This window comes from Notolabrus celidotus, chromosome 5, assembly GCF_009762535.1.
Source record: "Notolabrus celidotus isolate fNotCel1 chromosome 5, fNotCel1.pri, whole genome shotgun sequence".
Lineage (NCBI taxonomy): Eukaryota > Metazoa > Chordata > Actinopteri > Labriformes > Labridae > Notolabrus > Notolabrus celidotus.
Genome location: NC_048276.1, coordinates 27587052 through 27655372, shown reverse-complemented (window position 1 = coordinate 27655372; position 68321 = coordinate 27587052). Strand labels below are relative to the sequence as shown.

The 68321-nt window shown below is 42.2% G+C and overlaps 3 protein-coding genes and 1 long non-coding RNA gene across 7 annotated transcripts; all 4 read left to right on the top strand.

The window, feature by feature from the left end:
- Positions 1–589: 589 nt before the first annotated feature.
- Positions 590–16338, top strand: LOC117812897 (solute carrier family 23 member 1-like). The gene is given in 18 exon segments (XM_034683887.1): positions 590–667; positions 4493–4542; positions 6285–6431; positions 7752–7909; positions 8095–8183; positions 9417–9484; positions 9686–9867; positions 9972–10085; positions 10462–10468; positions 11389–11545; positions 11814–11836; positions 11839–11963; positions 12033–12138; positions 13778–13907; positions 14138–14197; positions 14200–14280; positions 14469–14564; positions 14695–16338. Coding segments are annotated over 17 exon segments (1782 nt in total). The 5' UTR covers positions 590–667; positions 4493–4524; the 3' UTR covers positions 14916–16338.
- Positions 16339–28663: 12325 nt separating this feature from the next.
- mat2b (methionine adenosyltransferase II, beta) lies at positions 28664–36600 on the top strand. 2 transcript variants are annotated; one of them, XM_034683895.1, is made up of 7 exons: positions 28664–28795; positions 33513–33707; positions 34599–34713; positions 34889–35041; positions 35128–35318; positions 35440–35553; positions 35744–36600. In XM_034683895.1, the coding sequence occupies exons 1-7, from the start codon at positions 28766–28768 to the stop codon at positions 35918–35920; spliced, it is 975 nt and encodes a 324-aa protein (XP_034539786.1). In that variant the 5' UTR covers positions 28664–28765; the 3' UTR covers positions 35921–36600. The 2 variants fall into 2 exon arrangements, with proteins under 2 accessions (XP_034539786.1, XP_034539785.1); XM_034683894.1 differs by lacking the exon at positions 28664–28795 and adding an exon at positions 29107–29301.
- Positions 36601–43333: 6733 nt separating this feature from the next.
- On the top strand, positions 43334–44735 carry LOC117812297. The gene is made up of 3 exons (XR_004631181.1): positions 43334–44209; positions 44286–44357; positions 44569–44735. It is a non-coding gene; the product is annotated as an uncharacterized LOC117812297 (long non-coding RNA).
- A 23-nt stretch (positions 44736–44758) lies between these two features.
- On the top strand, positions 44759–65821 carry LOC117812295 (carnitine O-acetyltransferase-like). Of its 3 annotated transcripts, none has more exons than XM_034682988.1 (19): positions 44759–44888; positions 44960–45025; positions 45149–45205; positions 45296–45420; positions 47289–47330; positions 47599–47762; positions 49167–49439; positions 50127–50245; positions 50553–50606; positions 51121–51286; positions 51500–51674; positions 60186–60364; positions 61703–61803; positions 62138–62257; positions 62558–62680; positions 62965–63100; positions 64362–64424; positions 65260–65397; positions 65517–65821. In XM_034682988.1, exons 6-19 carry the CDS (start codon positions 47736–47738, stop codon positions 65736–65738), a joined length of 1896 nt encoding a protein of 631 aa, XP_034538879.1. In that variant the 5' UTR covers positions 44759–44888; positions 44960–45025; positions 45149–45205; positions 45296–45420; positions 47289–47330; positions 47599–47735; the 3' UTR covers positions 65739–65821. The 3 variants fall into 3 exon arrangements, with proteins under 3 accessions (XP_034538879.1, XP_034538877.1, XP_034538878.1); XM_034682986.1 differs by adding an exon at positions 45599–45655 and having other exon boundaries at positions 45149–45420; XM_034682987.1 differs by lacking the exons at positions 44759–44888; positions 44960–45025; positions 45149–45205; positions 45296–45420; positions 47289–47330 and adding an exon at positions 47486–47505.
- The last annotated feature ends 2500 nt before the right edge of the window (positions 65822–68321 follow it).

Below are 68321 nucleotides of genomic sequence, written 5' to 3'. Positions count from 1 at the left end.
AATTTAAAGACATGTTTTGGGGACCTCTTAGACCAATATATATTGATGAAAAAAGCGTGATATATCACCTTTAAATAATATGAGATTTCTGAGCATCAGTTATATAGTAATGGTGAAGGTGATCTCCCATAGTACATTATTATGCACTGCTGATGTGACTGCCATGAACACCATGAAGCAATGGTGTGGGGGTCACACTACACAACTAGAGGACCAAATGACAGCCCCACTCCCTCAAAGGTCCCATTTTCCAGCACAGCCAGAACCTTAGGGTTGACATGAGGGTATTACCATCCAGGAAATCCCCTATTGGACCCACTTTGGATCTTACACCCTTTGTTGTGGTCATGGCCCAAATGCAGGTGCCAGCCAAAGGGAGACATATTTTCACTGTGGTCCAGAGGATGTCAGACCACTGGTTAGCAACACTGTGTATCTTCATATACCCCCCCCCTTTTCTTTTTGTTTGTGTTTACCTTCCTTCTTTCAACCCTTTGAGAAGGAAGGAAGGGGGTCTAAGATATGCCTCTCTCAATTCTTTTTAATGTAGCATGAGGCTAACGCTAGACAAAGGCGAGACTGAGGATCAAGAGATTCCACAGAGTCTGGATCCAACAAAGTCCAGGTCCTACAGAACACAGCCCCAAAGAATACAGGTCCACAGAAGGTAGGTACAAGGGTTCTTGTTTCTTTTTCTACACCTGAAACAGAAGCAGTTTCCCTTTCAGGTGTTAGTTTAGCCTCTCGGCAACTTTTTTAGCCATGTGCTAATATCTTAGCTTCCTCTCTGTCAGTCAGTAATAGAATTTGTCTTCACAGCTCAAACAGTTGCCGCTCAGTAGTTGTTACCTAAAGAGTCATTACTGTTAATAGCCACTATCTGCCAAGTGGAACTGCTATGATGTTAACAGACGCAGCTTACATCAGTATACTAATGCTAATACCAGTAGAAGAGAGATATACAGACCTGTAGATATTAATTAAAATTTCATACAGTAACCACAAAGTATGCTAATGAGGCCGCCTCTTTATGTCACAATTGCTCGACAGCAGCAATATGGCTTCTGCCGCCCATTGGCCTCAAAACAGCGCTTCAGAAACAGAGGGTTGACGTCACTGATACTGCGTCCATATTTTATACAGTCTATGGTTACAGTTCAAAAGTCTAGGTTTATTTAATGACATGTCTTCTTTTAAAATTCACAATATAATAAACAACAAAACCCAAATAAAGCAGTTCTAAAGTAACTGAACTTATGCAAATAAAATCCAAACAGACAAACTCAGGGCAAGCAAATAAAGCAATGAAAGTAAACACACCCATGTAAATAAAAATACTGAACCAAATAAACTGAATGCAAAATAACCAAATAGAATTATCCACACTCAAGCAAATAAGGAAAATATAATTAACAAAATATCCACAACTAAACAGATAGCTACAAAATATTTGAATTAAGGTCTGGAAATAGCAGCGCAGACAATATCCTTGTGTGCAGGAAGTAAAGGCAGCGGAGCCGAGGCTAAAGGAAGAGCCTAGTGAAAGGCTTGCTGCTATGATCCACGGACAGACCTAAAAGCAGGTAACAGCTACTTACCTCAGGAAATGAGATGCCACACACCAGGAGAACCTCCTACACAAGCAGCAACCTCCAGTCTAAAAATATGAGTCCAATGCAGAAGTGCTAATAACTGCAGTTCATCGAGTGTCCACTTGAGGCTGGCTCCGGAAACCACATACATACCAATTCAAAAAAGACGATCTTTACAGCAGAAATAAACATGTTTACAGCCTGGTACAAAAGACGAGTGTTGTCTGGATAGCTCCCGCCGACGATTGACCTCAAAACAGCGCTTCAGAAACAGATGGGTGATGTCACGGATACTATGTCCATATTTTATACAGTCTATGCTCCTGCAGAGCAACCAGTTCACCACAGCAGCAACAGCCCCAGCCGCACAACAATAGGTGGATACAAAGTCACCAATACGCACAGAGCGCACACACAATAAACGGACGAAAAGAAACAAAAAGAAAGGGCACTTTACCTGGATGGGAGATTATTAAATGCGCTGACCGCAATCCTGCAAGTCCAAGGATCCACACATGCCAAACCACACACCTCAAGACACTGAGCCACCTCATGAAGTGGACAGGAGCGGAAGGATAGCCCGAGCAATTACCCACACCTGTATATGTAGACGAGCATTGTGCTGCCACAATCAGCGCAGTGGCAAACCTGGCACAGTGCCAACAGTTGCCAGGAGGAAAACCATCCCCGGTTACATAAGTGTTATCAGATATTTAACTCTGTTTGCAATCTTTGAGACACTAACAGTATAACATATAATGTCTCAGATTTCAACCTCTATGCAGACAGAAATCAAACTTCCAACTACAAGTGATACTCAGAAAGGCCATCAATCACTTCAATAAGTCAGTCAGTCAGTCAGTCAGTCAATCAATCAATCAATCAATCAATCAATCAATCAGTCAATCAATCAATCAATCAATCAATCAATCAATCAATCAATCAATCAATCAATCAATCAATCAATCAATCAGTTTTATTTAAAGCACTTCAAATCAGAGGTTGCCTTGTGCCACTGGACATTAAGAGCCAATTGAGACTGTTTTTAAGCCAGCTCAGTTGTTCCAGAGTTTAAAATGGTTTGAGCTGGTCTGAACTGGTTAAAACTAGTTAAAACTGGTCTGGTCTGAACTGTTCTGAACTGCTCTGAACTGGTTTAAACTGGTCTGAACAGGTTTGACCTGCCTGAACAGGTTTGAACTGGTCTCAACTGGTTTGAACTGGTCTCAATTGGTTTAAACTAGCCTGAACTGGTTTAAACTGGTCTGAAAAGTTCTGGTGCTTGAACGTTACCTAATGGATTGAATCACCTTGTCTTCTTAAATGATTTTTTTTCTGTGAAATATAAATGATTCAAAGATGTGAGGAAACAAAAATGTTGTTATTAATATTATTATTATTATTATTATTATTATTATTATTATTATTATTATTATTATTATTACTATTATTATTATTATTATTATTATTTTTTATTTTTTTATTTTTTTTATGATGACAAATGTAGAAATGTTTAAAGCTTCAAGATGCAATTAAAAGGCTGCATGTGTGAAACGAGATTCTGTTTGATTATTGCATATTGCCCACAGTGTATGCTAAAGGTGTTTTGCTGAGAATAATCTATTCCTCCATGAGGCTGGATGGAGTTTCATCATAACCCATCACTGCTCTCTGTGAAGTCTCAAGGTGTTATGCATACTCAAGTTCAACCACACATGGCTTGTCTGCTCTGTACAGTTTGCTCTTGTGTTGCGTCTGACTGTGAATAGGAGCTGTTAGCATCTGTGCTGTGTGACCTTAAGAGCTCAAATCTCCTCATATATGATGGGCTGGATGGGGGAGGGGACACTTCTCAACAGTTTCTTGTGAAGTTGATTCATGACAGATGTGTGTCACATATTTCACTGTTTATATCTAGCAGTTCTTCCAACAAAAAAAAACCCTGTACAGTTTAATCTTCTGTAACTTTCAAGACCGACTCCATAAATGTGGACAAAGTGTGCCTAATAATTCAAATAATTATGATAACAATAAGGAGAGGAAAGAACTTTAACAGGCTTACTTACACACCTGTATTTAAGTTATCTGGAGGGGAAATCAATATCAGTCTTTCTTTGTGTAGCACTTTCATACAGCCAAAGTGTTGCAAACCTGAGAGGCATCACCCTGTGTGAGTGTCTTATTGATAATGTGGCAGTGTACACGCAGACTCTCAGGAGACAATTTTCTCTCTAACTGTGCGTGGCTGTTCGTGCTGAGGTTACTGAATCAGCTCTTTTTTACTGGTACCTGTAGACAAAGGAGACAACGTTCCCCCAAATTTATGCATGATTGATCTTTTCAATGTTTCGAACAGAGAGTAGAAACGCTGTTTGTTCTGCAGGGCACTCTGTTGAGCATTTAACCCTTTGTGTGTGCTGGTTGAGATTTGATCTTATTCAAACAACCTTACAGGACACAGACACTGCACAGTCATTTTATTCAGGCCCAACGTGTCTTTATTTCCCTTTCACCTGACACCTGTACTGCTTCCTGTCCAGAGACACAGCGTGTCCTCAGTGATAATCAATAATCAATAACTAGAGGACAGCCTGACCTCAAACTGCTGTTTCCATAAGTCACCTGAACAGGTGTCACATGCTGACGTGAGTGTGTGTGTGTTAATAATCTGTAGTTAATCTCTGCGGACTTTCACCTGAAACAATTTCCTTTTTCTCTCTCTCTCTCTCTCTCTCTCTCTCTCTCTCTCTCTCTCTCTCTCTCTCTCTCTCTCTCTCTCTCTCTCTTTCTCTATCTCTCTATCTCTCTCTCTCTCTCTTTCTCTATCTCTCTCTCTCTCTCTCACTCGCTTTCTCTCTCTCACTCGCTTTCTCTCTCTCCCTCTCCCTCTCCCTCTTCAGTATTCATTGCTTGACTGTCCTGGAAGTCAGACATGGAGGAAGACAGTAAGGTAAACTGACTATTGATTGATAATTGTGTTTTTTTATTTAACAGTAGATAAAAATCACTGAATGAAAAAGGAAAGCCCTCCACTCTCCAGCTTCACCTCACAGACACAGAGCTGTGCGGAATATTTCATTATGTAGGTATGATCTGTGATCTGTTTCAGGAGAGCAGACTCAAACCAGGCTATTGATGTATAACCTAATACTAATAATCTCTGATATCTATTAATACTGTCTGACACTACAGAACAACATCAAACCATCAGACTGCCCGAGCCAGCAGTGATTGTTATAATTATTATATTTATTGTTGTTGTTGATATTGTTATTATAATTTCTGATATAATAATAATAACAATAATAACTCTTATTATTATTATTCTTATTATTATTCTTATTAGTATTATTATTATTCTGATGATTATTTATTAATTACTAGAGCAAGACTCACTGGAGAGCAGACATTTACTGAGAAAGGGATAAATACAGTGAGAGACAGAGAGGCAGAGAGAGGGGAAGTCAGGAGCTTAGTGTATCAGGTCCCCTATTAGTCTCAGTCCAAAGCATAGACTGTATAAAATATGGACGTAGTATCTGTGACGTCACCCATCTGTTTCTGAAGAGCTGTTTTGAGACAAATCGGTGGCGGCAGCCGTATTGCTTCTGTGGAGCCAGTGTGACGTAAAGAGGCGGAGTTTGAGCCTCCTAGCCAACTGCTGCAGTGTTCCCACAGGCAGCTGTGCTTCTTATTTGAAGACTTGTAATCTCAATATCTTCGAAATTGCCGTGTTAGAAAAAAAATCCCCCCCCCCCACAGTTAGAGCAGATCGAGAAATTAGCTATCCAGACTACACTCATCTTTTGTACCAGACTGTAAACATGTTTATTTCTGTTGTAAAGATCGGCCTTTTCCCATTCATGTGTATGTGTCTTCCGGTACTTCCGGAGCCAGCCTCAAGCGGATCCTCGATGAACTGCAGCTTTTAACACTTCCGCATTGACTCATATTTTTAGACCGGAGGTTGCCGCTTGGTCCAAAGCAGTCTAAGCCTATAGCAGAAAAGCTGGTCCATGCATTTGTTACCTCCAGGTTGGATTACTATAATTCCCCTTTTATCAGACTGCCATATAAGTCTCTAATGCTGCAGCTCGAGTACTGACTAGAACTAGGAAGAGAGCACATCTCTTCAGTGTTAGCTTCTCTACACTGGCTCCCCATAAAATCTAGAATATAATTTAAAATCCTTCTTCTGGCCTACAAAGCTCTTAATGGTCAGACACCTGCAAACACTACACTCCCAACATGCAGGCCTGCTCGTTGAACCTAAGGTCTCTAAAAATTGTATGGAAGGTAGAGACTTCAGCTATCAGGCCCCTCTCCTTTATTATCATCTACCAGTCGGGGTCTGGGAGGCAGACACCCTCTCTACGTTCCTTTTTGAAAAAGCTTATAGTTAGGGCTGGGTTATGGTGGATTAAGATAAGATCACACTGAGTACAGTACAGTCTAGACCTGCTCTGTTTGTAAAGAGTCTTCAGATAACATTTGCTGTGATTTGATGCTATGTAAATAAAGATTGATTGATGGATTGGCTTACCTCAGTTGAAAACATTTTTCTTATCAATTTTATTTTCATAACTTTTCAGTTTTAAATGAAAATTCTTAATTCTCACTGTCAGTTGTTTCCTTTTTTTTGGTCTCTGTGATGTTACCTGAACATGTCTGTCTGTTCATCTGTCCAATCAGAGTCATGTGACAGCTGGGGTTAACCTTCCAATGGAAGAAAGCAAAAAGAATGAACAGCCAATGAAGGGGCAAGCGGCTGGGTCAGACATGATCTACACCATCGAAGACATCCCACCGTGGTACCTGAGTATACTCCTGGGACTACAGGTAGGCTGGGATGAACTGGTTTTGACTGATCTTTTCTGGTGGTATTGGCAGTGATTGGAATTTCATATTATTAGAATGGGTTCAGACTGGTCCTTGACATTGAACATTTAAACTGGGCTCACACTTGGATCACACTGGGTTTGTTTAACGTTTTGTCTGTGTTAAGACTAGTTTGACTGATTTTTATTTTACTTTTCTCTTGAGCGCACTCGACATCTCATCTCAACCATGGTGAAATGATTTGTCTCCTTGTCACTCAGCTCAAAACAAGAACCATGACTCATCAGGAAAACCATGACTCATCAGGAAAAATGTGACTCATAAGTTAAACCATCAGGAAAACATCAGGAAAACCAAAGTTCAAAGTCTACTTTAATGTCAAAAACTTCAGTATGCACCAGACATACAGAGGATTTGATATTGCGTTTCTCTCTCAGACCCTAGCAACGACAACAACAGATAAACATAGGAAATAGCTCACCAGGTTAATTATGACTCATCAGGAAAATCATGACTCATCAGGAAATCATGACCAATCAGGAAAACCATGACTCATCAGGAAATCATGACCAATCAGGAAAACCATGACTCATCAGGAAACTCAGACTCACCAGGACAAACGTAATTCACCCGGTTAATTATAACTCATCAGGAAAACCATGACTCAACAGGTTAATCATGACTCACCAGGTTAATCATGACGTATCAGTTAAACCTTGATTCATCACGTTAACCATAACTCACAAGAATATCATGACCATCAGGTTAATCATTACTCATCAGGGGGGACACAACTCAACAGGAAAACCATGACTCATGATGAAAACCATGACTCATCAGGGGAACCATGACTCATCAGGTAACCATGACTCATCAGGTTAACCATGACTCATCAGTTGAACCACGACTCATGATTGGAACCATGACTCACCAGGTTAATCATGACCTATCAGGTTGTTCATAACTCATCTTTGGAACCCTGACCCATCAGGTTAATCATGATTCACCTGGTTAATCATGATTGATCAGATGAAGCAGGACTCATCAGGTGGTTCATGACTCAATATGAAAACCACCAATCATCAGGTGAACCCTGACTTATCAGGAAAACCATGACTCATTGGGTTTATCATGACTTATCATTTGAATAATGACTCACTAGGTTAATCCTGACTCATCAGGTTAATCATGAATGATCAGGTAAACCATGACTCATCAGGTAAACCATGAATCATAAGGTTTAGATCAAAGACCATGACAGTCCTTTGAGCTTTGTCTTTTCCAATCAGATGTCTGATCAATGTCACCATGTGTCTGCAGCATTACCTGACCTGTTTTAGTGGCACTGTGGCAGTGCCCTTTCTCCTCGCCGAGGCCATGTGTGTCGGGCAAGACCAGAACACCATCAGTCAGCTCATCGGAACCATTTTCACCACTGTCGGTATCACAACCCTGATCCAGACCACTCTGGGAGTCAGGTGAGACTGTGAGGCAGGTGAAACAGTGACACAGGTTAGGCTGTAAGGCAGGTGAGATTATGAGGCAGGTGAAACGGTGACACATGTTAGACTGTGAGACAGGTGAGACAGTTGAAACTGTGAGACAGGTTAGCCTGTGAAACAGTTGAGACTGCCTGACATTTTATATGTGTATGTTCGTGCAGACTACCTCTTTTTCAGGCAAGTGCATTTGCCTTCCTGATCCCTGCTCAGGCCATCCTCAGTCTTGACCGCTGGAAGTGTCCCAGTGAGGGTAAGACTGTCTGTGTGTCCTTTGTCTGTCTTTCTGTCTGCCTGCCTGTCTCTCTTCCTATCTGCCTTTCTTTCTTCCTGTCTCTCTTCCTGCCTGTCTGTCTGTCTGCATGTCCTGTCTGTCTCTCTATCTGTTTTTCTGCCTTCCCGACTGCCTGCCTGTCTGTCTCTCTTTCTGTCTCTTACAGTCTGTCTGGTGATGATATCAGTATATTTCTGGGTCAGGGTTCCTTCTCTCCCTCCACTTGCTCATTATACATTATTTGTTTGTTACTATGGTGACCAAGTTTTAAACATTTTTCAATTATTCAATTAAAAAAACTTTATAAATCCCTCTTTGTTTGGAGCAACTTGAACATAGAGAGACAACACAAATAAGACAATTCAAATAGACAACAATGAATGAAACAGAAGAGAGACTCTGAGGTCTGAAGTGAGTCCAGGATTCTGGATTTAAAGATGAACTCAGTCAAACAGCTACACAGAGTTAGTTATCTGTTTCTGAAGCGCTGTTTTGAGGCCAGTTGGCGGCGGCTGCCATATTGGAGAGGTTGAACTCAGCATAACTTCTGTGGAGCTAGTGTGAGGTAAAGAGGTCGGCTTTGAGCCTCCTAGCCAACAGCTACAGTGCTCCCGCCTATCAAGTCAGCTGTGCCTCTCATAATGGAAAACTCGGAATCTAAATATCTTCGAAATTGCAGCGTTAGAAAAAAATTCAACCCTGTACAGTGTGTGCCGATTGAGAAATGAGCTTTCTAGACTCTGTAAACATGTTTATTTCTGCTGTAAAGATTGTCTTTTTGAATTGGTGTGTATGTGGTTTCCGGAGCCAGCCTCAAGCGGATCCTCGATGAACTGCAGTCTTAAGCACTTCCATATTGGACTCATATTTTTAGACAGGAGGTTGCCGCTTGAGCCAAACTCTGTATGAACAGTGTTGAGAGATCAAGGGATTTTTGGCAGAAGTGAAATGTCACAGACTCCTTCTGCAGATTGATTGATATGACGTGTGTGGTCAGGCTGTTCCTGGCAACACTGTGCTGTTGAGAAATAACACACTGTTGCTATGGGCACTAACTAATAAGAATCAAGTATTAACACAGCTGGGTACTAAGTTAGAACAGCCACATGATGTAGTCTTTAACTAATCGACTTTAATTGAACCTGTAGAGAAAAAAGAGAATTAAACTCATGGTTTGCATTTTTTGAGTGTGTAGTCTATTTTTTCCTGCAGAGGAGGTTTATGGGAACTGGAGTCTTCCACTGAACACAGCACACATTTGGCAGCCCCGCATCAGAGAGGTACTTGATCCTCATTATCATAATTGTTTATATTCATTCATTCATTCATTCATTCATTCGTTCATTCATTCATGCTTAGCCCTAACCCATTATACAATAATATAAATCTATCATCATTACATATGTTCTGTTGATCATATTGTTGGAGCACCGAGTGCTCTGACAGCACAGTGTGTGTAAGTTTGTGTGTGTGTGTTTCAGATCCAGGGGGCCATCATTGTGTCCAGTACTGTGGAGTTGGTTGTCGGTCTGTGTGGGTTGCCAGGTCTGTTGCTTGAGTTCATCGGCCCGCTCACCATCACTCCGACTGTCTCTCTGATTGGACTCTCCGTGTTCACCACAGCTGGGGACAGAGCCGGGTCCCACTGGGGGCTGTCCGCACTGTGAGACAACTACTTGTCTGTCTGTCTGTCTGTCTGTTACTTTACACAATGTTGTTTGAAAGACAGTCTTACACCTAACTGTCTGTCTGTCTGTCTGTCCTCAGGTGTATTCTGCTCATCGTGCTGTTTGCTCAGTACCTGAGATCAACATCAATTCCTGTTCCCATGTACAGCAGGAAGAAGGGACTGACCACCACCCGGGTCCAGATCTTCAAAATGTTCCTGTAAATAAAAAACTAAATAGGTGATGATGTCATGATGTCAGTGATGATGTCATGATAAATGGACCTGTGCTAATATATTTCTGTATAATTTTGACCATTCATAGCGCTTTAACACTACTCATCCAAATGAACCAACTCACTCACATTCATTCACTGGTGGCAGAGGACACTTTGGATAAAACTGAATCAGATGAACTCATGCCATTAGGTAAACACAACAAACCCTGAATTATAGGAACCAGTCAGCGTAGGAACCAGTATGGCCATAACACCAGTCTTCACCTGTATCTCTGTTTACCTTTAAGGGGGCCATCAGTATTAACTAATCCCATTGACACACTGCTGACTGTATCACCAGGAGCAGTTTGAGGTTCAATGTCTTGCCCAAAGACACTTCTGCAAGTAGACTGTTTGGACGTGGGATCAAACCGCCAACCTTTTGATTTAGAGACAAACCCCCTCTACTTTTGAGCCACACAGCCCTCCATGTCATGGTGACATGTGAAGTGGTCATGTTATTATGTTGGATCAGTATTCAAGGTTTATGTGTTGCAGGTGATGGAACAGTTTGTTGGATGTTTCTGGTTCTGATCCTTGGTTGGGCTGTAAGTCTGTGGTTCACCAGCAGAACCTGTAAGGTTCTGGTTCTCAGGGCCTAATAAGATAAGTGTTTGGTGCTTGGGGAGTCTGACAGAGGAGTGAATGAAAAACTGGTTGATGATTGATTGATTGATGGATGATTGATGGATAGATGGATGGACGGACGGACGGACGGACGGACGGACGACGGATTGATTGATTGATTGATTGATTGATTGATTGATTGATTGGTTGGTTGGTTGATTGATTGATTGATTGACTGGTTTCTTAAATGTTGTTTGGTTGATGGTTTATAATTAGTTGCTTATTTTGGATGGTTGTTTGGCTGTTGGCTGGTTGTCCGATTGTCGATTTGATGGTTGGTTGGTTGATTGTTAGTTTTGGACAGTTTGGTTGGTTGGTTGTTAGTAAGCTGGTTGAAAAGTTGCTTGATTGGTTGGTTGTTATTGGTTATTAGTCGATTGGTGGCTGCTTGCTTGCTTTTTTTTTTTGGAGGGTTTGTTTGTTTTTTGGATGGTTGATTGGTTGGTTTTTTTTGGATGGTTGTTTGGTGTCAGGTGTCAGACATCAGGTGTCAGGTATCAGGTATCATTTTATTTCTGTGTTTTTCTTCTTGACCTTGAATGTCATCAAAACAAAGCAACATCACCTGCCTCCCCTGTCCACACATCGCTGTATCTGATTTTGTCTCCTGCAGATCATCCTCGCCATCATGCTTGTTTGGCTCGTCTGCTATGTTTTTCACTCTGACCAATCTGTTGCCAAGCACCCTGACCGCTATGGACACAAGGCCCGGACAGATGCTCGCGGTGACATCATGACGTCTGCACCCTGGTTCAGAGTACCATATCCCTGTAAGACCTTAATAATCAATCAATCAATCAATCAATCAATCAATCAATCAATCAATCAATCAATAAATCAATCAATCAATCAATCAATCAATCAATCAATCCCTGGTAGCAACGTGATTATATAGATGAAGTTGTTGATGATTATGAAGATGTTGATGATGAAGATGATGATAAGGGTGATGATGATGATGAAGATGAAGATGAAGGGGTTAATGTGTTTGAAGTGTGTTCTCTTGGTTTAAATGATTAACCGTCTCTGCACTGATAGGCCAGTGGGGGTTGCCTGTGGTAGACAGTTGCTGGTGGTGTTGGGGATGCTGAGTGCAACCATGGCAGGCATCGTGGAGTCGATTGGTGATTACTACGCTTGTGCTCGTCTCTCTGGAGCCACGCCCCCTCCAGTCCATGCCATCAACAGGTAAGTCAGAGAGTAACAGGAGTACCTACCTGATGGGCTTAGGTTAGTCATGCTTTCTATTTGTTTTAGGGGAATCTTCACTGAGGGACTCTGCTGTATCATCGCCGGACTTCTGGGCACAGGAAATGGCTCCACCTCCTCCAGTCCAAATATAGGTGTCTTGGGCATCACTAAGGTAAAGAAGCCACACCTGACAGGTTGCTTTATCTGTGAAGTGTATCTTAAATCGCCAAATTTCTTCTGCTCGCCACCAAACTTCTGCAACGCATAAGCAGAGCTCTGCAGCTAGCCTTTAAACCTTTGTGACTAATTGTTCAGGTTCTCGCACACCTTGGTGGTTTGGTGAGGTTCCTCTGAAACATGGAGCATACCTCTCCTCAGCCAGGGTTGTTTGGATGTTTGTGAACACAGCAGTCGCTCTCTGATGTGAACACAACAAGCAAGCAGAGATCACCGTGAAGAGGAGGGCTATTTTCCAAACCGCCTACCATACATTACTAGCAGTACGTACTGATTTGGCCAAAATTCAGTATGTAATATGTGAACAAGAGCAAAATCTGCAGTCTGCCAAAACTACGCGGATGTCGTACTGGTTCAGGAACATTTCTCATTATGCATCGGACCAGTTTCCCTCACGTACTGTTTCCCACAATGCACAGCGCTTAAGTTACGCTTCTTCTTTTTTTTCTTTTTTGAAGGAAGAAACTCAGTTTTTAGGTGCTGTGAAAATTAATAAATTCCATATAAACCACTTCTTAACTTTTTTTATTATTAGTGAATGCTCAAGAAGCAGTTTCGCTATCAGCTTGGCTGTCGTTTACTTCCGCTTTCTGAAACCAGAAATCCAGTGACGCCTGGCCCAGCATACTACAGAACAGACCCAATAGAACTGTCGAACTACATATTACCTTCAAACAAAGTATGTTGTATGCAGTAGGTACTGTATACTACATTTCTAGGTAGTATGTAGCAGGCTGTTTCGAAAACAGCCGAGGTCTCTGCTCTGCTCTCTTCCAACCAAACCCAACCTGAACTACCAGCTGCTCTCTTCACACTGCAGCTGTAGGATGGAAGTTAGCATGAATATGAAATAGCGATTGATGGTTCAACATCTCCTGGTTCAGCAGCTGGTTTAGTTCAGAGAGTTAAGTCCAGCTAGTTGAACCTCTACATCACGGAACCTCCTCTTTCACGGAGCTGCTATTATACCTTTAGCACCTGCTGTCAGAGCCTCTCGTTCCCTGTAGACCGCTGAAAGATCCTCTACGTCGTGCTGACTGAATTTGTAACCTTATGTGTTTTTGTGAGTGATGTCCAACATTTGCTAAATATGGTCACCTGCCCAATTGTCCATGTTCCTCCTCTATTCCGAGTCAACCCACCACTCATTCTGATGGTAGGCTAACCAGCTAACATTAGTTAACGTCCCGTTAACCTCTCCCACTTGAACGCATATCAACATGATGAAAAAGTTTAGCCTTGTTATCAGTGGCGGTTCTAGACCAATTTAACTGGGGGGGCCAGGCTGGAACCAAGGGTGTTGTCAGAGGGACACATTCAACGAGATTCAAAGAGACTGAGAAGGGCGAGGACCGTCTGAGAACAAACTGTCAAAAACATCAGTGCATCCCTTTATACTAGACATATATACTACTGTGCACTATATCAAAATGCAGACAGACAGCAGCTGTTTGGCCGTCTACACTCAACATGAGTCCCTTAGCGCTCTAAGGGACTGGAACCAAGTGCCACACGCATGTGTTCCGCCTGTAACATCGGCGCTGAGATGGATGATTTGTTGATCCTGTATGCAGGTGGGCAGCAGGCGGGTGGTGCAGTACGGAGCAGGAATCATGTTCCTGTTGGGATCAGTAGGAAAGTTCACGGCTCTGTTTGCTTCGCTGCCAGACCCGATCCTCGGAGGAATGTTCTGCACGCTGTTTGGTGAGTCCCAGCCACAGATTAAACATGTCAGGTGAGTCCATCTGTGTGTTAGTGTTATGACAATGGAGCCTGTACATTTGAATCAGAATGTGTACGGAAAAGCCCAACCGGATGAGAGCTGAAAACTAGCAGGAGCTATACACGACTAATCGTTATTTAATACAGGTGTGTGTTTTCAGGTATGAGCAGGTGTGTTAGTGATGCTGTAATGATATAGTGTGTGTTTACAGGTATGATCACAGCTGTCGGTCTGTCTAACCTTCAGCTGGTGGATTTGAACTCGTCCAGAAATCTTTTGTTCTTGGGTTCTCGATGTTCTTTGGCCTGACATTGCCCGCATACCTGGATGCACACCCCAAATCCATCAAAACAGGTGAGATTGTTTGTGTGTTTGTGTGTGTTCCAACTGATTGAGCACCAGACATTTTTGATAGTAATGATCAACAACAAAAAACAAACAAACAAACAAACAAACAAACATTCAGGAAAACTAAATAAGTAAAATTGTAAAGGTTGAAAAAAAACTGTTCTCATGTTCAGAGGTGTGATCTGTGTTCTCAGGGGTTTTAGAGTTGGATCAGATCCTGACGGTTCTTCTTTCCACTGAGATGTTCGTTGGAGGGTTTTTGGCATTCTGTCTTGACAACACAATACCAGGTAACACACACACACACACACACAAAATGTTTGTTAACGAGTTTTAGCTAACAGAAGTCCATTGATGCCTCGCTCTCTCTCTCTCTCTCTCTCTCTCTCTCTCTCTCTCTCTCTCTCTCTCTGTCTCCAGGGACCAGACAGGAGCGAGGTCTGGTGGAGTGGCGGTCTTCGTCCTCCTCCTCATCCTCCTATGATCTTCCTCTGGGGATGGGTTTGGTGAGGCGGACTCGCTGGCTCAGGCGATTTCCAATCAGCCCCTCTTTCACAGGTTATCGGGCGACAGAGGAGGGGGAGGGGGGTGAAGAAGGGGAGGAGGCTACTGACGTCACCCAGTCCAGTACCAAGGTGTGACTATGATGTCATCAGTGGGAATCAAACCTGTGAAGTTATTTTCCTGAGCTGTGTATAGATCCTGAAAATGATTGACAGTTGATGCTGCGTTCACTGACCCTCAGAAAAGAAGCTGCTTCCTGAAGTGAAGGTTTAAACTCACATTAAAATCGATTTTACACTAGCCGCAGCTCTTATGAGTGAAAATTTAATTTGATCATTAGCATTACTCCTAACATGAACCCAATGATTTAAATGAACACGAGGAATTATTACCACATTATTGCACCTTAAAGGTACAGTGTGTAGAGATAGGAATATTTACTGATATCTCATACATACTACATACTGTACCTTTAAATACTACACACTGCACCTTTAAATACTACACACTGCACCTTTAAATACCATAGCAACAACTCCACTGTAGAGGAGAGCTATCCATCCAGGTACTCTGGCCTGAACATATGGCTCCTCCCCCTTTTGGGTTATAGCAGTCTGTCTTCACTGAGTGGTGGTGAATAGAAACATCTAGCTGTTTGTCAGTGTAACAGCCTGAAATAAGAAAAGCGTCCTCTTCTGCTGAGAGCCCAAATCTAACATCCACTCAGGCAAACAGATATCAGGACTTTGTGATCAGCCATTAATGATGTGACATTTACAAACAATCAGAGTTAAAGGGTTTACATGGGAGTCCTCGCCATCCATCCCACCAATGACCACATCCTGTGAGACTGGAGGTGTCATAAACCCACATCACAGAACTGTGAGCTGTAAAGTCACACATCACCAGGATGCCATCAGTACACTGATTCACGAACACGTGACCTGACAGGACAGGTCAGCTCTGAGATGAGCTCACGTAAAGCAGAAACAAAAATGAGATGTGAGGAGGAAACTTTGACAAGAATCAGGGACAGTCTGCAGCTGCTGCTGTTACAAAGTGCTGTGAACACAGCCTGACACCTGAACACTCAACTACAGTTTACCAAGTTCATCCTCTGAGGACCACAGGGCTTCACTTCCCCGTCCTTTGAGGACCACAGAGCTTTACTTCTGAGGACCACACACTTCACTTCCCTGCCTTTCAGGACCACAGGGCTTCCTTGTCCTCTGAGGACCATGCGGTAAACATGTGACATTATCACAGACACCATGACCTTCACAGAGGATCCTGTTTCTGCTTTGTTATATTTTGACTTTGAACGGCGTAGATCAAGAGTTTGACCTCTGTTACCATGGAAACCTGACGATGTTTTAACCCCACAGCAGACTGACTGCTAAAATGCTCCAGAAACAGTCAAGTTGTTCTTTGTGTTTTTATTTCTAATGTCAAAAATAAAAAGTTTTCATTCATGGCATCAAAAATAGAAACAATTTTTATTTGTAACATCAACAAATGAAGTGTTTTTATCACAAAAGTGCAAACAGACAGTTTGTGACAGAAAAGTGTGCAAAAAGAAAACTAAACAAAAAAAAAAACATAAATAAAATTAAAATCAAACTTAAAACATAAACAAATAGTAAAAATTAATAAAAACTGAAATAAGAACAAAATAACAAAAAAACAAACTAAAACTTAAACAAAATAAAATAATGAGGAAAAAAGAAGTTAGATCCACCAATCTGTGATGTCACAGTTTGAGTTAATCCTGTGTAATTATCATATGTCTCTTTGAGGAAGTGTGTAGAGCAGCCTTGGGCCTCACCCTGAGATTGCTCCAACACACCTTTACCTCTCAGTCCGAAACTCGCACACGTTTAGTCCTGACATCAACGTTTAACTTCAGATCTGTTTATTCAATATGGAAACACATAACATCACCTCTTTAACTGTTGGAACTGTCAGTCCTTCAATTTGAACTGGTTGATTGTAAATTTTTATACAGAATAAAAATACCCTTCAATCGTTTTAAATGAATTTCTGAATGTTCACCTTTTCTTTACAATGTCTTTGAGTATTTTTGCAGTTGACCATTAAACAAAATGGTGATCAATATTTGTTCCTGTGAGGCAGTGAAATTTTGACTCTGCATCATGACTGCATGCTGACTTCAGTCTCTGCTCAGTGTGTATCAGTGAACAAAGTGTGCAAAAAATAAAGATAAAAACAAGCTGAGGTGAGTGACTGTGAGAGTTAGCATGAATACATATCAACAGACAGAGCTGGGCTGACTCTGAACATCCTCCTCATGTTTCTATCTGACGGCGAAACATTAATTTGTGAAATAAAACCTGGAGTCAAGTTTTGCCTGCTAGTTAACTCCATATCAGTTAGCTTAATGTTAGCTGCTTTGTTAGCTACATGTTAGCCACTACAGGCTTCTTCATCTGCTACAGTTTAGTGGCAACGTTAGGGTCTGTGTCTACTTGACTACTTTCTGAGTTAGGGTGACCATACGTCACGGTTTGACTTTGACCGTCCCATTTCAAGCTCCGTGTTCAATTCCTGCAGAGACCTGTAAACACTCATATGTCCCAGTTTGAGCGACTGAAACCCCGAAACACTGCACAGTGCTCGCAGCATTGATCTGTTGATAAGTCAGTCTCTGTGGTGTAGAGTTCAAATCAGACATGTGACTTTTACCGGCAGGATGATGGGGCGGAATAAGGGAGCAGCTGTCTCCAACACATTATTATTATTTGTTTATTTATTCACTTTGGAGGTCAGACTGTAACTTTTATTTACTTCATATTTATAACATCCTATAATAACTGTTTTAGAATTAAAACATAATTTTCTTGCATGAGGAGACCCAAAGTGCAGACATCAGAACAAACTAGACCCGTTGTCGTTAACAGCAGGCCGTTCTCTCTTTATCTATCGGAGCGCATGACACAAGCTCTGACCAAACCCAGCGGGAGTGCAAAGAGGACGGCGGATAAGGTGGACGTAAGCAGCAGCTTCCACCTGTGTTTACTCCTCACCTGTCTTTATCCAAACATCTGCTCTTGACTTTTTGGATCAATCTTTGGCTGCGAACAAAAATCTGGGAAATGCTTTGTTGCTGCTTCATACGTAGCTGCCAGCAAACTTCAAGGGTAAGTTAGTCAGTATTGTTTATAGTTACAGGGAAGTGAACTGGTTCAAGGTCTACTAGCACCATCTACCAGTGGCAGTATGAGATACATTTACCATAGTCTGACCAGATATATGGATAAGACGCATCACCACCAGAGATAGAAACTGAACGAAGTGCCATGTTCAAACGAGCTGACACAACCTGAGGGTACAGAAGAGAAGAAGTCCCAATGTTTCAGGACTGACAGTGAAACTAAAGTGTCCCCTTTCGGAGGTTCGAATATGGTCACCCTTTGTTAAGTTGATAAAAAAAACCAGTCCAGACAGACTTTTTGTTAGCTGTAGCTGCTGTGTAGGCATCATGCTAAATGTGTTAGAACAACAGGGAAAACTCTCAGGATTTCAGGTTCAGAGACCCTCAGAGATCAACACGGCATTACATACAGTCACATACGTTATACTGTGAGCTCATCACGGTGTGGTGTGTGTAGCATTGTCTGACTGTGTGTGTTGGGGGAAGGGAGGGCGGGGACAGGAGTACACTGATGACACAGCCACTGTTGGATGCAGCTGCATCACTGACATGTTGGTGGGGGCGGGGTTAAATAAGGGAGGGGCGGGGTTTATGATAAGTGGGGTGGGGTTAGCACTGAACAGGCTGGAGTTTTGGGTGGAGCTAGCTACAGGTAGAAGCACATAGACATACTGTCCGGTTTCTGGATCCAGCAGCTCTCCTCTGAGGAGTTGTGGGGGTGTCTACAAAGAAGCACCTCCCACTTCTAGGGTCGAACACAAAGTTACAGGGGCGGGGCCACTGAGAACAGACGCAGGTGCTACAGCAGAACCTGGGACGCCAGCAATGAAGTCATTCCCAGCCTGAGCAGGTATAAAACCCTGAAGACTGCACAGATACTGCTGCTGCCGAAGTTGCTGCTGAAGTTGCTGATGAAGTTGCTGCTGAAGTTGTTGTTGAAGTTGCTGTTGCTCATGTTGCTTCTGTTCTGCAGGTGTCACTGTGCTGCTCTCCCTCACCTGGTCCTCTGAGAAGCAGATCTGTTCCAGTGGGCAGAGGAGGCCTGGGCGGTCCGAGGTGTTCTCAGGTGAGTTGGTCTCCTCAGATCTCCTCAGCAGGTGGTGGGTGGGAGCAGGTAGAGTGGGCTGCAGGGGGGTCTGGATGAAGTTCACGTAGCTTACTTTCCCAATGTGTGGGTGCAGCATAGGCGGGTATACGGGTAGGACTGGGGCGGGGTAGAAACAGTGTTGAAGGCTCTGCTGGGTGGACCTGGGGACAAACTGAGAGGACAAACCCAGGATGGAGCTCTTTTCCTGGGAGAGAGGAGGCTGGGGTCCCTGTGGGCGGAGGAGGATTGAGTGGGGACCAGGGGGGGGGGGACAGAGGTAGGAGAAGAGGCCTCTGTCTGCTGGCTTCTCTCCCTGGCCCTCTCTGATTGGCTGAGTTTTGTGAGGTCACTGCTGACAGGTGGGTTGGTGGGTGGGCCTAATGAACCGACAGACCAGGTGACAGCATCGACCTTGCTCCTGCTAATTGTTGGCTCGCTGCCACGTCTCTGTTGTGTGATTGGATGACTGAATTGTTGATTCCTGTTCTGTGATTGGCTGAGAGAAGTGGCAACTTTAGCAACACGTCCCCTGCAGGAAATGCTGTAAACTGAGGCCTGACTGTTACCTTTGACCCCTACCGCCTGCTGGTAGGTGGGCGGGGGACTCTCCTCCTCAGCAGTCACCTTGACACTTGGCTTGTTGTACTCAGTTGTGGAGAAGGGAGAGGTTGCTGGTGTCTTTAACTAACTCCTCATGTCTCTCACCACATGGATGGGAGCTTTGATCATACCTGTCTGCCCTCCTACCCCGTCCCTCCTCCCCCGCTTGCTCCACAGAGAGGGGGATGTGGTAATATGGCAGGTTTTTGTTCTTTGGGGGCGGCTGTCTGACAGCTGCTCCTCTCCACCTGCATCTTCTTTGACAGGATGCTCCGAATGATGCAGGTTGCCATCTTGGTTTTAGTCTCATCCAAAGAGAATGACTTCTGAAGCCGCTGCCTCGAGTGTCTTCCAGCATCAAACCATAGAAGAACAGGTAAAGACACACCGCTTAGATTGAGGACTGGAAGCGGGCATGTACAGTATGTATGTATGTGTTTCGCAAATAGAATGCGTAAAGTGGGGAGGTCGTGTCGGATATGACTAAATGTAAAAGTGACTTACCATCCACCGAAAACGGGATTCCCTGGGCCAAGCCATTTCTGAAAAATCTGACTTACGCTGTCATGAATATCAGAACAGGGGCTGGCTAGCTTTAGGTTAAGATTAGTGTTAGTATTTAGGTAAGGACATTCAATGCCTTCCGTTCATCGTCCATCTTGCCAAAGATTCTTGGAGATCCAATGCACGCGGTGGTGCTGTTGTAAACAACAAGGATTAGGGAACTGCAGTTCTGAATCTGCAGACACATGGTACTTAGTAAATCTACAGTGGTGTCAGTGCTCATGTAAAGGCTAGCTAATTTGCTTGAGTAAGACTGCAAAGTGGACAGAGTTTCCTTTGTTGAAATATTCCAATGGGTTTTGAGGTTTGGGTAAAAGTGAAGGTGAAGTGTAAGCTGTGCTGGAGAACTGTACTTCAAATGTGAGCATCTGCAGGCTAAACATAGCTCCACATAGCTGGTGGAGAGGAGGGAGGTGACGGTGGTGCTACACTTCAAAACTGCAATGGCTAGCTTTTAGTTGTGTTAGAGATCAAAGGAAAAGTAGAGTTAAAGATTATGGGCTGTAAACTAGGCGATGCAATGGCTGTAGAGTCGATACATTAGGACTGGTAGATGTACAGTAGGCTACAGGCCGTCTGGACAATATAACTGAAGTGTGTAATGAGTCAGGGTTTCAGTCATGTAGAGTACTAGTGGTGCTTGTGTTTGTAAGTAATACAACTACTCATCTTTAGTGTGAAGAATCCTTTCACCTAAAGAGTTGCCTGTCTAAAGGTAAAAAGTGAGTTTTTAACTGACTAAGGTGAACGAGAGGGCACAGCTCTCTGACAGGTACAGGTGGTTTTACCTTGCCTGGCCCTCTGCAACAAGGCCCCTGTAGACCCTATAGCCTTCGACACCACTGCTGGTTGTGTGGAGGGAGGCAGGTAAACTGTGCTGTCGTCTCAACAGATCTGGGCCATGGCGGAACTCATTCTTAGCCCTGCCTCCTTCAACTGGCCTGTTGTCAGGTTTCACCTGAACAAGAAGGCAGGTGAACAAAAAGTAAAACAGACAGGTAGATAGACAGGTGAACAAAAAGTAAACAGACAGGTAGATAGACAGGTGAACACACAGGTAGACAGACAGGTGAAACACACAGGTAGACAGACAGGTGAACAGACAGGTAGACAGACAGTTGAACACACAGGTAAACACACAGGTAGACAGACAGGTAGACAGACAGGTGAACACACTGGTAAACACACAGGTAGACAGACAGGTAGACAGACAGGTGAACACACAGGTAAACACACAGGTAGACAGACAGGTGGACAGACAGGTGGACAGACAGGTACAGGTAGACAGACAGGTGGACAGACAGGTAGACAGACAGGTAGACAGACAGGTACAGGTAGACAGACAGGTGCAGGTAGACAGACAGGTACAGGTGGACAGACAGGTACAGGTGGACAGACAGGTGAACAGGCTACAGGTATTGAAGATTTGCACCTGGGGTTTTGAGTGGTCTTTTCATCTTTCTTCTTTTTCAGCTGAATCTGTCTTTTTGGGACATCTTGGCACCTCCCCCTCCCGACCTTTTTCCTTGACAACAGGTAAAAGGTAAGAACACAGAGGGTATAGATATATTAATAATTACAAAATCATAACAAATATAGTGTACTTCATCAACCTAACATACCAGTGTACAATATTTCTTAACATGGAGATGAAAGGTATTCAAGTTTTGGAATTAACAAGACCAATCAACTCGATAGTATTAAGGAGTTAGTCAGTCAGCTGGCTGGTAAGTTATTTAAGTGGATATTCGGTCAGCTAGTTTGTTATTTATTTAAGGAGTTATTCAGTCGGTTAGTTTTTCGTTACTTAAGTCATTAGTTAGTTAGTTATAGGGGTGCAACGGATCAAAAAACTCACGGTTCCAATCGGATCTGGTTTTGAGTCACGGATCGGATCATTTTTCGGATCAGCAAAAAAAAAAGAGAAGACAAATATACTTTGTCCTCCATTTATTTTGTAAAACACTTGTAAACTTTTGCCCATTAAATAAAAACAACATTCAACTCAAAATGTACAGCTTGTGCAAAGCACCCCATCTGTGGGCCCAGTCCTGCCTCATTCACTGCATTTCATGGCATGGCAAGTGAAGGAGCAGAGGAACTTCAAAAGTTTCACTCCATTCTTCTTTCATTTGCTGATTTTCACCAGTCCACTTTTTCTTTGAGCTGCAAAACTGTGAACACCACCGTTTTCGTGCATTCTAGGGTCCTACAGCTGGCAAAGTGCCAACATGCGAACTGCTCCATAAACCAAAGTGAAAGTTAAAAATTGCAATCGCAGCATTGGACTCTTAAGTGACCAGTACAGCCTGTCTGCATATCTAACATGGAGACAAGTCCCGGAAACACATGGTGACCCGACCAAAACACAGAGTGAAGGAATAACAGTTCGGGGCCATGAATAGGCGGCCGGATGCGGCCCGTGGGCCGTGTATTGACGGCCTCTGGTCTAGTGGTAGTGCGCAACGGAATTTCATAACGTGGCTCAAGCACATTCAGCGTCCGTGCCGACCCGTGTAGAGGCATCCGTACGGATCACGGATGATCCGTTGCACTACTAGTTAGTTAGTTAGTTAGTTAGTTAGTTAGTTAATTAGTTGGTTAATTACTTCAGTAGTTAGTTAGTCAGTTAGTTGTTGGTTATTAAAGTATTTATTCAGTCAGGCTAGTTAGTTAATTATTACAGTAGTCATTCAGTCAGCTTATTGGTTAGTTATTTAAGTAGTTATTCAGTCAACTGATTGGTTAGTTATTTGTAGATTTTCAGTCAACTAATTGGTTACACATTTTAGTAGTTGTGACATGCCCGCCCATGTATAGAAGTTGAAGTGGATTGAGACAATAGGAGGAGAGGCTGGTTCAATGCCTGATCGCCTCCTTGTTTGTCTTTCCCCCAACTATTTATTAAGGTTGTTAAGTTAGTCTAGTAGTTGGTCTTTTGTCTGGCTGGTTCGTTATTGTAGTAAGTCTTTTGTCAGGGTGGATAGTTAGTCTAGTAATTAGTCTTTTGTCTGCATGGTAAGTTGGTCTTGTAGTCAGTCTGGTGTCCTTGTTGGTTAGCTATTTGAGTGGTAAGCCTTTTGGTTATTCTCCGATTATTCTTGTAGTAGGACTTTTGTTTGGATGGTAAGTTATTAAGAAACAAGTATTTGGTCTGGTAAATAAATGTAATAGTAAGTCTTTTGTCTGGTTAGTTATTTGAGAAGTTAGCCTTTTGTCTGTTCAATTATTATTCTTGTAGTTACTTTGTCCTGGTTAGTTATTCTAGTTGTTACTCTTTGGTCGGTTAGTTATTGTAGTTGTTAGTCTTTGGTCTGGTTAGTTATGCTAGTTGTAAGTCTTGGTCTGGTTAGTTATTGCTGTTAGCTTTGGTCTGGTTAGTCTTTGGTCTGGTTAGTTATTGCTGTTAGTCTTGGTCTGGTTAGTTATTGTAGTTGTTAGTCTTTGGTCTGGTTAGTTCTTCTTGTTGTTAGTCTTTGGTCTGGTTAGTTATTGTAGTTGTTAGTCTTTGGTCTGGTTAGTTCTTCTTGTTGTTAGTCTTTGGTCTGGTTAGTTATTGTAGTTGTTAGTCTTTGGTCTGGTTAGTTATTGCTGTTAGTCTTTGGTCTGGTTAGTTATTGTAGTTGTTAATCTTTTGGTTGGTTAGTTCTCTTGTTGTAGTCTTTGGTCTGGTTAGTTATTGTAGTTGTTAGTCCTTTGGTCTGGTTAGTTCTTCTTGTTGTTAGTCTTTGGTCTGGTTAGTTATTGTAGTTGTTAGTCTTTGGTCTGGTTAGTTCTTCTTGTTGTTAGTCTTTGGTCTAGGTTAGTTATTGTAGTTGTTAGTCTTTGGTTCTGGTTAGTTATTGCTGTTAGTCTTTGGTCTGGTTAGTTTATTGTAGTTGTTAATCTTTGGTCTGGTTAGTTCTTCTTGTTGTTAGTCTTTGGTCTGGTTAGTTATTGTAGTTGTTAGTCTTTGGTCTGGTTAGTTCTTCTTGTTGTTAGTCTTTAGTCTTGTTAGTTATTTTAGTTGTTAGTCTTTGGTCTGGTTAGTTCTTCTTGTTAGTATTTGGTCTGGTTAGTTATTGTTGTTAGTCCTTGCTCTGGGTTTTCAGTAGTTGAAGAAATAAGTTAGCAGTTAATAGTTATTTAGGTTGAAGTGAAAATTACCAGTGTTTCCATGGTAACTTCGATGCATTCAAAGCTGTTTTCTGGGTCAGACTGCTCGTCGTCGTCGGATTGGAGGATGACGGAGGGAGAAAAATGAAGTGAGAGGTCCTCCTCTGACCAGTCGCTGATACTCTCCTCTTCCTCCTTCACCTCTCTCTCTGCCTCTTCCTCCTCTTTTTCCGAGCAACAGATGTGGGAGACATCCAGGTAATTGGTCTCAGATTCACCTGTCACAAGTGAAACTCTTCTGAGCAGTGACTAGGAAATGTGGTGGAGGGTTCTGTGTCACAGAGTCATGTTGAGGCAGGAGGTCCACTTCAGGCAGCGATGAGCGCTTAGGAAGATCACCGTCTCTCCTGTTCCTCGCTCCATTTTGGCATATACACTTCCTGTATATCAAATATCGCATCAGCTGTGTGTGTCTATGTGATTTTATACACACAAACACACACACACACACACACACACACACACACACACACACACAACACACACACCACCAACACACACACACACACACACACACACACACACACACACAACGTTACAGTGTTTGTTTGTATTTTAAGTTTGGTAGTTTTTCTTTTGTTTTTATAATAAAAATAATAATTACAATAATAATAATTAGAATACAAAAATAAAAATAGTAATGATAATAATAAAAATAGTAATACCTTTATTTATATAGCGCTTACATAAAAGTGGAGGTTATTTTAACTGCGTGACTGAACATGCCAGAAAATGAAACCAGTGTAACTTTAAGAATGAAGGTCACTTTAAACATCTATACTTTAGTTGGTATTCATGGCTTTGCATTGTTTTTAAATTTTCTTTTAGTGTCAAATATTTAGATTTCCTTTTGCAGATAACTGTAAATACTGAAAGATTATCAAAATAAATTCATTGAAGAAAACATTTAAGATCAGGAGATTTAAATTTGTCCTCACCTCAAACACCACTGTTCTGATCTGGATTAAAACCAGGACTCGACTGGGACCAGGTCCAACTCTTAGTTCTTTATGTAGTTTTAAGTTTGGAGTCCTTACAGAGATCCTGCTCCAGGGTCAGGCTGATCTCAGACTGATCCCAATCGGTCCTGGTAGATGAGCTGTGTCGTCAGAATCCTATACCAGGTAAAGACTGCCTTCGAATCCTGTCCTTCTTTCTGTAATGTAATCAAACTTTAGAAAGTTCACAGGTTCGCCTGAGAAGATCTGGTCCAAGTGTGGTCCCAACAAATCCCTGATTTCACTTTGGTCAACACTGACGAGCTGTCAGGGCGATCGACACCAACTGTCCTGCAGGAGAGAGCCATGGAGATAAGGCGGGAGAGAGAGAGAGAGAGAGAGAGGAGAGATGGAGAGAGAGATGAGAGAGTAGGGGGGGGGGGAGGGGGGGGAGGGGGGGGGGGGGGGGGGGGGGGGAAGAGAGAGACTGGGGAAAGAGAGAGACATGGAGATAAGGCAGTGAAAGACAGACAGACAGACAGACAGAGAGAGAGAGAGAAAGGAAGAGAGAGAGGAAAGAGAGAGAGAGAGAGGGGGGGGGGGGATGGGAGGGAGGAGAGAGGGTGTTGGTAACAGACTAACAGGCTCAGATGGAGAGTGAAAGGTTGAGAGACATAGTGAAACAGAGAGAGGGAAGTCAGTATCAGGCTGCAGGTTTCTATTTTAGAAGGTGATGACAGACGAGGCTGCAGCACCCCCTTCCCACTCCCAACTCTCAGCCCCCCTCTGTGTGACTGTCACCACCAACAATGAGGATAATTATTATTATGATTATTACTATTATGATGGTGATGATAAAGATTATAATGATTACATAATACTACTACTAATAATATTATTTATATTAGTTATTACTATTATTATAATTACAGTTGTTTATATGATAATATTAATTATTATTACAATTATTATTGTTGTTATTTTTCTATTTACAATTACTATTGTTGTTATTATTATCATTATGATTTATTATTATAATATTATTACTGTTATTTATATGTATTACCATTACCATCATTATTTTATTATTATTATTATTTATTTTTTTGTTATTATCATTAATATTATCATAGTAGTAAGTAGTAGTGGTAGTAGTATTGATCAGTCAGGGCAGGGGAGGCAGGGGAACTGGCACACTAGGATCCTGTCTTCCCTCTCGCTCCTCTCTCTGCCTGTCACTTACTTTAACTCTTCCTGTCTCATTAAAGTTACTAACCATAGACCTTTCTGGAGTCCCTGAGCTCCCTCGTCTTGTAGGTTCCCTCTGGATAGCTGCTGTTTAGGGCCTGCTGCTGTGGACGTGCGAGACTCCCAGCTGCTAAAAATAATAATATCTGTCTCAACCCTATCATTTCTCTCCCTCTCTTCATCACCCTCTATCCCTCTTTCCCACTAGGTTGAGGCAGATAGCTGTCTAACATGAGTCTGGTTCTGCTTGAGGTTTCTACCTGTTAAAGGAAGTTTGTCTTTGTCACTGTAACTTGCTAAATGCTGCAAAGTTCTCTGCTCATGGTTGATTAAGATGAGATCAGACTGAGTCCTGATGCAATTTCCATCAATGGGCAGAGCGATCATACGTTGTTTTTTTAAATCAACTGGCCTGTATACCAAAGTATAATATAGGCAATAACGCCTAGCCCATGGAGGGCAGCATTACACTCCCCAATGTACAGCCTGCCGGAAATACATTCAAGAAGAAGAAGAAGAAGAAGAAGAAGAAGAAGAAGAAGAAGAAGAAGACGCAGGACACAAGTGTAGTCTCACAGGATTGTTGGGAACAGAGGGAGAGGCAGAAGGTATAAGAGCAGTCAGGAGGCACTCTTTATTTTATTATAGGACACAAGACTGATAGGAAAATTTTAATGAGTAAATGACATGTTGATGTTGATGCACCTAAAAGCTGTATGCGATCCGCCATTAAACACAAAGAAGATGAAGACATGTCTAAAAGGCTATCTGATCAGTTATCAGTGTACACAGCAGAAATGGTGGCAGTTATCATCAGTCTTCAGTGGGTGGAGGAGGTCAGGCCAGACAGGGTGGTGGTGTGCACAGATTCAGTAGCAGATTTGGAAAGCATTCACACATCAAACACTGCTCGAGAAGATTTACTCATTGATTTACAACACAGTTTGCTTAGACTTCACAGGGGGGGTGTAGATGTACAGTTCTGTTGGGTGCCAGCACAACATATATGTTGTCAATATAACAGTGTACTCTGGAGGAACGTTGTGATGTAAACTATGGCTAAAGTTTTGATGAAAGTTATTGTAAATTGTAAGTTACACCTTAGTGTATATGGGAGATTGATTTACAAGATTCACATTTACGCTTTTACTGTTTGTACTTTAATTAGTTGCCTCCCAACTCCTCCAACGCGCAGCCTCACTGCTCTTTCTCTTCTTCTCTCTGGCTGTTGACCCAGTCCAATTCCTTGTCCTTCCATTGTCAGACATTATAACATTGTGTTGTGCTTCGGCTATATATATATATAATTGCCAGTTGATGGTTCATTAGATGCACCTTTGAGCTAATTTACCAATTCAGGACAGATTTTAGAAAAAAGTCTGATGGAAATGTACAGAAATATGACTGACATATTCTGACAACATGTTCAACCATTTTGCATGTGAAGACTTATGCAATGAACTAATGCCTAAATGTTGTGGAAGGTGGGACTATTCAACAGAGACCCATTATAATACATTTTGATCAACATGACATAAGCGATTGATAATGTAGGAAACAGCAGAGAATTGTACATAATCATTTGCAGGATGTACCAAAGCATTTGCAACTTGTTCAAAGAAATGAGAAACTGCTTTTTTGATGTGCACAAGTGAAGTAATGATGTGAAGATTGAACAAGTGAGAATTTAAATTCTGATCTGAAAAATGTACAAAAGCGACTGAGAAAAAACTGTAAGAAGAAAGGAATGGAGGAGGCATACAGGACTAAATGACACTTTGTATACATTAGGAAAAAGGAGTAATGATTGGAATGAGAGGTGTGGAGGTGAGAATGTGAGCATGTGATTTGAACAGTAGCCATAGATTGTATAAATAGCAGGCATGCAGCTGAGCTAGAGCAGTTCCAGGAGAGGGTTAGAGCAGCAGGACACGAGTGGAGTCTCACAGGACTGCTGGGAACAGAGGGAGAAGGTATAAGAGCAGTCAGGAGGGCGCTCTATATTTTCCTATCGGACACAAGACTGACAGGATGAATTAATGAGGAATTGATATGATGATACCTGATACACACTCTGGTACAGTAGGTGGCGGTATGCACCTAAAAGCTGTTTGCGATCCGCCATTAACCACGAAGAAGAAGAAGAAGAAGAAGAAGAAGACTACTACACTGCGCCGTTGGTCCTGATCATAGACCCTCACTTTAAACCAGTCTGCGGTCCTGATGCCTGGGTGTGAGCTCACAGGCTCGGAGGTAAATTCACCCTCTGTGGGTTGTCTGTTGTTTGTTTGTCTCTTGTTGTTCTCCATAGGTTTTGTTTACACTGGTGTTTTGGTGAAAGGTGTCTCCGTGTGGAATCGGGTCTCCTGTCCGTTTTGTAGGAGTGAAATGAACGCAGCCTGTTTGATACGGTCCTTCTAGTCTCCGTATATAACGGGACCGGATTAAACAAAGCGGATTCACTTTGGTTACGTTTCATTTCACATCATCCTGCCGTCTGCTAGCCTGCTATCTCTTTAGCATCTTCACGACCTATGATCGCGACAGATGCTTTACGGCAAATAGCTGCTGACGTCAGAGCGAAGGCGGAAAACAGAAGGAACTGCGCAGCAGATTATCAGGGACCGATATATCTATCAATAACCGATATTCATCCATTACTGATATCAGAAACAGCTCCGTGACGTCAAGGGGAGATGAGCTGCGCAGGTGCAGAGCTAAGGATCAATTTCAGCCCGGGCCGTGTGCAGCTGGTTCAGGTAAACACTCACCTACAGAGAGCTAGCAGAGCACCAGTGCTAATAGAGCTAACAGAGCTAACAGAGGGAGACAAAAGGTGCTTGTCATCATCAGGAACCAGGGTTTAAATTTAGTTCCTGGGTTAATCTCTCTGCTCAGGGGTAGTACTTTCTAAAGGTCCAGGAACTTTGGTGGGCGGGTGCCTGCAATGCTGAACGTTTCTGATTGGTAGAGTACCCGCAGTGTTTTATTTTCATCCTCCATCCACAATAACATCACACCATAGACTGTATAGAATATGGACGTAGTATCCGTGACGCTGTTTTGCGGCCAAACGTCGACGGCAGCCATATTGCTTCTGTCGAGCTAATGTGACATAAAGAGGCGGGCTTTGAGCCTCCTCCAGCTACAGTGTTCCCACCTGTCAATCAAGTCAGCTGTGCCTCTCATTGGAAGACTCGTAATCTCAATATCTTCGAAATTGCCGCGTTAGAAAAAAATCACCCTCCCTACAGTGTGCCGATCGAGAAATGAGTCGGAGATCTTTAGCTGAACGTGTCCGTGTTTGTTTAGTTTACAACAGCTTCCTGATGTGCACGAGACACGTTAATAAAATTGATGCACAGCTCTGTTAACATGGGCCTATTGTTCCAAATATATAGCTCTGGTTATGATCAATGATCCCACCACAGTAGTGCTGGGCCGTAGATCGAGCTTATAACATATATCCATGTATCTTCATACAAGATATAGGGCAAGTCACTGTTGTCTATATCAACAGAGTTATGTTAAAATCTTGTGAGACATTTATTTTTTTAGAGCCACCAGCTCACCTGACCCTCTTCACCCTGCCCCTCCTCTCTGGAAGCAACCAAAGAAGAGCTGGCCTTTTAAAAAGAAACTAATTGCTTGATGAAGCCTGGTTTATACTTCTGCATTTTCCTACTCAGCTGTGGGTCGACGCAAACGGAAGCTCTACATACCTGTGATCACGCTGTAGTACTACACTGAAATGCTTGGGGCAGTGTGGCCTCTTTCCTGTCCTGCTATGTTTTCTGCTTGCTTTTTTACAGCGATTCCGAGCGCTTTATGTTAATTTAGAGTTGGTACATGTTGCTGTTTATCATACAACATGTTTTCAGGCTATGGGGGTCTGTTAATGTGTTGACGTTTAACCCTATGGGGTCCAGGGTATAATTGGCAGTTTTTGCCTCATTTTGATTTTACCTTTACATTTCCCCTTAAAAACTGTTTTCCTGGCCTTGTTTGGTGTCATTTTTTTCAGCACAACCCCACAAGTGTGAACACACTAGACCTACAATCACACAAAAAATATAAAATCTGAATAGAAAAAGTTAGATTTCTAACTGTGAAAACCACAAACATGTTTAATCAACCATATTTAAAACATAGAATCCAAATGTAGTATGTAAACTTCAATAAAATATGTACAAATTTTAACAAACAACAAAGATATTTACAACTATTGACATTAAATGCAGGCAATTCCTCAGGCGGTTTTTTGTACAACTATATACAAATCCATCAGGTGTCACAGTGAGCTCTCAAATTATTTGAGCCACTCCAAAAACAGTTCCTGTCCACTATCACAGGCCTGACACTTCAAGCACAACCTAACAGGTGACACTTTGAAGTTATTTTTTCATTTTGAAATACTGTATTAACAAACTAGACCTAAAGCCACACAAAAACATAAAATCCTAACTGGAAAAAGTTGGATTTTTAACTGTTAAAACCACAAACATGTTTTATGAAACATTTTTTAAAAATAGAATGAATATACATTTAAAATTAAAATAAAAAGTTAAAATGTAATTAACAACAAAGATATTTACAACCATTTACATTAAATGTAGGCAATTCCTCGGGCGCTTTTTGTACAACTATTTACAAATCAATCAGGTGCCACAATGAGCACTCAAATTACTTGTGCCACTCCAAAAACAGTTCCCGTCCAACACAAGACAGAGGGGCACATCACAGGCCTGACACTTCCAGGGTGTGTCACACTTCTTGTCCACCTAGAGGCAGCGTGCGCACCTCAACCTGCCCTTGCTGGCTTTTTTTGCCAGCGGGCTGTGGCAATGGGCACAGGCACGTGATCAGCTCTTCTGCTCTGTGGAACACCTGCCTTGTCAATTCCACAAAGCTGACACATAAGCTCCACCATGAAGTCCTTGTGTGCCATGGACTGCACCTGCCTGGCTCTGCTCATCTCACAATGTAAAATGTAGGCATTTGTTGTTGCAATGTCCAGGAGGTGCATCCTGTACCGTCCTGTACCAGCGACCAGTTTTTCTATGGGTGGAATAGTACTGAATCAGCTGGTCTGACAGGTCAACCCCACCCATGTGCTTGTTGTAGGCCACGATTGTAGTGGGACAGGGAATGTCACTCACAGCCCAGCATCCATCTCCACTCTTCACCTGTCTCTGCACTGTCTCACCTAAAAATGCAGGATGGATGGTGGAGCACACAGAGACTTCCCTCGTGTCCATCCACTTTACAAAGACGAGTGGGCCCTGTCTTATCCATCTCACTGTTCCTCTTCTGCATTTTTTTGTGAGAGCATTTTCCCTCCCTCTGGGGCATCCCTTTCTGTTCTCCCTGTAGGTGCCACATGCTCCAAACTTCATGCTGGACAGGTCCATGAACAACTTGGGACTTGTGTAGAAGTTGTCCATGTAAATATGGCACCCAGTGCCAAGATAGGACGGCTGAATAAGGTTCATGACCACATCATATGACAGCCCATGCTCACTTGCAGAGACTGTCTTGCCAGTGTTAATCTGAAAACTGACAGTGTAGCCACTTCTTGACTCCGCCAATACAAAAAGTTTTAATCCCCATTTTGTGGGCTTGTCCTTCATATATTGTGTCATGCCTGTTTTTGCCTTGGTGGCCACCATCCTCTCATCCACTGCCAGCTCCCTCCTTGGATGATAATATGCCTGGCAGGCACTGATGATTTCATCATACAGAGGCCTGACTCTGAACAGTTTATCATGCCCCTGTGTTCCCTTCTTTTTGTCGTTTTGTTCATCCTTTTCCGGATTACTGAGGTGGATGTTCCAAAATATTGACCGGAACCTGTCTCTTGTCATCACTTTGGCTGGCAATGGCACAGACAAAGCATGATTATTTTTCCAGTAGTCTTGGAGACTTGGCAGAGACACTAACAACATCAGGAGACCAAAAGATTTGTGGAGATCTTCCTGGTCAATATCAGTCCATTTATACTTTTTCCCCAAATCCCTGTTTTTTGCAGCATTTTTATTGGTGTTGGTGCAGATGGTTCAGACTGTGTCAGTTGCAAAAAACAAAATAAAAATATCTTTGGGGCTATAGTGAGAACACCTGGTGTTCTTCGTGGCTGGAACCTACTAACTGCTGGCGCAGTATCTGCTCCCTCATCTGTCTCCCAGCGCTCAGGGAGGTGCGGCTCTGCTGCATGAGCCAGTGGAGATCTGGATCTGGGGGGCGTGCTTTCGCGCCGTTCCTGCCTCCTTTGTTCAGTCCTCCGCAAATCACTGCGAGCCCGTCGGAGGCTCTCCTCCCTTTCTCTCCTCTTTCAAAATAAAACACGGATCATTCACTTCATCATCAAACTCCTCACTCTCTGGCTCAGACTCTGGATCCGTGTCTTCCTCAGCTTCTTCAGCCTCAAAGAAGAGCTGTAAAGCCTGCTCCACATTCATTAGGCACCTCATCTTGCCCTAACTTTCCTCAGCCTTTCTGTAGTTTGTGCCCGGTCCAATCGCGGACCAAACTCGCACCAAACACACACAAAACACGCAGAAAACTCCCTCAAAACTCCTTCAAAATTCGCTCAAAACTCACACCAAAAGTGACAAATAAAGAAAGGTATAACTCTGGGATTATGTGGTCAATCAGCACAATATTAATGTATGATATAATTCAAAGTCCGGACTTTACATTGAAGTCGAAATGATGACTCAGTGAGTCCGCCTCTTCCTGCTACGTCATCGTAAATAGCGTACGTCACTTTGACGCGCCGGTGCGGAAATAGACCCTTGAGGGTTAATGGATTTAATGTGCATAAACATCAGAACATAACTTGACTTCACCCTCTCACCACCTGTGGCACCAGTTCCCCTTCTGAAGTTGTGTGTGGGTCACATCCCATTTGTATGTGGCGCTGTAGAAACAGTCAAAGTTTAGCTCTCATGTTGTTCTCTGTTTATTTCAGGAGGAAGTCTTGGTCCCTGCTCAGAGGGTCCTGGTTACCGGGGCGACAGGTCTTCTAGGTAGAGCAGTCTGTAGAGAGTTTCAGAATGGTGGCTGGTCGGTCATTGGGACGGGGTTTAGGAGAGCCAGGCCCCGCCTCCTCCGCTGTGACCTCACAGACGAGGATGCCGTCAGAGGACTGCTGCAGGAGTACACGGTACTACACAATATGCTCCACACAGTTCCCAATAAACTACACAATATACACTATGGATCAGCTGTTTGAGTCAGGCTACTTTTTAACAGACGTCCCTTTATTCAGATGAAGATGTGACGTGACGTCAGTGTTTGAGACATGAACTGTTCAATTCCCTGAGTCCACACCTCCCTGAGTCCATGTTTACATGTTAATTGAATTATTCCATTATTTCAAGTGTTGAATGCAGGTCTCACCCTAATCCTGTTTTAGTATTTGTTACGTTTCCTCTACTCTGATAATATAATGCACACAGCGCCGCAAGGGCCTCATTGGTCAACACAGCTGTCAATCATATCGTCACTTCTCCTCTTTTATAACATCAAATAACTCATTCAAAGTAAACTAGTTAGAAACATGAACACTGACATAAATCAGCATGATAAGAACTGACTATGATGACAGAAACCATGTTTGACAAACATTTAATTGACCTGTGTTTGATTCTGGAGTTTGACCCATGTCTGTGTTTAACTTATCACACTTCATGTTTACACATACTCTAAAATGGAGCTGATGATCTGCTGGACACTTTGCTGCACAGTGACACACAGCGTGTCACCTTGTAGACCGATTCTGTGGTTAATCTGCTGTCAGAAACCACTTTTAGATGAAACCAACTACAGGGAGAGGGGGTGGATGCTTTTTTGAGGTGTGATAGAAGGCACAAGTAGAGGAGTCATTTTGACTTGAAATATCTGGATGAGAGGATCCTATAAAAGTTATGATAATCAAATCAAATGAACATATGAGAGGAACCCTGTGAAATGTCACGTGCCCCTCCAGGCATGACGCGTCTGAATACACTCATGTCACTGATAGTGTCATAAACTTGATTTCAACATGTTTCAGCCAGATGTGATAGTACACTGTGCAGCAGAGAGACGTCCTGATGTCGTGGAGAGACACACTGAAGCAGCCGTGAACCTCAACGTACACGCCACGAGCACGCTCGCCAAGGAGGCCGGTGAGTCATCGCACGTTGTTAGCAGGTTGTTGTTTTTTTTTTTTAGCTTAACCTGATTCAGAATCAGATGAAGAAGGTTATGGTGAACACACTGGAGTCTGACTCGCATAACTGGACCAAGAGCAAACTGATAAAGATGATGGTGGTAATGATGAAGATGTCTCCTGTCTCGCAGCTGCTTGCGGTGCATTCTTCATCTACATCAGCAGTGATTACGTGTTTGACGGCAGGAATCCTCCTTATGGCGAGGACGACAGTCCTAACCCTCTGAACGTTTACGGACGCAGCAAGCTAGAGGGAGAAAGAGAGACACTCAGACACTGTCCAGGTACCTGTCTGTCTGTCTGTGTCTGTCTGTCTGTGTCTGTCTGTCTGTCTGTCTCTGACCTGTCTATCTGTCTGTCCCTGTATCAGGTGCGGTGGTGCTGCGGGTACCTGTCCTGTTTGGGGAGGTGGAGTCGGTCATGGAGAGTGCTGTGACGGCTCTGTGGACGAAGGTTGAGACAACAGAAAGTTGCACTTTGGATCACTGCCAGCAGCGATTCCCCACGGACACACGAGACGTTGCTGCTGTCTGCAGGAAACTCTCCGAGAGAGCGAGACAGGTACTATCCGTCTGTCCGTCTGTGATTTATGCTTTTCTGCCTTAAGATAACAATTAGAGAAAAAAGACAGATCATGTTTGTCCCTCCACCTATCTGTCCCTCCACTCGCCTGTCTCTCTAGGACCCGTCTATCAGAGGAGTGTTTCATTTCTCTGGGAAGGAGCAGAAGACAAAATATGAGATGGCCATCTCCATTGCTCAGGCGTTCAACCTCCTGTCTCACCACCTCATACCTGTAAACACATCTGCTTACATACTGAGTACAATAGTAACATGGCAATCAATATGATTACCAATATATTTATGACTATGAAGAAATGTAAAGACCGCACTGACTAAATATTTAGACTATGCCTGTGGTCTGCATGATCTGTAGCTTAAATGTAGAGTTTGTAACTAGTATACACCTGTCTGTCTCTCTGCAGCTAACGGAGCAGCCTGCAGCTGCAGCAGCTCTTCGTCCAATCAACAGTCAGCTAAACTGCTCTCGCCTAGAGCTGCTCGACCTCAGCGTAACACCACGACCTTTCACCTCTGCCATCACTGATGCCCTGTGGCCGTTCATGCCTGACAAACGCTGGAGACAGACCGTCTTCCACTGAGAGAAGACGGGTAGAGACCAACAGACAGACAGACAGACAGGTACAAACAAACAGACAGACAGACAGACAGGCAGGCAGGTGCAGATAGAGAGAGAGAGAGAGAGAGAGAGAGAGAGAGAGGTGGACATTCCTCTTGCCACACTCAGTGATGTCACATTTTAGGCTCCTCCCCCTTAATTTTGACGTTATAATCAATCAGACAACATGGAGCCAATCAAAGGTTTTATGAGGACAGAACCTGCCCACTACTACGTTTCCCAGAATCCTCTAGGTTCAGCAGGTTGGTCTCAGGTAAATTATCACCTGTAGAACAAGATTAGAACTCTGTGATGTCACACACTGATTGCCCACCTGCTGATTGACATCTATACGGGTGGAGCCTGAGGTGAGACATCATGCTGCACAAGGAGAGAGAGGACAGTTGGTCCTATGTAAAGTAATGTTTTTTCGTTGAATTTCGTTTATAATTCGGATGTTTGTTTGTAGTAATTATCAGATAGTCCCTGAGGTGTACATAGAGGTTAAAATCAGATTATAGTCTTTGAATTTACGTAAGAGCTTCCTAAAAAAACCTGGCGATGTAAAGAAAAAACACCATGTGTGTTAGTCTAAGGTTTCTGTTCCAGCTCTTTGTTTTGTAAATAATGTCTTCATGTCAAATAAAATCATGAACCTGTGCAGTGCAGACCCCTTTTCTTAACAAAGCTCTCTTTCACTGCAGATTTGATCATTTCTAAAAGCTTCAACATCCATGTTAGTTCATAAACAGTCACTAAGGGGTGCCCTGAAACTTGCTAAGGCCTCATTCACAAACAAATGCGTAGAAATGTTCTTACTCTGCGCATAAAATAAGTGCGCACCAGCCAATTTTGTCCCGACCAAACTTGTGTATTTTAGTGAATCAGAATAATCCTAAATTGACAGGCCTGTGCCCGCAACCTACAATCAGCATACTACCCCGCCCCAATTCATCTTTATAAGGACATCTGTTCGGTGCATCAAGACAAAAGCGCTGAGTTGGAGAAAAAACTAAATTGCTAAAGATATAGCCCCAAAAGGAAAAAAACACAAGAATTTCACCTCGGCAGAAATAGAGGTGATTGTTGCGGAGGTTGAGGCAAGCAAACCAACACTTATCTGAAGCGTATCAGCAGGAGTCACCATGACATAAAAAATGAAGCCAGGGTTTCTTACTGAGGCTGTTAATGCTGTCTCCTGGGGTTTGCACCATGGCTGAGGTTAAGACAAAATGGTTTGATATTAAAGTGGACACAAAAAAACACGAGCCGAACAGAAAAGAAGGAAGGAAACTGGAGGAGGACAAGGACCACCTGATCTCACAGCTCAGGATTAAAGAATGGCTGCAATTATTGGAGACATTTCAATATCAGGAATATGTTCCCGAAATAAGGGATAAAGTGATGATATTCAGCTGCCGCCTAATGATAATTCCTTTAATGATTGTTGATGTTTGCAATTGGCTGTTTTTGTAATTAAACGAGTGCAATCAATCAGAAAAAAACATGCCTTTGCAGTCTTCTTCACACTCTTGACTATCTCCGAAGAGGCGCTCTCTTCTTAATGCACGGGCTGCAATGTCTTCAACCAAATGCTTATTGATGCCACATAGCTATAGTTTTTATGTTGTATTGTTTTAAGTGTTTTAATGTTGGTGTAATTTGTTGTGCTATTTTGTTTATGTCACTGCTGACTGAAAAACAAATTGCCTCCCGGGGATAATGAAGACACCTTGAACCATAAAGCAAGGCAATATCTGCCATCTTTTACATTCTTGGACATAAACTGTAATCAATTTTGTTCAGTGCATGCCCTTAAATAGGCCCCAACTAATCAACTGGTGGTCGACGGTTTAATTAACATAAAAAATGTGACATTTTAATATGTACATTGTCATATTATATAAGTATTTAATGTAAGATTCAATATTCTAAGTATGATAATGCATCACATTCACAGTTTTTTATTATTTAATTCTATGAAAGGCTTTTTTGTTTTACTGAAAGATTTGTAATATTGAACAATATATTAGTATGTTAAACCTGCTCCATGATAATAGTGTTACACACACTAGAGGGAGCTGTTTGTTTCAATGCATCGTTTTTTCAGAAGTGTAGGGGTTTCCCATTTTCCTGTTGAGTACTTGAATGTATTGTGGAATTTCTCTTTTCACCAAAAGCAGCACGATGCTACAGCCTGTATGAGTTTCTGGAGTTCATGGATAAGAGTCCATATAACAATAAGAAGCTGTTGCGTGGTCCTTCCTTTCATATAAGTTACCACAGAAAGTAGTTTAATATGTAATGCATTTAGTTAGAGTATGCGTTTACATTTTCTGAGAAAGTTGGTCGTTATTATTTGTGCGTAAGCATAGTCTGAGGGAAGTTCTATTTTTTTGTTTGCAGTGTAATAATAAATTCAAGGTAAGAATATATTGATGAATCCCAGATTTGTGCTTCAACGTTCGTACGCTTGGTTTAAGCACATATTCGTGCGTACGCACTGTTGGTGAATGATGCCCAATGTCCTCCCTGAGCCCTTTTTGACTTAATGCCGTCCTCTGAAAAGTGATTGTGTGCAGGGGCTGTAAGGGCTCAAAACTGTAGAACTAGGAATGAGACAGCACTTTGTGACGTCTCACGTAACCTGTATGACGTCATGTAGCTCACTTTAGTGGCATGAGGAAATTTTATGTACAATTCTTACTTTCCTCAAATTCAAGATGCTAGGACATTTGAGAATAGGCCATAATCAGTCACTAAGGTTCCCTGAAGCAGACTCAAACCGTCACTAAAGGCTCCGTTTATACTTCTGCGTTGACCCTATGCAGCACTGGTTGACATCGATTAGACACGGAAGTATAAATCAGACTTAAATGGTGCCCTGAAACAGACTGTTTAAGTGTGAAAACGAAGGCGGAATCGGAAAATGAGGTGAAGGTGGAATTCATTTGTTTGCGGCCTTACAAAGTGCAGTGCAAAATATTTTAAAAAGTGCAACAAAAAATCAAAATACTATTTACAAAATTTACAAAAAATAACTCCTATATTACCATAGAAAAAAAAAGTACTGAAAACACGGCTGAGCAAGTTACCTTTGCGCAACACAAGCGACACTGGGGCGGATTGCGAACTTGAAGGTACCACGTGTCAGGCGGCTGTTGTGGTCCTTCATAGAGTTGATCCAGGTGAGTCCTCTGGTGTCAGTTTCCAGGTCAAAATCCTGTCCCAGCAATTAATACCCAGGCTTCCCAAGGCCCCACTTGATGGCCAGGCCCTGCTTTCCACTGTATCTGTCTATCCACTTATGTATTTGGTCTCTTGCCGTGCCCACTCACACTTGTTTGGGTTAAGAGTCAGCCCAGCCTGCTGGATCATTCCAAGAACCTGGCCAGATGTTGGACATGTTCTGAAGATCACCACATACCTATGGTAGGTTGCACTGCAATGTCCACAACCCTGGAGGACTCTGTCCATCAGTTGTTGGAAGGTGGCAGGCGCTCCATGGAGTCAAAATGGCATCGCGGTGGAGCTGGAAGAGTCCAGCTGGTGTCCTGATGCTGTGTATGGCCGAATTGACTCCTCTATGGGCACTTGTCAGTACCCTTTACACAGATCCACCGTTGTGATGTATCTGGCAGCTCCAATCTTCCCCAGCAAGTCATCTGTGGCATGAGATAGGCACTCAAACTCTGAGATGGAATTGGGTTTCCGGAAGGCGATACAATGAGTGACCTTCGGAGTGACCCATCCTTTTTGAAGACAATGACCACTGGCTGCACCACTTTGCGTTGGACAATTCAATACTCCCAGCCTCATATATTTCAACCACTTTTGTAAGATTGCTAAGATTGCTGGCAGATAGGCCCTACCAGTCCTCATAGTGAATGACGTGATCACGACAGTGGGTTGACAAGAGATGGTGTAGGGGCCTTTGCATTTTGCTAGGAGCTTGCTATTGATGAGGGGGGCAGCAAGCAAGATCTTTTGGCCAGGTGAAACTCCCAATGTTGAGCTGTTGGTCAACCAGGCCTTCTGCCTTCCGTAGCAGTAGGAAGCCTTTTTTTCCCCTCCAGGGGGGCAAATCCATAAATGTGTGACATCATGTAAAATGATGAATTACACTTTGCTTCATGTGTACTAGACACGTGCTCTGTGATGGGTTATTGTCTGTGTGTGCAGTATAAAAACTGCTATAGAACAAAATAATAAACGTGGAAAAGCCGCCTAGTGGAATTTCAACCCAGGAAATTTTATACCAAAGGTCACACAAGTTTGTCAATCATACTACGGGGCAAGAGACGATTTAAATTCAAGAAAATAATTTTATCAAAAAGATAACAATTTAATTGCAAAATATTCAAACACAAATTTCACAACAAAAAGCTAAAAGGTCGTACACTGGATTTCGTAAAAATATACACGTGAGCAGTTAGGCACAGGTAGCGGGGGTAAACAGGGTAGAGGCTTACCAGTGCAGCAGGAACCAAAACAAAAGAGGAGGGGTCCTTAAACTAAGCACCCGTGACACTGCATACCAACAAAAAGGACTGTGAAGAAAACACCACCACCAGGGAATGGACTGCCGCTCAAGCCCTCTGCACCTGTCCAACAGAGAAGAAGTTACAAACAGGCCATGAGATGCTCATTCAGTGCAGACAATTTAACAAAAGATGAAATACAAAGAAACCAAAATCAAAAAATGCAAATAAACAACAAATTAACAAAAAATCAAAATCCTTTGAATTTAACTCATTGGATACAATTGCATTGATTAAATGGCAGGACTCTTAACATTAGGGATGTGGTACATAATGTCCTGCATGTCAAATCCAGGACCAGCAGTAGTTTGTCAAAACTTCTTCTGAAGTGCCAAAAACTTCTTATGAAGAGCTAAGAGCGGAAACAGCAGTGTGGGCAGGCCACGCAATGATCAGGGCCACTAAACGGAAAATATCTAAAAGATAATTTACTAAACGTTAAATAAAACAGAGGCTGTGTGATGGTCTAAACAAGCCTCCAGTCGAGCAAACAGCTTCCCTCTGCTCCAGCAGTCAGCTGAACTACAACATACAACGGTTGGAGGGAAAAAAGGAGCGTGCATTACCATGGAGGTAGCGTGTGCCACAACAGCTAAGACGCCACTTGTTCTCTCTCATTCTCCACTAGGAGAATGAGAGTGAGGCCAGGCTACACATCTGTATATATCAGTATGCACGCCGTCGCCCAGTAATCAATGCTGTGGCACTGTGAAGCTGGCACAGTGCCATGCAGTGGCAGGGAGGGAGAGCCAACTCACCACAATAGTAACCCACTGATGGGTCAGAAAGGGACCGACCCATCCATGGGTTATTTCAACACAGCAGGTTTGGGTTATGGGTATGGCCCTGAAAGTTTATGGGACAACCGTTTGTAAAGTTGTGCATACTGAAAATAACAGCTACAATTCTCCACATTAGCTCCAAAACGTCATAAAATGAAGATGTGAATTTTTAAAGTCACTTTTTTTTAATCACAGTTAGAGCAATATTTGTGATCTTCTTCACATTTAATTTTGTTGTGAAAAATATATTAGTTAAAATCACTGTTAAATCCAATGCTAAATCTAAATCTAAATGTTAAATCTAAATCTAAATGTTAAATATAAATATGAAATATAGTTATAAATGTTCAACGTTAAACCTAAATGTTAAATCAAAATTACAATATACAACGGAGACTTAGTCATTTAAGAAATTTAATGCAGAATTCCTACTTATATAATTTAACTTTACATACAATTCCAACATTACATTTCATATGCTATCTCTGTGCTATTCTTTATTTAAATATGGGGTTTCAATATTTTTGCCAAGCATCATTTTCTGTTGCTGTTCACATTTTACACAGTATCACAACATTTTTGGAGATGGTATTGTTTGACAGTTTTCTTTTGTTTCCGTTTCAGGGAAATGTTTATCATGAGATGTCTGTTTTTTAACAACTTTGCGATTGATAACTCTGCCTTCTGTAAGAAGAAGTAATTTTTGGTTGTTAACTTTGTATCTTGACTTATATATCTTGTTATCTTTTCATAACAAAGCTGGTTTCAGTGAATAGATTCATTTCACTTATACTATTTTTGGGGGAAATGACAGTTGAAGGAAATCAGGTTATTTCACCATATTAGGGCTCATTGGAACATATTAGTCTTTGTGAGTGCAGCCTGAATCCATATTTTAGTTACTTTTATCTCATATTTTTATAATTTGTGTTTATCTAATGAATTATAATACATATGATTCACTCACACACGCTCACATACACCCATGGGTTTCTTGTTATCATCCTCAAACAAAACAATCATTGCCACAGACCTCGTTGTCTATAAAAGAAGACTTTCAACACTAAGGGTGCCCTGAAGCAGACTAAAATAGTCACTAAGAAGTGCCCTGAAACCAGAGACTGTCTAAATAATGGGCGTAGTATCCGTGACGTTACCTGTCTGGTTCTGAAGCGCTGTTTTGAAGCCAATTGTCAGCTGGATATGCTAAAGTCAACCTAACTGCTGTCGAGCTAGTGTGAGGTAAAGAGTCACTTCAGCTGTGACTCTCATAATGGAAAACTTGTAATATTAACATCATCAAATTACCGCATTATGAAAACATTTACCCCCCGTACAGTGTGTGCTGATCGAGAAATGAGCTATCCAGACTACACTCGTTTTTTGTACCAGGATGTAAACGTGTTTATTTCTGCTGTAAAGATCATCTCTTCTGAATTTATGTGTATGTGGTTTCTGGTACTTTCAAGCAGACATTGATGAACTGCAGATTTTAACACCTCCGCATTGGCTTTAATTCTCGCGGCTGGAGGTTGCCGCCTGCCTGAAACAGACTAGAACAGTCACTGAGGGTTCCCTGAAACAGAAAGAGTCACTCAGGGAGATGTTACTGTCACACACAGACGTTAAAGTTTCATACAGATAATTACATTTAAAGCTAAAAGGGCTGGCAGGTACCAGGTATGACCTTCTTCATTAAAGACCTGAAATAAGAAATGTTAAAGTCAGTAGTACATTTTCCAACAACTTTTGGTGTCCACAATGGGTTTTAATTTGTCCATACTGTGCTGCTGCAGTGACTCCTGAACACACCTGGGGGTCTCATTTATAAAAGTGCGTAGAACCCCTACTTAAAGAGTACCTACTCCAAAACCCCGGAAATGGCGTGCGCCAAAAATAATTCTGATTTATAAAACCATTCGCACGCAAACTTTACGCAATGTTCCCTTTAAAAATCACAAACCACCTGGAGATATGCACACGCAGTTCAGCCTCGTATTCCACCCTTTTCACGCCCACATTCAACCATATACGGTCAATACAAAGCACTTTATGAATGAAAATGCACACAAATGAGCCGGAAGATCAAAGGTTCTCACGGTGAACCACGGAAACAACAGAGAGGAAGACGCAGAAAATAAAGCTTCTGACACACAAACTGTGGTCCTCCTGGATGAGGCGGAGGTCAGAGAGCACTTATTGTTTGTTTCTTACAACAGGAGGGCCACAATAAAAATAAAAATGTTGAGTTACTCCACATCGCTGCAGCGTGTATCCGTCACCAGTGCCAGAGCATCCATCAATCATCATTATGCACAGGTCTCACTGTAGTGTTTCATGTTTACATGACACAGTTTTTATTTCACATTACAGAGAGCTCACGTCCTTCAGAGATCTCCTCTCCCTGATATTATCTGACAGAGGTTTGATCTGTGAATATAAGTTTTAATGTGCTGGTTTCATCACGGGTAGCTTGGTCTGTGCTTTGACTGATTATGAGGTCACATACGCACAGACATCAACAACATAGTGTCTCTTATTTAAATCATCTTATATTTAAATAGACCTGGGGTCCGTTTCACAAAGCAGGTTCAATAAAACTCTGAGTCTAACCCTGAACTCTAGTTGATCTACTCTGAGATAGGAAACTCTGTGTTTTCGGTTCCACAACAGCTGATTTGAGTTAGTTAAATCAACTTGGAGTAGTTTCACCTGGGGTTAAGTGCGTGCACCACAACTTTAAAAAGACAACATCAATGGAGCCCCGATTTGACGAGTCACCATGGCAATGGAGAAGAAGAGGGCGGCATTTTTCACCCCACTGGAACTGGACATCCTTATTCGCTCATTTGGCGAGTTTGAGCATGTTTTTCAAAAAAAATGCAACACCGCTGCAGGTGCCAAACAGAGGGAGACGGCATGGGAGAACATTGCGGCTCGGGTCAATGCGTACGTTTAAATGTAGTCCTTTGCAATCACAGGGGGAAACTGCTTGAATGGTAGCCTATTAATTTATTTCATTTAGGTGCAATCCGGCGGGGGGAGAAGCGCACCTGGCTGCAGCTTAAGATGAAATATAAAAACATTGTTCAAACAGGTAAGACCTCGGCATAATATCATGGGGGTACCTCATTTTGATCATGTTTTACATCGTAAAGTAAATATTAAGTGGCTGTTTGACTGTGCAGTTGTTTTATCCCCAACATAATGCTGTTTTCACACACGCATGCATGTATTTTCATCTATATCATGTTCTGTTAAATAATTAAGCCTATTTAAACTACCACAGACTTCTACTCAACCAATAGAAAGAAAGCAGATGCCCGTAAAACGGGTGGCAGCCGAGCACCGCCACCTCTAACGGAGGCAGAGGCGCTGGCCCTGAGACAGAATTTTGGAAGGCCAGCGACTGAGGGAATCCCTGGAGGGAGCTCATCCTCTGAGCCCACCCCCCAAGACACAAGTGCCTTTATAACATGTAATATCCCTAGACCTATATATCTTTTTTTAAGCCTATTCATACAAATATTTATTTCCCTTTTCATTTTTTTTTTTTTTTCTCCCAACATATTCTGATGGTGCGATCTGCCTGGTGGAGCCCCCTCACGCCACAACAGACCTTGTAACTGTAAGTAGGCAATACTCCAAAGATTTTGCCAAATGGTAGTTTAAGTATACTGAGACATATCACTCATCTAGGATGAAGAGTGCGAGGAGACTTTGTCTGCTGCCTTCACAGAGGGGGAACCAGAAAGGCCTGTAGAGGTAACATTTGATATGTTATTGCTAGTTCTCTTCCCATTCACATTTCTTAACATTATGGTGTAAAATAGAGTGTGACATTTAGCCTACACTGAAGTATTAACACATTCTCATCCTTTCTAACAGGGCATGGCTGGGCAGCAGCAGGAGGGTCCCTCAACTTCAACTGCACAGATTGACACAGTGAGATGGATGTTCAGTAAACACCAGAGGTTCATTCTGTGGAATTCATGTGCAACTGTATAATTTAATGTCCTCCTTATGTATTCCCAGTTAAAGATATCTACAAAATATTTCTTCTGAAAAAAATTGAAAAAACCAACAAAGAAATGCAGTTCTTGGACCGCCAGATGAGAAGGGCAGATCTCGAAATTGAATTACTAGAGCACAAGTTAGAGGTGGGTGCATGGTCACAGGTGAATTATGTTAATTATGTTAACTACAGGAACATTAACTAAACTATCTCTTGTATTTGTAGGAAATAAAGGAGACCAAATGAAATTTGTATTATGTTTTTATTTGACTGCTGCTGTGTTGGTGGTGGTAGTGGTGATGATATTGTCTTAATCTCTGAAGTGGATGCAGGATATGGTGTCTCTGACTGCTCTGCCGTCCTGCATACAGTGGCCTTACGTAAGTGCCCTGCATCTCCAACATTATACAAAAAACTCCCATTTGCAAAAAAACGCAGAGCAACACACAATATCTGCTGGGATGTAAGAGCACGACTACGGTGGGTAATATTGCAAATGTACGGACGGATAAGGTTGTGTATGTAGATGATAAACTGTGAAGTGAAACAGTACCGCTCAAAAAGATAATTGTCCAGAAATGCTAAAATATCTATGCGCGGTCTGATTATCATCTCCCGACGAATATTTAATTTTCTGCGCAATAATGCTGCACCTTCATCCACGGGATCATTAACAAAAGGACATGCCATTTTAGTGAAAAAAGTTGGCACCTAATATAGGCCTACTGATTGATTTTTGAATTATTATTTAAATAACAGACGGCAGAAATACGCTACGCCAAAACTCGCCTGCCGACTGAATGAATGAGGAAATCAAATACCGTGTGTGGCTGAAAGGGGGCGGAGACTGAGAGAAACTTGAGATTCATTGAGGAAAACCTGGTCCCGACCAGATTAGGTTCATAGTCTGTTACTACGGTAACTGACCGAGAGTTTAAGTTACCTCCCTCTGTGAAACAGGCTAGAGTTACCCCCCTTTCTCTGGTTTGAGTTACCTCCCTTTGTGAAAAGGAAAACACAGAGTTTCCCTCATTTCAGGGTTAACAAACTCAGAGTATTTACTAAACCTGCTTTGTGAAACGGACCCCTGAGGTACAGTTAAGATGTAAATATTTGGAAAAGGAAGTGTTTTTCACTTTGTATTGCTCTGGGGCTGGGAAGGGCTGTTGTATGTAAAATGAGATCATCTTTTGATCATTGCAGGGAGGGGGCCATTGATCCTGCATGTTGTTTAAACAGTTAGTAGGTAGGTGAAGAAAGTTAAAGGAAGGACAGAGGCCTTCAGATGGGCTCTGTTTAGTTTAGTTAGTTAAACTTTCACATGAAACTACAACATTGAGTAGATTAATCAATTAGCAATCAGAGTGTTTCCTCACGTTGCTACCTAGAGGAAGCATATAAGATGTATCCTCATGGCGTTACCTAGAGGAAGCATAGGTTAGATAACGGTCTATAGTTAGATAAGGTGCCTGAATCAAGAGTAAGCTTTTTAAGGAGAGTCATTTAAAAAACAACAATCTGACAGGTGTGTTACTCTTACAATCCTCCCTCTCAAACATGTTTTATCACAAAGAAAGTTTTCTGACCTCCAAACCAGCAAATCAACTGTTGACTAAACTATGAATAGACCCACTGCAGTTACAACCCGTAGGATTAAAGTCTTAAAGACACGGTGCACACTCTGAAAGGGACACTGTGAAGCTCTAACACTCAGGCATATGGCTGGTCTGAGCTCAATGACTTTTTTATTTATTTTGTATTTCTTAACCCTGTAAAGAAAGGTTTCCAACATCAGGTTTTGACAGTCGCTGAGTTTGATCATCACTGATGGGAGAACGAAGTAGCAGAGACCCACAGTTGTGATCTCTCTCCCTCTTCCTCTCCTTGCTTTTTCCCCTCTTCTTTCTTACTTTCTTTCCTATGTCTCTCAGGGGGTGTGAAACAGAAAAGCTGTCGTGGTAAACTTAAGTCCCTGTCATGTAAAGTAATCTATCATCCTTCTGTGTGTCGCAGCTTCATCCAACATGCCACAGAGGACATTAGGACGAGCTGAGGGTAACAATATAAACACACTTCCAAAAAATACAGTTTTCCCTCTGTTTGCCATGTTACTGTGTTTGTCCAAACATTGATGCACTCTCTAAATGACCAAGTCAATAAAAACACACTAACCTGTCACAAACTGTGTGGCATCCTGGAAGCCTGCAGCAGTCCTTTCCTACACACTGAGGTAGAAGCCTTCAGGTTATGATGAACTCTTTGTCTAAGATAAGCAGGCAAATACAGTTTGGAAAGACAAATTGACTTTGAGATATTCCAACAGTTTGTGGCTCCATAAAAGTCAAGAGGGATCAAGCCTACAGCAGTCAGCAGATCCAGTCGTGTCACAGACAGAAGTCATTTGACATCCAAACCTTAAACACTGGTAAAAACTGGTGAAGAAGATTTTCAGACAGAATAATGTTGAGAATCTGCAGCAAGAGTCTGGTGAGTCACAAACTTTACTTCATCCTGTCTGTTTGAGCATTGATTTATATTAAATGTAACCAAACCTTCTATTTAGTGTTGTTTCACTCTGTGTTCACTTTAGTCACGTTTTAAAGGTGACATATCATGCAAAATTGACTTTTTAATGGTTCTCTACCTGAAATATGTGTCCCTGGCATGTCTACAAACCCCCCGAGAATGAAAAAAATCCATTCTGCCCCTGTTTTGATTTCTCCACCTTTCTGTAAATGTGTGTGAAACGAGCCGTTTCAGACTTCCGTGTTTTTGTTACGTCACAACAATATCCGGTCTGTCACGGAGTCAGAGCTCGGAACTTGTTCAGCCCATAGACCGTATAAAATAATACTGAATCCCTCCCCCGTTTTTCATTACCTGCACAAATGTGTGCTAACAAGGAGCTTAGGAGGGAGGCATGCTAGTTGTAGGCTGTCTTAATAAACACAAAGGTCGGTTTTAGTCCCCACGTCTGCAGATTTGAAGATATAGCGGATGATTTTTATTTGTCATGGATAAGTGCTAGCGCTAATTAGCATAGCCACATAGCTATATGTTCATAGCTGTAGCTGTAGCTGTAGCTGTAGCTGTAGCTGTAGCTGTAGCTGTAGCTGTAGCTGTGTACCAGACACACGTCGACATACTGACAAATAAAACAACAAGAAACACTAAATCTGTGACCAATCCTTCATAAAAGGTCCTGCTGCCTTTCTGGCAGAGGTCGGTTTTACTCCCCACGTCTGCAGATTTGAAGATCTAGTGGATGATTTTTATTTATCATGGATAAGTGCTAGCGCTAGTTAGCATAGCCACATAGCTACATGTTCGTAGCTGTGTACCAAGACACACGTCTACATACTGATAAATAAAACAACAAGAAACACTAAATCTATGACCAATCGTTCAGAAAGGTCCTGCTACAGGCGCCTCTCCGTCAGGATCAGATTCAGAGGGTTGAAGTAACGCGATCTCTGAGCAGCCGTGTATATTCAGCCAACATGTAAACATTAGATCAACGTGCTGGAGAGCCGAGGCACATCCACTTCCGGAGGGGGCGTGGTCAGAGGAAAAACAGAGTGTTCTGATGAGGAATGAAGAAGAGGACTTTTCAGGCATGCCAAAATCTGATTTTAAAGTGTTTTTTTGAGCATAAACTTTAAAGACACAAGTTTTGGGGACCTCTTAGACCAATATATATTGATGAAAAAAGCGTGATATGTCCCCTTTAAATAAATGACCACGCAAAGTTAAAATGATATGAGAATGGGAACAATCATTTATGAAACCTGTATTGTTGTAGTTTAGATTCAATAGTATTGGAACATATTAGCAGACTCTTCAGTTACATTTCACACTGATTAAAAATCTGATATTAAATGTTCCCATCAGGTGAAGGTGGGGAGGCTGAAACCCTGTATCCCTCTAAGACCTGCCGCTCTGCACTCATGTAGAAACATAAGTCAGCAGCAGGATCTGCCTAAACTGCCCGTCCCCCCTCTGAAGAAGACCTGTGAGCTGTACCTGAACATCCTGGAGCCTGTGTTGAAGCCCCATGAGCTGCAGAGAGCCAAACAGCTGGTGGAAGAGTTTCAGAAACCAGGAGGAGTGGGAGAGAGACTGCAGAGCGATCTGCAGAGCAGAGCAGAGGGAGTAGATAACTGGGTGAGTCCGAAAAGACAAAGGATTGAGAATAATCCTCCTGTGGTTCCCTCTTTATTCACTGAAACACAGATTATACTGTGATCACTGACCTGCAGACACATCCTGCTTTATTCACTGAAACACAGATTATACTGTGATCACTGCAGCAGCTCATTCACTCTCACACTGACCTGTAGATTCATACTGTCAGTGAGGAGCAGCTCATTGATCAGCTCTGATCACGTCTCCTGGTTAACTAAATCAGCCATGGATTAACTTCAGACAGTTTGGATTTCAGTCTCTGGGTTAGATTTACATCCAGATGATGATAATTCATTAGCCTTTGGCTGTTGATCATAGTTGTCTCACCATAGATGTTGACTTTAACCAGTTTGACTCAGCTGATTGTGTTAAAACCTACTGAATCTTCAGCTCTGCGTCTTTGAGGTGGGTTTTTGTTGCTGCCATCTTGAAGCCTGAAGTGAGTGTTTCTGGATTGTAACATGGGGCTCTATGGAAATTGACTCATTGCAGGAGACACTCTAGTGGACATGAGAGGAACTGGTCTTCAGTGTCAGTTCAATAAGAGACGTTACTTTTCCATTTTTAGAGACTCAGTCTGTTCTTTCCTATAATACTGTGTGTGTGTGTGTGTGTGTGTGTGTGTGGGTGTGTCTGTGTGTTGTGTTTTTTTTTTTTTTCCCACAGTCAACAGACGATTATGTGAAGATGGCCTACCTGGCTAGACGAAAGCCTTTACCTATTTTTTCAAATATGTCGGGAATCTTCCCCAAACAGGACTACACAGATATTCATGGACAGATCAGGTAACACACACACACACACACACACACACACACACACACACGCACACGCACACGCACACGCACACACACACAGCAGGAATATTGACAGCAATGTTCAGATATCAGAAAAGTTCTAACATCTGAACCCTTTATCAAACAACAGTCATATTAAATTAAAAACGTTTTTTAATAACTATTTTTCCTTAAATCAAGCCTTCATCTGAATTCTCTAAAATCTACTCCTACTTCTCTTCATAATTATATTAATCCCAGTTGTACTGATGGTAATCATGGTGATAGTAATACCTACCTTGTTTTCTATGTTCAGGTGTGCTGCTGATTCAGTGCTGGCTCTGCTGGATTATAAACTGAAGACTGAAACGTGAGTTTAAAGTATTTCCTGTCTAAGTACCTTCATTAACACTTGAAATCAGGTATCTTTTATGGCTTTTACTATTCAGCACTGTTTTTAAGGTACATCATAAACATGTGTTTCATTATTTTGTTATTGGTTAAAGGTAAGGGTTGTAATATTTTACCACTTAGGGTGTTTCTGGGTGGGGAGTGGGTGTGTGCCTCTCTCTGCCAATGTCAGCACGCTGCTGTTGGGGATAAAATTCAGTTATTGGGCACCAATCACAATCAGACTGGCAGGTAGCTTGCAGTTCAGGAACAAGCGGAATATGTGCACTCAAAATCCTACAAACAACCAATGGAAATAACTTGCCATATGCGCAGCTCTTGAGTTTCAGAAAACATCATAGATATGAATCACATGGTTATTGATTCACAGCACTGAATATTGATAGATTAAAGTTTTTTAGAGAACATCAGAGGTTTTCATTGTAAAGAGTTGTTGATAAGCAGGGTATTGATTGTTACATTTTTTTTTTCAGTGGCACACTTCCAGTTTCATACTTCCAAGGAACGCCGATGTGTATGTTACAGCATGAGGAACTATTATCATCCTGCAGAATCCCACATCCAGAAGTTGATTCTCTGATGTTTTACGCCAAAAGCCCCAACCCCCCTAAACATATCAGCGTGGTTCACAACTGTCAGGTGAGAGACACCTGTGTCATTTCATCAAACAATCCCTCCAATTATTTAACCCATATGGTTGATTATTTGTCTTTAAAAATAAATGGGGGTTTCTGTTTACAGTAATACTTATTGATATTTAAATCAATGATTCTTTGAGATGACCAAACTGTGCATTATCAGATCTTAAGATTTTGATTCAGTGTGCTTTTGTGTGTATGTGTGTGCTTCCAGTTCTTTGTGATGGATGTGTACCACAGTGATGGTACTCAGCTGAGTAAGGAGGATATCTTAGTTCAGCTGAAGAGAATATATGAATCGTCAATGCAGCCTGACCAGGAACCTGTTGGGATCCTGACATCTCAACGCAGAGACATCTGGGCCAAAGTTTATGAGAAGCTCATCACTGGTGAGGAAAGCAGTGCACTAAAACCAACCACGTACACTCTGAAGTTAAAAAAAAATAAAAACACACAACACTGAACACCACATCATGATGGAGACTCAAAACCACATGGTTAAAAGCCTGTTGGACACCTGGTGTGAAGGACTGTATCACGTCTGAAATTTAACCTGATCAAAGGTGAAAATAGAATCAACTATAACTTAATAAAATCAATACATCAGAAAGTACGAAGCAACCCGGCACTGAAGAGAAAACCATCCTCCTCAGGACACAACTATACAGGACACAACTATACATGAGACAATCCAGGACACAACTATACAGGACACAACTATACATGACACAACTATACATGACACAACTATACATGACAGAACTATACAGGAAACAGCTACACAGGAAACAACTATATAGGACAAAACTACACAGGACACAACTACACAGGACCCAACTAAACAGGAAACAATTACACTGGAAACAACTACACAGGACACAACTATACAGGACACAACTACACAGGACACAACTACACAGGAAACAACTACACAGGACACAACTACACAGGAAACAACTACACAGGACACAACTACACAGGAAACAACTACACAGGAAACAACTACACAGGACACAACTACACAGGAAACAACTACACAGGACACAACTACACAGGAAACAACTACACAGGACACAACTACACAGGAAACAACTACACAGGACACAACTACACAGGAAACAACTACACAGGACACAACTACACAGGAAACAACTACACAGGAAACAACTATACAGGACACAACTACACAGGAAACAACTACACAGGACACAACTATACAGGAAACAATTACACAGGAAACAACTACACAGGAAACAACTATACAGGAGACACCTACACAGGAAACAACTACACAGGACACAACTACACAGGAAACAACTACACAGGACACAACTACACAGGAAACAACTACACAGGAAACAACTATACAGGAGACACCTACACAGGAAACAATTACACAGGACACAACTACACAGGAAACAACTACACAGGACACATCTACACAGGAAACAACTACACAGGACACAACTACACAGGAAACATCTACACAGGAATCAACTACACAGGAAACAATTACACAGGAAACAACTACACAGGAAACAACTATACAGGAAACAATTACACAGGAGACACAACTACACAGGAAACAACTACACAGGACACAACTACACATGAAACAACTATACAGGAAACAATTACACAGGAAACAACTACACAGGAAACAACTATACAGGAGACACCTACACAGGAAACAACTAGACAGGACACAACTACACAGGAAACAACTACACAGGACACAACTACACAGGAAACAACTACACAGGACACAACTACACAGGAAACAACTACACAGGACACATCTACACAGGAAACAACTACACAGGACACAACTACACAGGAAACATCTACACAGGAAACAACTACACAGGAAACAATTACACAGGAAACAACTACACAGGAAACAACTATACAGGAGACACCTACACAGGAAACAATTACACAGGACACAACTACACAGGAAACAACTACACAGGAAACAATTACACAGGAGACACCTACACAGGAAACAACTACACAGGAAACAATTACACAGGACACAACTACACATGAAACAACTACACAGGACACAACTACACAGGAAACAACTATACAGGAGACAACTACACAGGAAACAACTACACAGGACACAACTATACAGGAAACAACTATACAGGACATAACTACACAGGAAACAACTACACAGGACACAACTACACAGGAAACATCTACACAGGAAACAACTACACAGGAAACAATTACACAGGAAACAACTACACAGGAAACAACTATACAGGAAACACCTACACAGGAAACAACTACACAGGACACAACTACACAGGAAACAAGTACACAGGACACAACTACACAGGACACAACTACACAGGAAACAACTATACAGGACACAACTACACAGGAGACACCTACACAGGAAACAATTACACAGGAAACAACTATACAGGACACAACTACACAGGAAACAACTACACAGGACACATCTACACAGGAAACAACTATACAGGACACAACTACACAGGAAACAACTATACAGGACACAACTACACAGGAAACAACTACACAGGACACAACTATACAGGAAACAACTATACAGGACACAACTACACAGGAAACAACTACACAGGACACAACTATACAGGAAACAACTACACAGGAAACAACTACACAGGAAACAAACATACAGGTCACAACTACACAGGAAACATCTACACAGGAAACAACTACACAGGACACAACTACACAGGAAACATCTACACAGGAAACAACTACACAGGAAACAATTACACAGGAAACAACTACACAGGAAACAACTATACAGGAGACACCTACACAGGAAACAACTACACAGGACACAACTACACAGGAAACAACTACACAGGAAACAACTACACAGGACACAGCTACACAGGAGACACCTACACAGGACACAACTACACAGGAAACAACTATACAGGACACAACTACACAGGAAACAACTACACAGGAAACATCTACACAGGAAACAACTATACAGGACACAACTATACAGGAAACAACTATACAGGAGACAACCATACAGGTCACAACTACACAGGACACAACTACACAGGAAACAACTACACAGGAAACAACTATACAGGTCACAACTACACAGGAAACACTTACACAGGACACAACTACACAGGACACAACTATACAGGACACAACTATACAGAAACAACTTCACAGGACACAACTACACAGGACACAACTACACAGGAAACAACCATACAGGTCACAACTACACAGGAAACACTTACACAGGACACAACTATACAGGAAACAACTACACAGGACACAACTACACAGGACACAACTACACAGGAAACAACTATACAGGACACAACTACACAGGAGACACCTACACAGGAAACAACTACACAGGAAACAATTACACAGGAAACAACTACACAGGAAACAACTACACAGGAAACAACTACACAGGACACAACTACACAGGACACAACTACACAGGAAACAACTATACAGGACACAACTACACAGGAGACACCTACACAGGAAACAACTACACAGGAAACAACTACACAGGAAACATCTACACAGGAAACAACTATACAGGACACAACTACACAGGAAACAACTACACAGGAAACATCTACACAGGAAACAACTATACAGGACACAACTACACAGGAAACAACTACACAGGACACAACTATACAGGAAACAACTATACAGGACACAACTACACAGGAAACAACTACACAGGACACAACTATACAGGAAACAACTATACAGGACACAACTACACAGGAAACAACTACACAGGAAACAAACATACAGGTCACAACTACACAGGAAACATCTACACAGGAAACAACTACACAGGACACAACTACACAGGAAACATCTACACAGGAAACAACTACACAGGAAACAACTACACAGGAAACAATTACACAGGAAACAACTACACAGGAAACAACTATACAGGAGACACCTACACAGGAAACAACTACACAGGACACAACTACAAAGGAAACAACTACACAGGAAACAACTACACAGGACACAGCTACACAGGAGACACCTACACAGGACACAACTACACAGGAAACAACTATACAGGACACAACTACACAGGAAACAACTACACAGGAAACATCTACACAGGAAACAACTATACAGGAAACAACTACACAGGAAACAACTACACAGGACACAACTATACAGGAAACAACTATACAGGAAACAACCATACAGGTCACAACTACACAGGACACAACTAAACAGGAAACAACTACACAGGAAACAACTATACAGGTCATAACTACACAGGAAACACTTACACAGGACACAACTACACAGGACACAACTATACAGGACACAACTATACAGAAACAACTTCACAGGACACAACTACACAGGACACAACTACACAGGAAACAACCATACAGGTCACAACTACACAGGAAACACTTACACAGGACACAACTATACAGGAAACAACTACACAGGACACAACTACACAGGACACAACTACACAGGAAACAACTATACAGGACACAACTACACAGGAGACACCTACACAGGAAACAACTACACAGGAAACAATTACACAGGAAACAACTACACAGGAAACAACTACACAGGACACAACTACACATGAAACAACTACACAGGACACAACTACACAGGAAGCAACTATACAGGAGACAACTACACAGGAAACAACTACACAGGACACAACTACACAGGAAACAACTATACAGGACACAACTACACAGGAAACAACTACACAGGAAACATCTACACAGGAAACAACTATACAGGACACAACTACACAGGAAACAACTACACAGGACACAACTATACAGGAAACAACTATACAGGACACAACTACACAGGAAACAACTACACAGGACACAACTATACAGGAAACAACTATACAGGACACAACTACACAGGAAACAACTACACAGGAAACAAACATACAGGTCACAACTACACAGGAAACATCTACACAGGAAACAACTACACAGGACACAACTACACAGGAAACATCTACACAGGAAACAACTACACAGGAAACAATAACACAGGAAACAACTACACAGGAAACAACTATACAGGAGACACCTACACAGGAAACAACTACACAGGACACAACTACACAGGAAACAACTACACAGGAAACAACTACACAGGACACAGCTACACAGGAGACACCTACACAGGAAACAACTACACAGGAAACAACTATACAGGAAACAATTACACAGGAAACAACTACCCAGGAAACAACTATACAGGAGACACCTACACAGGAAACAACTACACAGGACACAACTACACATGAAACAACTACACAGGACACAACTACACATGAAACAACTACACAGGACACAACTACACAGGAAACAACTATACAGGAGACAACTACACAGGAAACAACTACACAGGACACAACTACACAGGAAACAACTATACAGGACACAACTACACAGGAAACAACTACACAGGAAACATCTACACAGGAAACAACTATACAGGACACAACTACACAGGAAACAACTACACAGAAACAACTTCACAGGACACAACTACACAGGACACAACTACACAGGAAACAACCATACAGGTCACAACTACACAGGAAACACTTACACAGGACACAACTATACAGGAAACAACTACACAGGACACAACTACACAGGACACAACTACACAGGAAACAACTATACAGGACACAACTACACAGGAGACACCTACACAGGAAACAACTACACAGGAAACAATTACACAGGAAACAACTACACAGGAAACAACTACACAGGACACAACTACACATGAAACAACTACACAGGACACAACTACACAGGAAGCAACTATACAGGAGACAACTACACAGGAAACAACTACACAGGACACAACTACACAGGAAACAACTATACAGGACACAACTACACAGGAAACAACTACACAGGAAACATCTACACAGGAAACAACTATACAGGACACAACTACACAGGAAACAACTACACAGGACACAACTATACAGGAAACAACTATACAGGACACAACTACACAGGAAACAACTACACAGGACACAACTATACAGGAAACAACTATACAGGACACAACTACACAGGAAACAACTACACAGGAAACAAACATACAGGTCACAACTACACAGGAAACATCTACACAGGAAACAACTACACAGGACACAACTACACAGGAAACATCTACACAGGAAACAACTACACAGGAAACAATTACACAGGAAACAACTACACAGGAAACAACTATACAGGAGACACCTACACAGGAAACAACTACACAGGACACAACTACACAGGAAACAACTACACAGGAAACAACTACACAGGACACAGCTACACAGGAGACACCTACACAGGAAACAACTACACAGGAAACAACTATACAGGAAACAATTACACAGGAAACAACTACCCAGGAAACAACTATACAGGAGACACCTACACAGGAAACAACTACACAGGACACAACTACACATGAAACAACTACACAGGACACAACTACACATGAAACAACTACACAGGACACAACTACACAGGAAACAACTATACAGGAGACAACTACACAGGAAACAACTACACAGGACACAACTACACAGGAAACAACTATACAGGACACAACTACACAGGAAACAACTACACAGGAAACATCTACACAGGAAACAACTATACAGGACACAACTACACAGGAAACAACTACACAGGACACAACTATACAGGAAACAACTATACAGGAAACAACCATACAGGTCACAACTACACAGGACACAACTACACAGGAAACAACTACACAGGAAACAACTATACAGGTCACAACTACACAGGAAACACTTACACAGGACACAACTACACAGGACACAACTATACAGGACACAACTATACAGAAACAACTTCACAGGACACAACTACACAGGACACAACTACACAGGAAACAACCATACAGGTCACAACTACACAGGAAACACTTACACAGGACACAACTATACAGGACACAACTACACAGGACACAACTTCACAGGAAACACTTACACAGGACACAACTATACAGGACACAACTACACAGGACACAACTACACAGGAAACACTTACACAGGACACAACTATACAGGACACAACTACACAGGACACAACTTCACAGGACACAACTATACAGGACACAACTACACAAGACACAATTTTATGAGACACAACTATTCAGAACGCAACTGTACAGAACTGTATTTTTAGGTTTCAGCGTGCGAGGGTAAATGGTGGTCCTTTATCTTCCAATGGCTCACATCAGTGGCGCATCGATTCACCTCTTCATCTGCATTATATACCAATTTGTGCCAAATCTGGCATGCGGCTTGTCACAGTATTATGGTTGCTGACAACACGGCCATCGTGTTCTTGCTCCAGATGATGATCTTGGTCCTGTTGATGAATTTATCTGGTGTAAAGCCTCGTTCTTGAACATCTATGTAGCAAAACCTAGAGAAGACGGTTGTCTGAGAAAGAATCCCATTGGCATATCTCTAGTTGTAGTCTGTGGTCAGGCAGAAGAGTGTGTACAGTACATAGGTACAAATACCTGTGCACTATTGATGAGAGGCTGAACTTCAGGGATCATGTTGATGCTTGTTTGTAAAAAAGCCACCAGCGCTTGGATTTTTATTGTAAGCTTTGCTCTTTCTGATTGTTGCCTTTGTTAGCTGGTGACGTTTACTGAGCTGTCTCGGTTGACAAGTGAAGGATTTTAAAGAAAACTGGGTCGATCCTTGGAAGACCTAGCCCCCCGTCTGTCAGAGACATTCAAACTGCTTCTGTCCGTTCTCAGATAAAGCCTGCCACGATGTAGGACCAAACGGTAACCTCCAGAAATGAAAATAAACCTGTTTACAGCCTGGTTCAAAAAATTTGTCTAGTCTGAATAGCTCGTTTTTTTTCACACACTGTACGGGGAGTGAATATATTATAACTCAGTTGTTTAGAAGATATTAAGATTACAAGTTTTGCATAAGTAGAGGCACAGCTGACTTGATTGACAGATGGCAACAGTGAGGAGGCTAAAGGCCCACCTCTTTACCTCACACTAGCTCAACAGAAGTTAGGTTGAGTCAGCATTTCCAATATGGCTACCGCTGACAATCAGCATCAAAACAGGGCCTCAGAAACAGATGGTTGACGTCAGAGAGACAATGTCCATTTATTATACAGTTTATGTGCAGAACCAATAGATTTAAAAAATATTTAGTCACTGTTGCCATTGGTGTCTTATATGAATGATGCTCAGTTGTTTATATTTGGTGTGAGATGTTGTGTTTTCTTCTTTTGTGTGTGCTTGCTGCAAGCTTTACAACAAATTACCACTTGGATAACAAAGATTACCTTGAACCAGGAGCCAGGGCACTAGCTGTTTACTAATGCTGGAAGATTTAGGAGTGTTACCTGCGAAATAAAAGCCCTGGCTGCTCATCACCAGCAGCTTTCTCTGCCTCAGATCATTGTGTATCTATGGTGCGGTCAATCTGCTATGAATCCTCAGACAGGGATTGATATGACGAGCAGCAGGCTGTTGAAGCACAAACGCAGATCTGGTTGTTCTCTTAGTGTTGGAGCTTGCAAAGCAGTGTGCAGAGAAAGTAGGAAGAGTGGGCGGGCTGAAACTGTTTTAACAGAATGCCAATTTTGATGTTTGAGTGTTGATGTGTAGATGTGATCAACTGAGTTGTCAGCTGATATGGTCAGGAGTTAAGACCAGCTGATGTACTGTGGGCTGTGCATGGCTTCTTGGTCAATCTAAACACACTTTGCTCAGCGAGTTGAAAAATAAAACATGATAAGGCTGCAGTCTGATAATAAAACATATTTTTTATTTGTGTTTAGATGAAACCAACAAACAGTCGATGTTTGCCATCCAGAGCAGCATCTTCACCATCTGTCTGGATGGACCAACGGCCCCTGTGGCCAGTCAATCTTATCGCACTAAAACGATGCCAACATTGCTGCATGGGGAAGGAAGCCGCTGGAACAGCGCCAACCGCTGGTTTGACAAGGGATTGCAGGTCAGTCAGGACACACGCACACACGCACACACACACACACACACACAGACATACACACAAACAAACACACACGCACACACAAACACACACACACACACACACACGCACAGTATAAAACAGCCTTTAGCCTGCACCAGTCTCACCACCGCAGGGATCAGTTCATCAATACAGCTCCTGGAGGAGGAGCTTCCTCTCTTGAGCACCATGCCTTAGCTCCTCTTCTCTGGAGCTTTATGCCTTAAGTCCTCCTCCTATCTGGAGCATCATGCCTTAGCTCCTCCTCACTCTAGAGCATCATGCCTTATCTCCTCCTCTATGGGGTGCCATGCCTCAGCACCTCCTCCTCTCTTGAGTGCCATGCCTTGGCTCCTCCTCCTCTCTTGTGCTTTTTTTCCTATTTCCTCCTCCAATCTAGAGCATCATGCCTTAGCTCCTCCTCCTCCTCTCTGGAGCATCACGCCTTAGCTCCTCCTCCTCTCTGGAACATCATGCCTTAGCACCTCCTCCTCTCTTGAGCGCCATGCCTTAGCTCCTCCTCCTCCTCTCTGGAGCATCATGCCTTAGATCCTCCTCGTCCTCCTCCCTGGAGCATCATGCCTTAGCTCCTCCCATCTAGAGCATCATGCCTTAGCTCCTCCTCATCCTCTCTGGGGCATCATGCCTTAGCTCCCCCTTCTCCTCTCTGGAGCATCATGCCATAGCTCCTCCTCATCCTCCTTCCTGGAGCATCATGCCTTAGCTCCTCCTCCTCCACTCTGGAGCATCACGCCTTAGCTCCTCCTCCACTTTGGAGCATCATGCCTTAGCTCCTCCTCCTCTCTGGAGCATCATGCCTTAGCTCCTCCTCCTCTTTGGAGCATCATGCCTTAGCTCCTCCTCATCTTTGGAGCATCATGCCTTAGCTCCTCCTCTCCTGAGGGCTTAACATGGGTGCTGTTGCTGAGTGTTTACTTTTCCTGAGTAAACAGAGCACAAAGAGCAACAGAAAAAATATAGATACAACCCCTTGGCAAAGCAAAGCAGCCTGCGCAAAGGTCATAATGTTAAGTGGCTCTTTCATATAAAAGGACAGCTAGTGGCAAGATCAAACAGCTGCTTACTGTGCATGGTGAAGATGTTACTCCAACAGACAGAGGAGGAACAACGTGGACATGAAATTAACATTAAACTTGGTCAGATCTGCTGTAGTACTAGAGTAAGGGTCATCAGCAGAAGTTCACTAAATGCCTGAGGGGCACACATGTTTATATTTGCTCTGTTCATTCATCATCTGTGAGTCCAATTTAATATGATTCAAACTACTTGAACATTTATATCTGTGTTCTTTATTTTTTACAGTTTATTATTGGACAGAACGGTGTGTGTGGCGGGACGGTCCTCCACACTGTGGCTGATGGAATAGTGGCTGTAGAAGCTTGTCAATATATAAATGCACACATGTAAGTAACCAGAACCAGTCAAAGTAACTAAACCCAAAAACACCTATTCCTGATTGTTTTAATCAGACATGAAATACCTGTGATTCAATGATCTCTATGTTGATGATTTCTCTCGCTCTATGACCTCTTTAACCCTTTGCCCTTTTGAATCAAACAATGAATTTAATGTTATCTTGAACACTGCAGGATGTGAATGAGTTCATTTTTATTTTTCAGCAACAGATTCGTCTACATCTTTTGTCTCTCCTGACATGTCAGCTGTGTTCGGAGCATCTGCATATTGAGCTCACAGGGACGTTGGTTGTTGTCTGATTTTTTTTTCTCTGCTGCGTAGGAAAAAAGAAAAACCACAGGCGTCCCCCGTCATGGATTTATGTCCCCCGCAGAAACTGAAGTTCAACATTTCACCCGAGATAAAGGAGGACATTGAGGAGGCCAAGCAACACATGGAGAAGTGAGAGTTTTTTTTATCATGAAAGAGTGACACAGAAACACAAGCCCAGGGCTGATGTAGTCATTTCTGTTAGCATGTGATGCTAGGTGAACTGCTACATTAAACTCTTAAAGGCAGACACCAGGTAATGATAGGTGTCTGTTGTCACAGGCCTGTATGATAAACAGAAAGTACACAGATACATATTACTGGATGTTTAATATGTTTAATCTCATAATTTAGCACATGGATCTGCTGATAAGAACTCATTTCTGTGTTAATAAGAGAAATCTCACCCAGAACTGTTTCTCATGACGACAGGCTGATTAAAGGTTTTGATCTTAAGACAAAAGTGTTCGAGCACTTTGGTAAAAACCTCCTCAAGTCTTTCAAGATGAGTCCTGACGGTTTCATGCAGATGGCAACACAACTGGCATACTTCAGGTGAGTGGCTGTCTTTGAAGAAGAATATGGACAGGAGGGAAAAATTATGTTAGACAGACATCTGCTGAGACTATGTTAGAGAGAGGGATGGAGAGAGATGAAAAGAGAGAGATGGACAGAGGCAAATAACAGCATTAACCAAAACAACATCAAAAACAGCATTCACACTCACGGATACAGAACTGATAATGATGGTGATTTGCAGAAACTTCAAATAGTAAATGTATTCGTAAAGTCTGACTGTGACTTGTTTGTTGGTTAAAATATTTCTCTCCTCTCATCAGGACGCACCAGCAGCTCTCCGCCACGCAAGAACCCGTAACCCTGAGGATGTACAAAGGAGGGCGTCTAGGATTGCTCAACGCAACCTCCAGTGCATCCGCCGCTTTTGTTAAAGCCTTCGATGACCCGAACAAGCAGGTCTGACGAGAGAGACATTTACCACTAATATAACTTCTCCTGTGATGAATCCTATCTCTACTGTAACATAGCTCAGATCTGAGCCATGTGTTCCTAATCTACCAAACATATAAATATGAAGCGGTCAGACTTTCCATTGAACTAACGGTGTCGTAACTTATGAAGTAATCCTTAAAGGTGACATATCACGCTTTTTTCATCAATATATATTGGTCTAAGAGGTCCCCAAAACATGTCTTTAAAGTTTGTGCTCAAAAAACACTTTGTTATCAGATTTTGGCATGTCTGAAAAGCCCTCTTCTTCAGCCCTCCTCAGAACAGTCTGTTTTCTCTCTGACCACGCCCCCTCAGGAAGTGAGTGTGCCCTCGGGTCTCCAGCACGTTGATCTAATGTTTACATGTTGGCTGAATATACACGGCTGCTCACAGATAGCGTTACTTCAACCCTCTGAATCTGATCCAGAATCTGATCCTGACGGAGAGGCGCCTGCAGCAGGACCTTTCTGAAGGACTGGTCACAGATTTTGTGTTTCTTGTTGTTTTATTTGTCAGTATGTCGACGTGTGTCTTGGTACACAGCTACAGCTACAGCTACGACATGTAGCTATGTGGCTATGCTAACTAGCGCTAGCACTTTTCCATGACAAATAAAAATCATCCACTAGATCTTCAAATCTGCAGACGTGGGGAGTAAAACCGACCTTTGTGTTTATTAAGACAGCCTACAACTAGCATGCCTCCCTCCTAAGCTCCTTGTTACCACACATTTGTACAGGTAATGAAAAACGGAGGAGGAGTTGAGTTGTATTTTATACAGTGTATGGGCTGAACAAGCTCCGAGCTCTGGCTCAGTGACAGACCGGATATTGTTGTGACGTAACAAAAACACGGAAGTCTGAAACGGCTCGTTTCACACACATTTACAGAAAGGTGGAGAAATCAAAACAGGGGCAGAATGGATTTTTTTCATTTTCGGGGGGTTTGTAGACATGCCAGGGAAACATATTTCAGGTAGAGAACCATTAAAAAGTCGATTTTGCATGATATGTCACCTTTAATGTAAAGCATCTTGATTAGGATTTATCTCTTATGTGATGAGCAGGCACATGGAAGGGCCACAAAGTCAAACAGTTTGTGTTAAAAGACATTTTAATACATCATGTTGATAATATTGTCATCCAGTTGAGCGATCATAGTTATATAACCTGTGAGTTTGTGAGTGCAGAGATAAAACATCTCATCTTTTTCTCTGTTTTAACAGAACTCAGAGAAACTGGATCTGCTGAAAAAAGCTCTGAAAACACACCATCACAACATTATCACGGTGAGTTTTATTTACAGCAACAATAACTGCTTTATTTTATTGTCTGGAAAAATTCTTCTCTTGATTTAAAAGCAAAAAGCTGGAACACTTCTCAGCTCAGCTGTTGATAAAAACAGATTTTGATTGTTCACAAATAATTTAAAGCCTACAAACTGGATAATAGAGCAAAGACATTGTATATACTGTGGGAAGTGATAAGTGTTCTTGTTTGATGAAAAGTATAAAGTTGTGTAATACTAAAAAAAAAAAACAAGGAGTAACTTTATTAGGTAGACCTTGCTAGTACCAGGTGGGCCCTTTTGCCTTCAGAAGATTCAACAAGCTGCAGTAAACAATATTGTCATGATAACATCACACAGTTGCTGCAGATTTGTCAGCTGCTCAATATGATACGAATCTCTTGTTGCTCCACATCCCAAAGGAGCTCTAATGGATTAAGATCTGGTGACTGTGGAGACCGTTGGAGTACAGTGAAAGAATCGTCATGTTTAAAAAAAACAGTGTGAGATGATTTGAGCTTTGTGACGTGGCACGTTATCCTGCTGGAAGTAGCCATCAAAGGATTGGTACACTGTGGTCATAAAGGAACAATACTGTTACTCTGTGGCGTATAAATTACACTTAAATGGTGAGGAATCCAGACTCATCAGACCAGGCAACGTTTTACCAATCCTTTGGTTTTGATGAGCCTGTGCAAATTGTAGCCTCAGTTTCCTGTTCTTAGCTGACGGGAGTGGCACCTGGTGTGGTCTTCTGCTGCTGCAGCCCATCTGCTTCAAGGTTCGATGTGTTGTGTGTGTGTGTGGTTTAAGCACTACTTTCCTCGTTCTTTCAGATACTCCGTGGACAGATCACAGATGGACATCTCTTTGGACTGGAGATGCAGGCTGTCGAGGAAAAAATCCCCACCCCTGAAATCTTCACAGATGTTTCCTATGAAAAAGCTTTCACATTTCAAGTCATAGCTGGTCAGGTAAGGACAGGATTAAAGCAATAACATTCATTAAAATGTGTATCACCCTGAGACAGTCTAGTTCATTTTTTCATTTGTAACAATGTTGCAACAATGATTTTTACTTTCTTGTTCAAAAGGTAACAAGCGGGAATGGAGTCATCACATGTTCCAGTCCTGAAGAAGTCGGACTATACGACGTAAATTACGGTTTAATGAATGATCACATGGAGTTAATAGTGTCCTGTTTCGAATATTCTGAGACTGGCAGAGAAAAGGATTCAGCAAAGATGATCCAATCCCTTGAGGATACTTTGTTGGACATGAGGAACTTATGTGAAGAAGCCACAGAGAAAATCTAACCCAGCAGGGTTAGTGCTTGAAAACTTAAATCTGATGTATCCTGTAAAGTATGATGAATTAAACACATTTTATTTGATTGTAACTACAGATCATTTATTTATTTTATATTTAAAGATCATTTATGGGGCTTTCTATGACCTTGTTCAGAGAAGAGGATAATTGAGCTCTTATTACGTCAAAACCAAGCGGCAGCCTCTGGTCTAAAAATACGAGTCCAATGCGGAAGTGTTAAAAGCTGCAGTTCATCGAGGATCCGCTTGAGGCTGACTCCAGAAGTACCAGAAGTCACATACACATGAATGGGAAAAAGACGATCTTTACAGCAGAAATAAACATGTTTACACCCTGGTACAAATGATGAGAGTAGTCTGGATAGCTAATTTCTCGATCTGCTCTCACTGGGTCTCAGTCATGAAACGTGAGTAAATCTGTGTGTAGATTTGCACATAAAAGCTCACGCTACTAAAACTCTACTCCGGATTCATGAACGGCGCGGAAAACTCAGATTTGAACGTAAATACGTGTCAATCATCAATCAATCAATCTTTATTTGTATAGCGCCAAATCACAACAAACGTTATCTCAAGACGCTTTTACAAACATAGGAGGTCTAGACCACTCTATGTCAATATATATCTAATCTATCAGAATATATATCTAAAAAAAAGAAATGTTCATCAAAGACGACAGCTTGGCCATAATCCTCCTGTCAGCCACCACCTCCACAGGGTCCAGGACTGAGCTGGCCTTCTTCACTAGTGTGTTCAGTCTTGCTGTCCTGTATCCTGTCCGCCCACAGCAGGTTTAATCCATAGACTGTAAATAAAAATGGACAGCGTTGCTCCGCCTCTTCCCGTTGTACGGTTCTGAAGCCAAAAAATCCCCCTCCTGGGTGCCGCCATTGTGCAGCCAGAGCCTGTAAAGCCACTGTAATAAGCTCCGCCCTACAGCGTGACGTCACAAGACGCTGTGTGTCCTTTGAAGTTTCTCTCCACGGCGGCTGTGAATCAAAGGAAACCCGGAAGTAAAACCCCGTTTTTTAAACTCTAATAACTAACGAAAAATAAACTTTTCAGGAAAAAGAGGCCTTGAACACAAAACAGTCAAATACTAACTACATATCACCACAGCATACGGATGTGAGAAACATTCGTAAGATGTGTATTTATTTTTTAAAGTTTGACTGCTCCCCCATTCAAATGAATGGGGGAGAAGGATTTTTGACCTATACTGCAGCCAGCCACCAGGGGGCAGTCACACTGCTGAAAGCCTCACCACCAGCCACCGGAACCTCTCCCTTGGTTTAATCCTTCCAATGTGGCGTTCGTGTCTGGTGTTAGCTCTGTTAGCATGATGCTACTCTGCCAGTATTCCCTCTGGTGCTGGGTTAGCTCGTCCACCTTATCGTAGATAGATCTCACATTCCCCATAACGGTGGGTGGAAGGACAGGCCGATGTCGTCTTTTCTTAGCTTGCACCTCAATACCAGCACATCGTCCTTGCCTCCTTCTCCTCAGCTCGCAGGGAACATCGGGCCTAGTATCGTTTAGCATCAACATGCTACGGGCAGCTAACAGCTGATCTCGTGTGTAAGATGATGAATGCCAACCCCATCAGAAATTGACAGCGCTCCCGGAGATTATCAATTAGCATAAATATCCGCTCATGAATAGCAAATAATCACCATATAAGGACGCAGACCTGTGCATCTGGTCGGCCTGCCCTGCAATCATGGCGCAAGGAAAAAAGGATAGAGCGCGAAAAAAGAACTTCTCCGAGGCGAAGATTGAAATTATTTTGGGGCGAAGTGGAATGTAGGAAGCACATTTTATTTTCTATGGATAAAAAGTCTCTACATATAAAACACATGCATTTGTATAGAAGACTACATTCTTACTGACAAGCCAGCCGTCTCTCACAGCTCCATTTTCCAAATGGGGAAAACTTATGAAGCTGTCACACCGGGCCACCGAGCCACAACGTTGAGCAACACACAGTTTGCATCACATATCAGCTGCACAATCACTGAATGAAAGTTTTTCCGGTTTATGTATGCAAATGCATCATCAGATGGAGCCTTGATGCGTATGTGTGTGCAGTCTATGGCACCGATGACATTTGGCATGTTGGCCAGCGCTAAACCCCCACTTTACCTCGATTTGCTGTTGTGTGCCATAGGAGAATTGAATGTACTCCGGCCTTGACTCAATAATGCCGGCAAGTACTGCCGGTAAAATGCGACTCATTGATGGCTGGGAGATTCCAGATCTATCTGCCATCTCCCGCTGGAAGGTCCCTGTGGCTAAGAATCCCAGCACGGAGAGAACCTGCAAATGTGCGGGTATGGCGTGGCTTCTTTTAGTTGGATTAGGATTAGGCTCCAGTTAGTCTGTGTGGTTTTTAACAAGTAGTTAACATTCTAAATAAACCTAATCTAGATCTCAAAGCTTTAATTGCCAACTTATTTTTTGTAAAAATATGTTATATATATTTTTAATAATTTGTCATGTTTAAATTTCATGTCTCAAGGCATCTGCGTATTGTGTATGTAATAACCTGATAAATATCAGTATTATTATCAT

Coding starts and splice junctions, on each gene's coding strand:
- mat2b (XM_034683894.1), top strand. CDS start 29,239: ATGAGCTGCGCAGGTGCAGAGCTAAGGATCAATTTCAGCCCGGGCCGT. Junction 33,708..34,598: donor GACTGCTGCAGGAGTACACG/GTACTACACAAT, acceptor AACATGTTTCAG/CCAGATGTGATAGTACACTG. Junction 35,042..35,127: donor GACACTCAGACACTGTCCAG/GTACCTGTCTGT, acceptor TCCCTGTATCAG/GTGCGGTGGTGCTGCGGGTA.
- LOC117812295 (XM_034682988.1), top strand. CDS start 47,736: ATGTTGAGAATCTGCAGCAAGAGTCTG. Junction 50,246..50,552: donor GATATTCATGGACAGATCAG/GTAACACACACA, acceptor TTCTATGTTCAG/GTGTGCTGCTGATTCAGTGC. Junction 65,398..65,516: donor TTCAAGTCATAGCTGGTCAG/GTAAGGACAGGA, acceptor CTTGTTCAAAAG/GTAACAAGCGGGAATGGAGT.